Source organism: Trichogramma pretiosum, unplaced genomic scaffold (genome assembly GCF_000599845.2).
Source record: "Trichogramma pretiosum strain Unisexual culture from Peru unplaced genomic scaffold, Tpre_2.0 scaffold21, whole genome shotgun sequence".
NCBI classification, from domain to species: Eukaryota; Metazoa; Arthropoda; class Insecta; order Hymenoptera; family Trichogrammatidae; genus Trichogramma; species Trichogramma pretiosum.
This window is the reverse complement of record NW_019640940.1, coordinates 1,581,613-1,651,755: the sequence shown is the minus strand read 5'-3', so window position 1 is coordinate 1,651,755 and position 70,143 is coordinate 1,581,613. Positions and strand designations below refer to the sequence as shown.

Here is a 70,143-nt window from a genome sequence, read left to right as displayed (position 1 = left end):
AGAGCAGCAGCAGCAGCAAATACGCACCAACTGCGTTCATCGAACTCCATTCCTTCCTAAGGCAGCCGAGCAGTCGGGCCGAGTGTATATATAAGCGAGTATGCGAGAGAGTCGGCAGTACACTACACACGGCACACGAACTACGATACGCGACTCTAGTAGGCGCGTACACACACATATAGGTGTATATACCTACAAACTCGACTCGAGAACTGGATATATAGATATCGCGTACACACATATATACACTATCTCGAGCACACAGCACTAGGCAGAGAGCTAGGAATATTCGCACTCTCTTTTCTCTCTCTCTAGTGTTGACGACGACCATGCGAAATAAAAACTGCTGCCCGAGTTGTAAGCTCGTGCGTACACACACACTCACTAAACAGATCTTTTTATACAGATGTGTATTTTAAACTTATAAGTTCGACGTCTATCCTCCTCGAGCCGCAGAGTAACAAATAAATCGGAGCACTTGTAGAGCACGTTGCGAGAGAGAGCTATAGATATGAACCTACGTAACTATGATACTGTGCACTCCCTGTATACGCGTGCATATTTATAATATCCGTGTCCGTATATACTGGGTGCATCCGAGCAGAGGCTCGTCGCGAGAAGACACACGAGAGATACACACAACGAGTATATAATCGAAGGTGAAAAAGAGAAAGAGCGAGTTTATGTGCAGCGGCTCATCTGCACGCGCGCATGCATGCATGCGTGTGTATACGTGTGATATCGTGCCAATGGACTTGTGGATTATATATACAGTACCTATATAGATATGTTTCGTGTTACGTATATGTTATAAATATATAATATATATAGTCTCATGATTTTCGTGTGTTGTACTGTGTAGAGCGCACATACGGGCCGATCAACGGCGACTGTCATGGCTGCGCCAGTCGGTACTGGAATCAACCCTCTCCTGCGCCGCTGCTGATATAACCAACACACACACACATACACAGAATCACGCAGAGCATAAGTCGCAATTCGTGCGCCGTAGCCGCAGCACACCTATTCGTACACACATACACACACACTGCAGTCCGTATACCCCCACTCGCGAGCACACCAACACAACAACTGCAGCAGCGTGCACGATATCGCGCGGGCTCGCTGAACGGACTCGGACTCGAGTGAGTTCCCCTTCCGCGAATGCAGCAGTCGTCTATGAGGACAAACGTTGTTACCGATAAATCTATATGCCGTGTTGTCCGCCTTTTAGAGATGCACATGCAAGCCGCGATTTTCCACTGCGTCGTCTGCGCTGCCCCGCTTATAAACCCGCGCGCGCATTATGATTCATTTGCGGAAGATGTAACGATCGCGAAGTCGATGACGATGAAGAAAAATTTGAAAAAAAATCGTTCCTTTTTTTTACGAGAATGGAAGATTTGAATTTATAGAGATTCGACGTTCCATTGCCAACAACGATGCACAACGACTGTGGTGAATCATTTTGAGCGCGATGACGACGGAACGATTTTTATAAATAAAATCTTGCGTAGGTTGATCGATAGATTCGAGTTCGTTATTGATGATAACGTTCGAAAATCGATACACGAACGAACTCGGAGTTCAAGAGAAAAAACTTGTATTCGAAAAATTCGAATTTTTCCTACATCTGCAGTACTTCTTTAAAACGAACAAAGTAGAGTATTCGTTTCTCAAATTTTACCTTCAAAAAGTTATCGTTAATATAGCGAGCTTTTTACGTCGAAGATGCCGCGAACACAACTCAGTACTCACTGAAAACAACAACTTCGAAAAGCCGACGCAAAATTCGACGGACACTCCAACATGCAGCCGCTCGCGCGCTCGGTCGGCACTGTATAACAATAATACATTGGAGCAGCATCAACGCCAGCGCTCGAAACGTTCGAACGCCAAACTACCGCTGGAACGTTACGAACGCGCAGTCGGTGCGCGAAATCGAACGATCCGAGAAAGAGACGGAGCGAGAGAGAGAGAGAGAGAGAGAGAGAGTCGGGCCGGCGCACGCAAACTTTCGTCGTGAAGCTGCATCTCTCGGATTCTCGGGCCGCCGCAGCGGGCGCAGCGACTCCGCGGAGTAGTAGTATGCGTGCGTACTTCGGCGCCGCGCGACTAGCCTCCGCCGAGCCCGAGTGTACGCCGCCGTTTTAGTTCGGCCTCGCGGACGCGCGATGGCGCTTGCCGTCGGCGATGATGACCGGCCACTGCTGCTGCTGCTACTTTCGACGTTTATAACACGACGACGACGACGAGCGCAGCGTAGACGACGAGTTGTATCGCTGCTGCTCGGATCGCGTCTACCACCTCAACGTCTAAAGGTAATTCTTTGACCTTGTATGAAAGCAATCCTAAAGGGTCGATCCAAAATCTTTGTTGATTCGTGACTCTCGTGGCTGTCTGTCTTTCTAATATATGCATGAATTAAATGTCCCCATTCACAGTGCGACTGCACACGACTACGTGTGTACGTGTACGTGCGTGTGCATGTGTGTGCTCGCGACTTATAAAAATGGTTCATTGATGCATCGAACATTTTTTCTTCTCTGTCATTCAGCCACCGTGATTACATCGCCAAGATGACGACTTCCTCGGAGGAGATTCTGATGCAGGTCGAGAAGGTTAAGTACAAGAAGAGCGATGGCACGCTCTACGTCATGAGCGAGAGACTCGCTTGGATACTCGATGAGAAGGACACCGTGTCGCTCAGTCACAATTACGCTGATATCAAAAGTAAGTACAACGACGAAGAAAGTAAGTAAGCTGACTGTCACTCCATACGTCAACTACGCGTGCTGTTGTTGTTGTTCAAGGAACGAATATCCAAATGAATTTTATAATTTTTCAGCTCAAAAGATCTCGCCCGAAGGCAAGCCAAAGATTCAGCTCCAGGTTGTCATGCACGATGGATCGTCCTCGACTTTTCATTTTGTCAATCCGGATGGGCAAGAGGCACAGATCAGAGACAGAAATCTCATCAAGGAACTGCTGCAACAGCTACTGCCTAAATTTCAGAAGAAAGTCAACAAGGAATTGGAAGAAAAGAATAGGTAATTGAAACGTCTAATCATTGACACTGAGATGACATTTAAATGCACAAAGAAATTGAAAATAATATACTTTTTATTTTATCCACATTAGGTTACTGCAAGAAAATCCAACTTTGCTACAGCTTTACAAAGATTTAGTAATAACAGGCGTTATAACGTCAGAAGAATTTTGGGCTCAGCATGCTACTCAATATACAGAAGCAAGTAAAGCACCTCGTCAAGAAATTGGTGTAAACAGTGCCTTCTTAGTGAGTTTCACTTTTCTGATTAAATATAAATACTATGCAACACAAATTTTTACCGAAATTGAATGATTCTTTCTTAGGCTGATATTAAACCACAAACTGATGGTTGCAATGGATTAAAATATAATTTAACGATAGATATTATTAATTGTATATTCAAAACATACCCAGCTGTCAAAAAGAAGCATCAAGAAAATGTGCCTGCCAAAATGACAGAATCCGAGTTTTGGACAAAGTTTTTCCAATCTCATTATTTTCACAGAGATCGTATGAACCAAGGGACCAAAGATATTTTTACTGAATGTGCAAAGATTGATGATCAAGAGATGAAAAAAGATGTTCAAGCAGGAGTGAACGATCCTATGGTAGATATTACTGGCTTTGATGATATTAATATGGAAGAAATATACGTTGATACAAACAAGCCAGAAAAATCCACTGGAAACATAGTTCATCAAAATATGATTAAACGATTTAATCAACATAGTATTATGGTGATGAAAGCAAATATTGCTAAACAAACTGAGAATGAAAAGCCACATACTAATGGTTCTACTTCTCCCAAAAAAGCTAATAACAATAATGCAGATTCACATAATAGTTCTCCCCAGGCTAAGAAAGTAAGTAAAAAGTGTTGAAACTGGCCTCATTTTTTGAATCATTTTAACAAAAAAATTTTTTTCAGCGCCGTATACAAGAAAAATTAGTTTATGAGGATCTTGAATCAAATTTAGAAACTCAGAGGAATGAAGAACCTTTAGTTTTAGAACATGTTGATAGATATTTACATGGGCCGGTGTCAAATGTGGAAAATATTACAGATATGGAACACTTAAAATCTGCAGCAGCATTTATGGTGAGAGAAACAGAAAGGTGGTCCAGGGAAAATTTTTTGCCGAGGCAACCATCTTCATCGTTAGTGTACCCTCCTGCTGCTGTGGCAGCTTTAGGAGAGCTGACGCCAGGTGGATATCTAATGAAAGGTTTTCGTGAAGATAGTCTCAGCCGTAAGTACTTTTTACAGCTATAGTAAAGAATTTGAAAACAAATTTAAAAAAAAAATGTTATTTCCATTGCAGAAATGATACCTCATGAATTAGAACGAGACCTTGCAAGCGTTTACGTATGCACTTGTGAATTATTGAAGCATTTTTGGAGAGCTTTCCCAGCCACGACGCCACAGCTCGAAGAAAAAGTCATCAGAATGCACACGGCACTGCGAAATTTTCACAATGTCAAGCTAATGCCGTTCGAGGTAATGTAACGATAAACTAGATTACCACGTCATTGAAATATGTCACGCATCAATTTTTCACGCTCCCTTTTTCACGCTTCCTCGCAGGATCGCCTACAAAGAGAGTACTCGGTTGTGAGCCAGCACTTGACCGCTCACTTGAATCAACTGCTCAACGCTGCCTACAGAAAGTACATCGTCTTTCAGAACCGTAAAACTGAAAGATCGAGATAACCCACGGCCACTAGCACCGCAGCACCACAGTTTTACGACATGTAGTGATAGATCAAAAATTTATTATTCGTATATCAATTATGTCGCGATAAAGCGTCGATGCTCGATCGATGAAAAGCTGAAAACTTTTGTACGGTTTTTTTTATTGCACAATTCTACGCTGCATCGCTCGACTGAAAAGTTACTATTTTTTTTTTCTCTCTTTATAAACCGTTTATTATTATTACTTTTTGTTGGAATGGCGTTGAACGATTTAGTAATACTCAAATTTGCACGAGACGATAGTTTATTTTTTCCTGTAAAATTAAATTGTTATTAATTTAAGAGAAAAAAGAACTTTTAGTCTCGAAACAACGTCGAAATATCCAATCACCGCTCATCAAGCTGCGATATCACATATACATAGTTTTATTTTCGAATGAAACGTCTCCACCATCGCCTCTTTCAATTCTGCATCGAGGAAGTATTTTTTTTTTAACATAAGCTCTCTCGAAAGCTCGTTAATTAAATTTCTCGCATACACACATATTTTTGCAATCTCATTTGAATAAAAAAATAAAGAGCCAATGTGTACAGAAAAAACCTAATATAGTTTTTAACTTAACAAGCTTATAATACGAATATCCTCCTATACGATGCGCAAGCATTTAAAATCCCATTTGTCCAAATAAAATATCGATTCTAATCAAGAAAAATAGCGTTTTAAGCTTCGCCTTGGAAAAAAATGGCGCAAAGTATCTCATTTCGTTTCGCTCGCTCTGCATACAATGTTTTTTTTTTGTGTTGTTTCTGTTGTTGCCACTTTTCATCGCTGTTGTTCTCCTTCGCGCGCGGAGCCGGCGCTCGTACGTTCCTCGTGGCGTCTCTAACAAGATCCAATTAAAATTCTAGCGCCCGTGATATAGAAAAAAGATACCGTTCCTTGGCGCTTTTTCTTGCTTCCACTGTTTTTTTGTTGTTCCCTTTTTGGCCCATACACAAATATTGCGTGTATATAAAAGCTGCGTATCGAACGAGAATAAATCTTGATTTTATTGGTTTAACGTCGTGAACACGCTGTATGTGTGTGCGCATCATACAGACAAAGCCTATTAAAGGCTGCAAAATAAAAATTTTGACAAAATTAATTTATGTCTCGCATGTCGCTGGCTACTTCATCATCTCTTTCTCTTCAACGTATTACATATACCTACTTCCTATGGCAAATATGCACAGGCAATATAATAATCTCTCTCTCTCGCGCGGGCTCCGCCCAATTCGCGAAAAGGCAATAAAAACGTGACAGTGGATAGGACAGCGCAGGGCAGAGATCTCTCTTTTATAATACGATTTACGCGTTTTTGCACATAGAGACAATCCAGAATATAATAATACAACGAGAGTCGATTGCAAAATGATTCTTCGTGGTATTTTTCTGTATATTTCATGTATAACGAAGAAGTACGCGGACAACCACCCCCCAGATATATACACAGTCATTATTCCAGAATTGAAATTCCAATAAAATCTTTCTCGGTATAGTTAGGCACGGTTCGGCGCTTTCTACATCTCTCCGTCTCTGTCTCTTTATACGCGTTTTGTGTTCTCCGTGCACCCCTTTTTATCGGCTCACACGTGACTATGTGTGCGCGCGCGCGCGCGCGCGCCTTTTGTACATCTATATATATTATGTACCTTAAACAGGTCCCGAGGGAAATTTTGCACTCCACCGTGTTCGGTAGCGGTGTACGCTATACGGTAATAGTTATGTATATATGTACAGAGAGAGAGTCCCGATGCGCGTTTTAATTAAATAAGCAATCGTTTGCGCGTCAACAGTTTAAAATCGAGTACATAAATAAAAAGGCAACGAGCAGCCGAGCTGCGTACTGTATGTACACTTCCCCGTCGTCGTCGTCTCTAAAATTCGATCAATCCCGAATTATGATTCTCGTCTAGGTCGTTCACGAGAGGCCCCGAAAAAGTGAGTTAGGCACGATATTTAATAACATGAGAATTGCGCCGCTAAGGGGACACGTCTTAAGTATCGCATACGTACGAACGGTACAGCCCCCGATTGTATAAATACGATCAAAAGTGGGTATAGGTGAATCCCACAGACTCAAGAGTCTGTATCATCCCTCAGTCGCTGCTTCGTACACACACACCGGGCGGATTCTATTGATTCGGTGTCGTCCTCGTCCTCGTCCTCGACGACGTATCGTTACAATGCCCACGAATATATTCATCCCCATAGTAAAGCCAATCGTTGTATTATATATTCGCGCTCGATTCCTCCCTTATATATATTTTTTTTCTCACGGCGTATGCTAAAATTTCCCTGTGCGCCTCTCTCTTAGCGGCAAAAGTATAAGGGATCTCTTCGTCGTCGTGTGTGTATCTGTGTGCACGACGTGACGTCGTCGTCGTCGTCGTCGAAGCAATGAAGAAATCGCGCGTATGTTTAACACACCGTATCTGCGTAATTGTATCTATATCGAAAAACGTGTCGCACGAGGAGATGCTGCGGTTCTCAAGTTCAACGTTCCCTTTATTATCGCCGCTCGTATGCGTTCTCTTGCTCGTGTGCACGTCCTATCGATCGGACCGTGTAAGCCCGAAAAAAAAGATAGAGAGAGAGAGAAAGAGTCCAGTCGCGCGCGCGTGCATCTGCGCGGCCGAAAAAAGCCTCGAGAAGCAGATTTTTTACTTACTCTTACTCGCGTGTATTGTAATTATAGGATATGCGAAAAGAGGCGCGTGACTACGATCGCCCTGTGTGTGTGTGTGTGTATTTTTATATAAAAATCATCCTCACCGCGCGCAAACATTAAATGTTTCGACCCTTTACGCGCGGCACGAGATGTTTATCGCGCGACCTTATCTTCGAGCATCTTCATCGCGAAATTCGTGCGAAATAACATCACCGATCCGATCTCGTATTGTATTATGAACTTCGTAAATGTGTTGCAGCGGTAAAAGTAAATGAAAGGAGACTTTTATTATTTAGGCACGTATGTGACCGATGAAGAAGAAAAAAAATGAGGTGTAGAGGCACCTATACACGTGAGCATTACGAGGGATGCTTTGTTGTACATTATAATAACATAATCAAATTTTCGCCTGTACTTTATGTGTACCTGCATTAACTCTTATCAAAGTCCAGCGCCTGTCGCTGCGTGCGCTTTTAATCATAAAGTATGCGTGTATAAAGCTCGAGCCTTTTGAAACGAAACTTTTTTAAGTAAACTATAACAACGGAATCTTTGTTGGCGCGCGACGGTACAGAGAGTCTGTTCGCTTGTTTTCACTGCGCCTATTATCATAGAAACAGCCATAGTAACTTATACGGCTCGTCTTTTTATCTCACAACTGAAAAATGCAGGCCGATGACGTCCGAAACAGTTTAGAAAAATTAAAGACTAATGTTAGAGAAGAGGTCGATTGGGAAGTTGACGAAGAGCGAGAGGAATTTCTCGATCTCCGGGACATTTTCGTTCCCGAAAAGATCGAGCGACTTCTCTTGGATTCCGTGGCATACATGTCCGCGGAAACACTCGTCAACTTTGTGATCGCGACCGGCTATACAAAGACGAGCCGAAATTCGATGGGTCGCGTCGCGCCACACCGATATATCGCGCGGCTTGGCGCGAGTACCACGAAAACGTCCCCGAGCTTTTCAAGATCCACGACAGACTCGACGTGAATTACGTCGATGAGTCTGGATTGACGCATTTCCACGTGGCCTGTCAGTCTGGCTACCAAGAGGTAGTGGAGAAATTCTTGAAGCACGGCCAGGATCCCAACGTCGTTTAGCGAGAGACAGGCGATTCGCCGCTGCACTCGACCGTGAGCTACGATCGCAAGGAGGCGATGGAGATGCTGCTGCAGAGCGGAGCCGACCCGAATTTGGCTAACGTGGAGGAATCGACTCCTCTGCACGTCATCTGCAAGGGATACAGCGACGACGTGCGAGTCGATGCCTGAGACAAGTCGGGCAAGACACCGCTGCACCACGCGCTGTCCACTGGTCCAGTGTAAAGTCCGTCTTGGTGTTGCTGAACAACGGCGCGGATCCCAATCGAGCCGACGCGCGGGGATCGACTCCTCTGCACGTCATCTGCGATGGAGAGGTCGAGGACGCCGATGAATTGCTGAAGACATTCTTTGAGGTCTGCGACTCGAGACAGGGGAAAGAACATCGAGTCGTGCGGGTCGACGCTCGGGACAAGCTGTTATTTCGGCGTTTACTCCAAATTGGGCATAGCGTGCAGATTGCTGGCAGTCGTCGATCGTCTTGAGAGTTTGATTGAAGCCAAGCGCTAACGATCGTGAAGTATTGTTCACCCAGTACCGACTACCGACTGGTCTCGAATACGTCGTTGGATCTCGTTTGAAATTTGCGCAGCGACGAGTCGTGTTTTCGATCAAGGCGAAACAAATAACTATAAAGCCAGGCGTTACCCTCCGCGACTCGATCCGTTTACGACCCAAAGAACTGGCCGAAAAACGACTCACCTGCATGGACTACGCGTGGTTCACGCGTTCCAATCAATCACTGACGGAGCTGCCCGAAAGGTACTTCGCGGCGTGCGCCGCGCGCTTGTTCGAGACGCTACCGTGCAAATTTTTCCAAAGATGGGCGCTCTATCCTTTTTGAGAGATGATGGGTCATCGGCTGCCGTTTCTCTGCTACGAGAGAATCATCGAGCAGCGATCGTTGGTGAACGGAGATTTGTGTGATATTTTCTTGGCTGCAGGTCAAAGCTCGTGATTTCGACGTTTGACTTTTTATATTTTTCGCATTATAACGTTCAAATAAAAACTTTGAGAAAAAAAAACGTCGAATTCATTGATTCGCTCTGATTTTAATTCTAACATGTGTTATTTAATTTTTTTTTTGTATTTTTGACGCACGCACGAGACGCGGTGCAGACCCAGATCCACATTATAGAGGCAGCGTGTGTGTAGTCGACACCTATTTTTTTGCTCTCTTAGTTTCTCTCTCTCTCTTTCTCGGTCTCTCGGGCGCTATAACGCATGTATACACACAGCAGAGAGAGATACACATATACAGATCTCGACGTTTTTCTCTCTAGCGCCAAATAATAGAAAGCAACAGCAGGAGCGTCGGTAGCGCAGCTCGCCAAGAGAGAAAGAGCGAGAAGAAAGTTCACTGCTACACATCAAGGAGGGGTTGTGGTTTTGCTTGCTGCTGCCGCTGCTGCTGCTGTAGCCCAGCGCAACGATGATGTATAACGAGGGTAGAGACTTAGCTTTTCCTTATATACATTTTTTTTCTTTTCTTTTCGCTCCACTCCTCGAGAGAGAAAGAAAGAAGTATAATACGGGACGACGCGTCGTACGTATACGAGTATATACGTTTATGTGTGTACAGCGGCATTCGGGTCGTACACGATACATAATGCGAAGGTATGAGTCAAAAAGTGATTTCGACATATATATACACATTTTTCGGGGCTCTCTTTCTGTCTCTTTGTGTCGTGTGTGTGCGCTGCAGGATCAGGACCCGGTTCTATTTTTTTTCTCTCAACTCGTATTCCATATTTTCTTGTATACGTGATTTTTTTTCTACATATCTTTTTGCGAATTGGATCGACGCCACGCGAGTGTCACGCGTTCGCTCAAAAAAACCTTTTTTTTCGAGCGCCCATATTATACACACAACGATGCGTTTACATAAAACTCCGAATTATGGGCGGGTATACAACAATGCTCGATAATGCATTACGAGCGCAAAGAACAAACTTTATATACATCCGCACGATCGGTAAAAACAACAGTAGTCGCTTATCCCTAGCTGTCGACCGATGCACGGATCATGCAAATTTCATAAGTACGCGCGTGGGTATATGGAGCACGTACCGCTATCGTGAGATGCATGAAATAATCCAAAAAAAATATTTTTATCGCCACCGATCGTGATGCTGTCCACATCGTGAGTATGTGCTTGTGTGTGTGTGTACATAACAATAAACATAAAAGCCCCAGAAAGCGACGATCAGCGTCGAAAACTATATACATATCGTCGTCGTCGTCGTCGTCGCCCAGCGCTAATTGGACCGAATAAATGCGGTGGTCGATGCTCTCCGTGCTCTGCTCTGCTCTGCTCTCTCTGCGCACCACGGGCTGATTTATACGCATTTACATCCCCCTCTGTCTCTCCATAGCTGCTTATGCTTCTCTCTCCCTGCGAGACCTGCGCGTCGATAATAATAATAACAATAATGATATAACTCCGTACATATATATTTTCGGGGCGAGCGGCACGGGCTCGAGGCAGTTTCCGAGCGGTGGCGGCACACACACACACAGCCGATTATATATATTATATACAACTCGAATTGTCTCGGCTCTCGAAACGCAGCAGCAGCCACCGTCTGCCTGCCTCTGCCTTGGGTAGCTGCTCCTCCTCGTTTAGTCGAATCGAACTAAATCCCCTTGAAAGTATACAAGTAACAAGAGCGATTTTCATCATCGTCGTCTCTCTCGCGTCGCATTTTCTATTTGCAAAGATTACACTCTCGCCCCGGCTCTAAATCCTCGATTGGCTGCTGCCGACGCTCGACTAATGATTATACCGCTTAAATGCGTTACATGTACATTTTATATATTTATAAGTATTCGATGCCGAATCGGGAGAGAGATAACGATCCGTTATATACGTTTGACGCGTTTACAACGTTTATATAAACGAGGCGAGAGCCTGGGTAAAAAGGACGAATTCAATTATAAGTATATCGTTCGCGACTCCGAACTTACTTTATAGTTTTACGCAGGTACACGCGCGCGGCCTTTTTTTGCGCGCTTCGAGTGCGTCACCTGCACAGCAGCAGCCCGTATATATAAATAACATCGCTCTCGATTGGCTCTCTTATACTTGCCTGCAAAACGGCGGTATAAAGTACCTGTATATTATACAGTAGAAAAAAAGCTTGTGTATATATATAGGGTATACACACTTATTAAGAAGGCACAGCACGCGCGCGCGCGCGAGTCAAGCCAGAAAGCGAACGACTATACGTTGTAAACTCCCGCATCTCTCTGTTCAAGTATAATATAATCGTCCTATCCTATGTATTAACGGCCCAACTTTACAAAGTCTCTTTCATTCTCTGTCTCTCACTCGTGTCTCTCTTGAAACATTTAAACCACCGCCGCCGCCGCCTTTGCTGCTTTTTTTAACGCTCTTCTTCTTCTGTTTTCAAGCAGCAGTTACAGTAGTCAGTAGTCAGTAGTAGTAGTAATGGTAGACGTACAGTGCGCCGTGACTCCGAGAACCGACTGTCGTGTGTATAAAGGAAGGAGAGAGAGAAAGAAAAAGGCAGTAAAATAAAAAGAATCGCCTATTATTTAGCTCCTTGTCGGCCGCCCGCGCGCTCTTGCATATTATGTATATTTACAGGCGAGTATACGGCTCGATAAAAAGAGAGAGAGAGAGAGAGAGAGAGCTTTTTTTCGGGGCCACACACTACTCTACACAGTCAGGAACAGCAGCCAGCAGCCATCGGGCACCCCTCAAGTGTGTACACTCGAATTACACACGCGTCATCCCGTAGTACACAACAAGGCAAGCACACATTCCCATTTAAGCTGCATATAATACGAGCAGTTTTAGCAACATCAGCTCGAGAGAATCGTATGTACAATTCGATCAAGTATCGAACGTGCGCAGCCAATATAATAATACAGAGCGATATAATAATAGCTGCGAAGATTACAATTAATTAATATTATAAATTCGATGATGATGATGATGATGCCCGCGAGCGCACACGCGTCGATAGTCGTGCCCTCTCAAAGGTATCAGGTGCATGTTTCTCTGCGTGTGTGTTTGTGTACGATGGATTAAGCTACTCGATGCAATTTAATAACGTAATAACGATGATTGGTCGATCGTGTGTCAGGATCTCGGGCCGCAGGTGTATATGGATGTCGCATATACGTATATTATAACGAATACGCAGTTCGTTTATCCTTTTTATTTTATTGTAATTAGTCGATGTTTCGTATTAAAAGCGAGAAGGACGAATTAACGACAGCGGAATAACGGCAAAAAAATAAAAATGCGAGGAAAGCATCGATGCAGTCGTCGCCGTGTCCTTGCTGCTATATTATAGATCCCATGAGCTAGATATATCCTACGTTGGCAGGGCCAATAATTGTCCTCTTACGCTTTGTAGTTACACATAATACAAAGAGAGACGACGACGTTGACTCACTCGATATATAGTTCAGCAGCAGCAGCAGAACAACACGCGTGTTGCTCCGGATAATAAGGCTAAATAATCTTTGGTCTTTTCGTCTCTATGTAGGATACATAATAACGTTTGCATGACACACAAGCAGAATCACAAGCTTCGATCCCTTTAACTTCGTCGACATGGAAGAAGAAAAGTACGCCCTCGCGTGCATATATATACAAACAGGACCTATAACATACGATCTGCATACGTGTGTGTGCGAGCTGTGTGCCTATATAATATTTGCATCAGCGCGATCGGCCTACGAGGATATAAACAGAGCCGAAGCACACATCTACGACACGCGCCATCGTCGCTGCCGTCACCGTCACCACCGCCTCGTGCAACGCCTCTCGCTCTCGCTCTATCTTTATCAGCTTGTGTGCCTCGGCGCAAACTCCCCCACTTATGACTGTATACTAGCTGCTACTACTACCGGCGGCGGCGGTGGCAGGACGTGGTGTGTTAGCAACAGAGAGAGACTACTGAGAGAGAGAACAGCAGCAGCAACTGTATATATATAGCTCTAAAAGCAACCCTCTCGCCGGCTGGCAGCAGCAGCTTTATGCGTAAAGTCCAGAGAGAGAGAGAGAGAGAGAGAGCCTGGGTTTCACCAAGCTCGACTTTTCTTTGTCACGCACACAGGCACACAGGGACAGAAAGACAGACAGACATGGGCATATTTTCATGCAGCGCGCGACGAACCCCCTTCACTCTTCTCTGTATATAATGTGCCCTTCTCTCTCACTCACTCTCTTTTTTTTTTACTTTTTACTGATCGCCTCTGCTATATAGCTACTATACTGCTACGCGCACTTGACGCAATTTGTATCCGTGTGTGTCAGTCTGATGCTTGTTTAATGACGAGTATAGCGAGAGAGAGCCTAGGCTGCAGTAAGTATTAACACGCCTGATCGGCCATACACAATATATAATCTATATAAAATAATTCGAGGGCAGATTCGAGGGTACCTAAAACGCGTTACACACGGAGCACTACGAAGCATGTATGCGTACGCACGACGAGACGATCGGAGCTCACCCACATCTATTTCAGCTCTTCGGTGCTGCGCATCGTATAGTCGAGAGCTTTTCAGTACTTTTAATACGTATCTACGAGAGATCGAATCTCGACTCGAGTTTCTTCTCTAATGCAGTAACCCATGTAGGCTTATTAAATGCTGTTATATACGCGTATAATCGGTGTAAATAAAATTTAATGATGCGCGCGCGCGAGGATATCTATACCTACTAACGAACGCTATACATCACGTAATAATATTATTCTCTGGCATCCGAGTCCGGGACGACGACGTCGCTTATATTAAGCTTAGCACGCACGCACACACCGCGCCAACGACTATTATTTAATTTTGCGCGGCGGTGCGGCCAAATAATAAGTGCGTCGGTGTACAATTGGCCGCGTTGCCCGACGCCGCGTGCCGCGTGCCAATTGATTTTCAGCCTTGACGCCCGTAACGATGCGTAGTAGTGGTAGTATAAGTAATGGAGTGAAGAGAGTTAGAGAGAGAGAGAGAGAGAGAAAATTCCCCGAGCGGGCCGTGCACACGATTATCCTGTTTATATGCAGTTTTGGATTTTTACTCGACTTTAATAATTTATATACTACTATGTTAATATACGAGATAACGACGATAAAGATGTACGCGAATCTCGTTGAAAAACCCACGTCTCGAGGTTCTGGAGTGGTACATATTATATAGGCACGCATCGACCGATAAGCCGGGCGTATGTGCTTTAAGCATCTAGACGGGTGAGTATTAAGAAGAAAAAAAAAGCGTCGATCCGAGAAGAGACAAATCGGAGCAGATCGTCGCGTTGGAGCTTATCGCGTCTAATGCGTGTAATATTATATTACGTGTGTCAAGCTGCGGAGCTAAGACGTCGTTTCGTTGTTATAATATAATATAAGGTCCGCATATGCACGTATATAGACCATAATCTTGAAAACGAGTGCCAATGTAATGATACAAGGTATGCACTCTCGGCGATAGGTTCGTCCGCCTGTTAACTGCAAAGACAAACAGAAACTCGCCTATAATATATTACGTTATCAATGAAGCGCGTAGGATAGGCGCATAGTATATTGCCGGCGATGTTGCATACATGTATTAATATAGGAAAACTCCAACGCTGTGTCGTGCAGCACAGCACAGATGCGGTGACGGCGACACGAGAGTTAGTCATGTCGTGTGCTTTTCTGCAAAGTAGCGTATTATAGTATTAGGTATAGTAAAGCTGCTGGCTGCATATAGTGACTATATATTCGCGAGCACATGACGAAGAGAATCTTTCGTTATTACTACTCGACGTAGGTGGCGCACAAATTCTCTTTCTCGCTCCGAACGCGCGCCGCCATCAGCCAGCAGCAGCAGCCTAGCAGCAGCTCTGCTCTGCTCTGCTCCGAAACGCACACACACATAGACAGCAGAGAGAGACATGCACACGAGCTGCTTCCCCTCTTATACAAATGTATATACCCACCGCTCTCTGTTGCTGCCTTACCGCTTACAGTACACACAGACACGAGCACACTTGTACACGGACAAACAGAGAGAGAGAGAGAGACCGTCCGCAGCAACAGCAGCGCCGTCGCCGTACATTACACCGCGCTGTTTGTGTGCGAATAATAATCCTCTCTCGCTCTCGCTCTCTCTCTTTCTTACGCATTATCGGAGCAGCAGCAGCAAAGTGAAGCAGCGGCGGCGGCAGACCTGGGCGAATCGTACATTCACACACACACACACACTATACGCGCATCTATACTCCTCTGTTTTTTCGCTCGCTCGGCAGCACCGCGCAGTGCTGCTGCCTCGCGTAGGGTACCGACGAATATACCGACGCAGCCGCGCGACGGCTCCAAGACTTCGCAGTTCAGTCGCGATTGTGCGTTTAATACATGCAGTAGTCGAGTGCAGGGTGTCGCGTTGTCTACGCTGTGCAGTGTGCAGTGTGTCGTGCTGTGCCGTTCAGCAGCGTTGTGTGCGCTGCGCCGCGGCGTATCGTTATTATTACACACATAAACAACGTTACGTCTCTTACTCCTATCGTGTAATATAGCACACACAACAACAAGCTCGACGTTACATATACATTGAGAATATATAGCACGAGGCAACGACGACGACCTACGACGATCGTGCGGCTTTTAATTTCTGTGTTTTTTGTTTTTAATTTACAAAAAAACAACGTGTGAATCCAAGAGTCACAAAGGAGCAGAAAGCATCGTCGTCTTGGGGTTACACCTGCGCTCGATAATCAAAAGTAAAAAAAATTGCCAGTGTCTGTGTATGTGCTCTGCTCACTCGTGCGTGCTACTACTCTGCAAATTCGTGCTTTGATATAAAATAATAATTACATAAAAAGTGAAGCAGTGGTGATTCGTGAACCCGCGCGCCCGAGCTCTCGACTCGAACGCGCGCAGCAGGCGTGTACCACGGCAGCGGAGAGTGACACTCCGTTTTCCCTTCTTTTAGTTGTTGTTGTTGTTTTGTTGCATCGTCGCATCGATATTCACACAGTTCATGTAACAACGCTGCTCAGCTGCGGTATATAGTGTACAGTGTGCTTGCGCGAGTGTGTGTGCGTGTTTTTGCCTCCGCAGCAGCAAGTGCTTCGAGAGTGCAGTGTTAAACACAGAGTCACTTACCAACTCATACTCACACACACACACATCTACACGCTTCATCTCTCTCTCGCTCTCTTCCAGTGCAGTGTGCAGTGCAGTGTTTTCCAAGTGTGTGTACGTGCGTGTGTCCGTGTGTGCACTATTGCAACGCACACCGCAACGTATATATAACCCCCATATGCAAGAGAAGAAGAGGAGCAGCAGCAGCAGCAGTAAAACGCAGCGTTGATGTCGCTGATGTGCTGGATCGCCGACAACTACTACTACCACCACTAGCTCTAGCCTCTGTGTCAGCTTGCTACTGTGCCGAGGCGCGAAAAGCATTTTCGTATTATTATTGAATTAAGCTACGTTGCTTGGTAATAGTAATTAAGTTTGAATCAACAAAGAGAGTGTGTTGCTTCTGCTCTCTACTACTACTACTACTACTGTGCTACCCTACAAAGTGCCAGGCGTGTGTATATGTGCCCTGCAGTGTGCAAGTGTTTGTGATAGTACAGATATATGTATGATATTTGTGCTTCGGTGTGGGTGCTATATACAACGTGCTACTGCTCCGTCAACAACGTGTTCACTTCATCGTCATCGTCGTCATCAACAACAACAACAACGCAAAGTGTCGTCAACCGCAGATAGTTACGATAATATTCGTACGTTGATTACCTTAATAAATAATATACGCGCGAATATTGGTACGAATCTTTCTCTCTTCGATCCGGGTAATAAGCGCGGTGGTGCTTCGTCGAGTGATATCACACCTACACATACACATAAGAAAATTAGCTCTCGATTTCGTGCATAGTGCAGTGCAGCGGGCCTTACATACAATCGTAGCGTGCATATACGTATGAGTACGTGAGAAAATCCTCGCGGGGCTTTTACCCGCTGAATATAATAATGCGCCGACGTCGACACAATCGAGTTTTATATACACGCGCGTGTGTGCGATACTCGAGCGTCGAGTATCTCTCTCTCTCTCGGCTACATAACTCGCGAGTTTTGAGCTTTATAGCTGCTGCTGCTGCTGCGACTTCTCAACTTGCCCAGCGACGTCGACGACGACACGACGTGTATAGACGATTCGTTCGGCTTATTTTGCATTTTCGTTGCCAATGTTTAGATAGGTATATAGATATTGTACGAGCGTGCACACTCTCTTTTTCGTCGAGCCATTGGCCGCCAACGAGTTACAAGTGTGAGTGCGCATAATTTACGTACTGCTGCTCGTCGGTCGTTGTTGTTTGTCAGTGAGTCTCGCCGAGTTCTTTTTTAAAAGGTGTGCAATTTTGCGTGCGAGCGAGGAGAGTCAGAATCGAACGGTCTCTCTCTCTCTCTCTCTCTCTCTCTCTCTCTCGACTCCGATTCGCTCGTATACACACACATTATACGCAGTATAAGTCCAGCGTCAATTCCAGTGAAAGTTCGCGTATACATTATACGGTGGTTATAACGCGCACGTCGTTCTTCGGGGCTCTCTTTCTTTCTCTGTCTGTATATAAGCATGACGGCGAGACAACGACGACACTGGCATATTCGAGACCGAAAGAAAAGCAAATTATCGCCTCGGAATTTTACATCCTCGATGTTTCGATTCATTAAGCTCCCCCTAATCTATTCGAATCTCGTTCTTGTTACATAAAAAACTAAGAAGTGTATATATACACGCGATTGACGTAAACAGATATACATACATTGCGACGTAAACATGTGTACAAATAGGCATGGAAATATAGGCGAAAGACCTAATGCTCCGACAAGACAGAAGATCCGACCGTCCGATACATATTTTGTGCATGCACAAGTGCCAGTGTCTCTCTCTCTCTCTTCTCTGCGTGCATGCACTTTATAGTATCTGCAATGTATGCTCGCACGACGACGACGACGACGAGACAGGGTTATGTGCCAAATGGCAGTGCGCGCTCCAAAGCTGCACACGGACAGACACAGACAGAAAGAGAGAGAGAGAGGGGAGAGAAACTGCCTAGCAAGCGATCGCATACACTGAGCAGGACAGGAGAGAAAATGGCAGCAGCAGCAGCAGAAGCAGTAGCATTTATGTAGAGCAGCATCATCATCGTCACCGCCGCACGCACGCACGCGCGCGTTTTATCAATTAAAATGCAAAAAAAAAGCCGCGTGTAGAGCTATACACGCTCGAAGTTAAAGCACACGAGTGCGGTGCAGCCTTGTTGTCGCACACACGATGACGATGTACTATAGGGGGAGAGTAGTAGGGGAAGAGGAGGCTCGCGAATGAATTTTCTCAAGCACGATTCTGCTGCTGCTGCCGCTGCTGTCCATGCGCTTATGTGCCTGCAGCCGCTATACGCATCGATTCACTCGCTCGTATTTAATCGCGTTTTTCAATGCCTAATATCGGTTACGGTGTATAAATATTTTCGCGCGTTTACATAAAGTATACCACTACACCCACACATGCGTATAAGACGCGTGTGTAAACGAGAGCTCGTATCGTATATACATAACAGACAGATAGACAGACGCGGCGTAGGTGCAAATATATGTGTATTAACGCGCGGATCGCAAACGAGTCGCGTCCACAACACTCGACGTCGTAGTAGTTTAGTTTAGTTAGTCGTCGTCGTCGTCGTCGCGCGCAGATGCGAGATATGGATATTTACACTCGCTCGCCACCCACGCGTTCGGGCGCGTGCGCGCCCTGCAGCAGCGTATTATATATATATATATACGCGATACCCTTCGAGAGCTCAGTCAGTGCCTGTATATTATTATATAGATTGTCAAGTACACACAACGTACACGTATACAGGTATAGGTTGACAAATACACTTGTGCCGCTGCTGTATATGTAACATACTCGAGGCTGCAGTGCAGCTACTATATGTAACGTGTAATATACGCGACGCACGATGATAATACACACATAATAATACACAACAAAGCACGAGTGCCGCTGCCGAGGTTCGATCAACCGGCTTGTGTGTCATTGCGATAGATACTCTCTCTGTCTGTCTCGCGATAATGGACACGAGAGTAGTCAGCAGCAACAGTGTATACATTATTATGTAGCGGAGTATACGAGAGAGAGCGAGCCAAGTAGTCGAGAGTGCAACGTGCCACTGCTGGCCGTCCGCCGCGTACCGATGCACTTAACACAATTGCGCTATATGTATATATCGTCGGTGCATCTCTCTCTGTACTGCCGCTGTTTTGATACTGTTACACGCGCGGAGCGCACGAAAAAAGAAAGTGAAGGTACTCTCTCTCGTTTATACATACCGACTACCGTGCTGTTGCTCCCGCATACACGCGTATAATAGCCGAGCGCGTGCAAAAATTATCATCGCGCCGTAATAACCCAATTTTTTCGTGCGCGTCATATATATTATATACTTTTTAAATGCGACACGTATGGTAGTAGTAGTATGAAGCACACATGCGTGCATAATTCATTCGCGCGGATCCGGTAACTCGCGAGTCATGAATGCCCGAGCTTACGTGTACAACTACTACATATAAGCTTGTGGGAATGCATGCCATGCCGAGACTTATTTACAATATATACTATATATATTGCGTGCGTTATTGAGAGAACGGATACTTTGCACACGATCGTGCACATATAGTAACGCACACACGTATACGCACTTTATACACGCATCTCTATGCACACACGAGAACAGGTTGTTGCTCAATCGCGCGTGTGCATAGATATTCATACATATAGCAGACGAAGAGAGAGAGAGAGAAGGAGGGAGAGCGGAAGTTTTATAGCATTTTCCACCTATAATGCCGTGTCCTGTACCGATGATACACGTTATAAATAAAATAAAGCCTCCGCGCCGCTGTCGTCGTGCTGTGCCGAGCTATACGGCCGATGCAGCATCTCTTCTCTTCCCTTCTCTCTCTCTCTCTTTCTCTTTTGAATCATTTCCCTCTGCGTACGTTTTCAATATATATCGCCTAGGCACACACACGTACACCGAGAGGCGCATTTTCGCACGATGATGCCTCCTCACGCTATGTTACGAGAAGCAGCAGCAACGGTGACGGCAATATTATTAGACGCTCCGTTAGTTTATACTCTATTTTGCATATATAGATTTTTCACCTACCAAAGCGGCGGCCGTGTCGCACACGTGGTATATAGGTAGAGAGACACCGAGCAGAGAGATACGCTATTTTGCGTTAAAACCTTGTGCACACATAGAGAGATGACGACGAGCGCTGTGTTATGCAGCAGCACCCGCTTTTAATAAGTAATAATGGTAGTGGTGGTGGTGGTAGTCTACGTCCTCTCGTCATCGCAGATATAGTCGCGAACGCAATATATCATACGCATTAAAGCCTCGCAAAACACGTATATGCGTGCGGAATCGCGCGCACGTTGTGTTGCCTTGTGTGTGCAGTCGCCGTCGCTCGTTTTCGCAGCTCTTCTCGACTTAATAAACGACTTTGTGCATTATCGAGTTGTCTCCGCGTCTCTCTGTAATACGTAATCGTGTGCGTGTGTGTGTTTTTTTTTGTTGTTGCTTTTAATCGCGCGCACACCTGCGTTCTGCTCGCGAAATCGTGCGCGAAAAACACGCGCGTTGGAGTCGGAGCCGATGACAAAGTGTGCACGCTCGCGAGCGAGAGCGATATAAAGTCGGAGCAGCAGCAGTAGTATAGACGCAGGTCGCGTCTCGCGTTGTTTATATACTCGCCTATACATGTATAAGCCGGGGCGCGGGAGAGCTCGTATATTCTAACGAGCGCTGACAAATAGATCACACGCGCATATAATTTACTCGTGGAGAACGCGGTATTATGAATTATACGCACAATGACTAGCAGCAACGTTGGTAGCGCAGCCAAAAATATATAGCGGAGGCGCTCGGGGTATATTACGGTATATATATTATATATAGGTACGGGTAGGAGCGGCGGGGGGAAGATGCCAAAAATTCCCCGAGTGTTACATATACAGGCACGCATGCTAATGTATACACGCATTATTACGGCATTGTACTTCAGCCGCGCACACATTATACAGTAGTCGCGAGATAATGCGCGCAAACACGTGCTTGTTTTTTTCTTTTCGTTCTATGCCTTTGGCCTTTTGTTGGTCTTTTTTTTTGTCGCTTCTTTCCTCTATAAAAGAGTCGGCAAGGTAACAGGTACACACGCGCAGTCTCGCGCACGTAGGTGTATTCAGACGTATCGAGCGTTATTTGTTTTTCTTTTTTTTTTTGCATTTATGTAAAAAAAGAGGCGACGTTACGCGGCGCGCGAAACGCCAACGATCGTTATACCACGCTCTGTACCAAGTATCGCGATAAACACATTTTTATCTAACTCGTTCTCGCTCGTTCAGTCGCGCAGGCGGTAGGTAATGATACTGTACAAACACGTAAACGGTTCTATAAGCTATTAAGTCTCTCTCTCACTTGCGCTCAACTAAGGAGAGCAATGCCAAATTGCGTCGTCGTCGTCGTCGTCGATTCGCATGCCTGCACACAAGCACACACACACACGTAAACTCTATACGCGTATGGAATTATTATACACACGTGTGTGTACACTATAGAACTCTCGCTTTATACGGCATTCGATGTTGTGTACAATAAGGTGTATGTATAAACGGACGATTGTGCGCTCGCGAAGGACCTTTCGCTATTAAACATTTTCCAATGCTCCATTCTTTTATACGTATACTATGCACACGCGGACGCGGTCACGTATACCTATATCGTCGCGCATCTGCAGTCGTTCTCTCTGCTTCTTCGCCTCTCTCTCTCTCTCTATATATATATAATATAATACAAACGCGCCAAGGCATTGGCCTCGAACATGTGCGATCTTGAATATTTCAGGACTCTCTCTCGTGCGCTCACGTACTACAGCGCGCGCTCCTGATGCGAATATACTATATATCTATAGATACACACGATATGCGTTTCTTTGCCTGCCGAGCCTCCGTACTATACACTGCCAACAGCAGCGTGTATATAAGAATGAGAAGATTCACGAGGAGGGAGAGAAAGTATAATGTATACGGAGTGAGAAAGAGAGAGACGGAGCGCGGGTCTCTGTCTCTGGTGCAGCTGCACACGTCAGACAGACAGAGAGAGAGAGAGAGAGAGCCGGAGTAAGCGTTATTTTAGCGCGCGGATGTTTCGCACACAGACACAGACGCATTGCGTATGCACGGAACACGCGGCAATGTATAACGCAGTCGATGACGATGCTATACTACTGCTGCTGCTCCGGCGTACAAATTGGTCCGCTTTTTTTCACTCCTCTTCTGCGCCGCTGCTACCGATGTTGCTACTCTTCTACGACTAGCTACTACTACTACTCGTGTTATAGTCCGTTTGTTATACCAGCGCCGCGCAGAGCGAGTGAGAGACTCGTAAATGCAACAACTAAACTCTCTTGGTCGTCGTCGTCGTGCAGTCGCTCGTTTATAATAGCTCTCTCTCTCTCTCTCTCTCGGTTTTCGCACGGATCTCTTTTGGCAACTGGTGTAGCAGCATACTGCTTAAATAATATCGCAGTAGCGCAGCGTACACCGCACACACATAGTTTCGTTTCTCGCTGGGCGCCGCGCGACGACGACGACGCTTTTAAACTAATATACCTCGATGTGTATATTATATAGACACACACGCATCACGCGCATGAATTAAATCGTTTGTTTAACAGCGTGGCAGTAAGAGAGAAAATTAGAGCGAGGTATATAAACACAAATGCACACACATACGCGTTGTTGTATTATTATTAAATATACGCTTTCTTTCGCATGCGCCTCGCGCGATCATCGATGCATTATTATACACGGAGTGCCGCCTTCGTGTTGTGTTCGTGCCGTAACCGTCGATTACTTTGCTACTGTTGCACTTGAGCTGGCGCACGAACGTATATACCTGTATTTGTTTACACAACGACTCGCTGCACACGCACCCCGGAAGAACGAAAGAGAGAAAGAATCGTCTTATCGATCCGATCGCGTTACTCCATAATCATTGACGCTATTTTTTTCTTCTTTCTTTTTTTTTTGCGATCTCTGCAGTGCCCCGGCCACAGGTATATAATACACGCAACTCGAGAGCCGCTATCGCTCCGAATGTCAGCTGCGTATAATGTGCCAGATCAAGGGAGACATTCACAGGCTCGTCAAGCATAACACTCTGTTCTATCGAGAGATCATCAGCTGATCGACTCTGATAATAATCGGAACAAATCTGCGAAATCGTCATCCATCATCTTCCACCACGGCAGCCACTCCGAGCGGAGCGACTCGCCCTCACTCACTCACCACCACCAATATCCACCACCCTGTCTGCCTGCCGTGATAAATGGATCCTGGCCCCTGGTATGCCACCTACAGCAGCAGCAGCAGCAGCAGCAGCAATCGCTCGAGCGTCGCCGGCGCCGTGTCGTCCGCCTTCTCCACGGATCACAACAACCTGGACCAGACGCTGCTGCTGTCGTCCAGCGCCGTGCCGGCCGCGATCGTTAGCGGCAGCGTCGAGAATGGAGGCGGCTCCATCATCGTCTCGACCAGCTCGAGCGCTCCACAAATCATTCTACAGGCGACTCACACGACGGCGAGCCTCGGCTCGTCGGGCCAGACGTCGCCCTTCAGCCCGACGAGCTTTCTGCAGGCGAGCGGCGCCGCGCCAGTGAGCTACGACGTCTTCTCGCCCTTCTCGTTCAACAGTCCGAAGCAGGCCACGAGCTACGTGTCCGGTGTCCAGAGCGTGGGCGGCACCGCTCAGGGCGGAGTGTCGAGCTCGCAACCCGGATCGCCCGAGGAGGCGAGCTTCGCTTCGTCGCAGAACAACGACGTGAGTATTAGATAAAAATCAATAAAAATCGAAATGAAGGTTTAGTAGAGCTTTTCGAAAGCTCGCGACTGTCATTCGATGTTTTTTGACTGGCTCTTCCGTCTCCCTGAACCTTTATTTTTAACGTTGGCTTATCTTTGCAGTCGTACTATCGAACGTCGACGTCGTCGCCCACCGCCGCCTGGAGCCTCACCAATCCCAAAACACAGACCACCCAGGACAATCCGTTCGGTATCCTGCCGCACGAGAGCGTAACCGCCGTGGCCTCGCCGCCGCAAGCTACGAAGCAGCAGCAGCCCACTAATAGCAGCAGCGGTAGCTACAGCGTCTACAGTCCTCACAACGGTTCCGCGACGGAGGCAGCCAAGACACCGAGTGCTTGGTCCTCCTCTTCGAAGCAGCAGCAGAGCCGAACGACCACCGAGTCGCCCATAGACGATAACGCGTCGTTTTACAATCATCACAATGGCGGTGCATCGGCGTATTCTCCTGCCGATGGTACGCATCAGTCCTGCATCGTTACGACGCCCAACGTGCTGTCGTCGAGCTCGCCCGTGCCGACGACCATCTACCTCACGGCGGCCACGACGACGACGCAGAATCAGCAGACCGTCGTTGCGAGTACGTGTCAATCAGCCATTAAATGACTTTAAAATATAAAATATTTTATACAGAGATTCTAAACGCGTTGATTTTTTGTTTTGTTGCGTTTCGCAGATAGCCACGACGAGAGCAGCCAGTCGTCGCCCGTCAGTTACTCCATCATGAGCTACGCGTCACCCAGCCAGGCCAGCCAAGCCTCGAACAACGGCAAGGCTAGCGGCAACGGTGCAGCCGCCGCCACGGTGCAGTTTCACGTGCTCGGCCAGGCGCAGCAACAACAGCAGCGACTCTACGCCACGACCGATCAGGAGTACCATCATCCCGTCCGCTCCAAATCCGCCGCCTCGACCGACAGCGCCTACTCGTCCAGCACGTCCCAGAACGGACCCGATTGCGGCGGCGCTCCGGGTGTCGTGCCCCGCCGGCCTAGCCCGATGCAGTCGTCCTCGTCGCACTCGCAGGCCAGTCCGCTCGGGCACGTGCCCAGTCCCGCGACCTATCCCATGTACAACAGTCCGATGACGAGCATGTCGTCGCCGTCGCCGTTGCAGCAGCAGCAGCAGCAGCAGGCAAACGTTGTGCAGATGACGCCGCCCTCGCCTATGATCGACGCCGTGACGAGGTCGCCCTCTCAGCAGCAGCAGCAGAATCAAGTCGTGTACTCGTCGGTGATTACGAGGGCTTTGGGTACGCAGAACGACGGCGGCGTCAGCAAAGCGTATAATACGGCCGATGGTGAGTAGAGATAACGTTCGGAGTGTGTTAATTTGACTCGACACAGGTGATAATTGCTGCTACTATAATACACTGTGTGCCTTTTTGTTTTTCTCCCCCTTTTTCTGTACACAGGCTCGAATTACGAGAGAACGCAGGACTACGTGCAAACGACGAAGCAATTGTGCCCGTGGGACGGCGATATTCAACAGCAGCAACAAACGACAACCGCGTATCTGACCGGTAACGACCAATCGGATACGCGAGTGCTGACGACCCACCAGATTCACGGCCTGCTCGATCATCATCAGCAACAACATCAACATCAACATCATCATCATCTCGAGACGAGCACCATCAATCTGCAGGACCTGTCGACGGACGACGATCCGCGCGAGCTCAACGGCCGGCGCTGCGCCAAGATCGCGCCGAAGCGCGCCCTGCCCATGACCACGGGCCTCGAGAGCGAGCTGGCCAACTCGGTGAGCTATCAGCTCGAGGCCCTGACGGCCAGCGGTCAAGTGGTGCTCAACGCTCAGACGAGTCAACAAAACGGAGGATATATCGAACTGGAGCGATGGAATCTCACGCCGCTGCAGAACGGAGCGAAGATCATCGCCGCGGCGCCGGCGGCGGCCGCCCCGACCTACGTCACAACGCAGCAGCAGCATCAGCAACAGCAGCAGCAATCGGCTGCCGCCGCGGCCGCGGCTCAGGTTGTTCAAGCGGCGAGCCTCGTCACGGCCAATCCCACGCTGCTGGTCGCCCATCCGCCCACGATCTCGTACTATCCGACCTTTCACATAGCACAAGCGACGCCGCACATAACGACGCATCTGCAGCCGCAGCAGCAGCCTCAGCCACAGACGACGACGGTCGTGTCGTCGGATCTGCAGCACACGATAGAGATCAGCACTCTGGACCTGCAGAACGACTGTCAGCAGCATCTGCCGCAACAGCAACAGCAGCAGCAACAGCAAACGCAGCTGATAACTATCCAGCAGCAGGACATCAACTCGTACAATCCGGACAACGTGGTGAGAGAGGAGAGGCCGCAGGTGATAGTGCCGGATATAGAGGAGGAGCTGGGCTTTCTCAAGCAAGTCAACAATACAACGACGACGACGACGACGCAGCGACACTCTCAGCATCAACAGCAGAATCATCATCGACACAATCACCACAACAACGGTCATTATCACAATCAGCAGTCTCGTCACGGCAACGGTCAGCAGCTTCACCTTCAGCATCAGCAGCATCAGCAGCAACACAACAATCATCATCACAATAATCATCACGGTGTCGTTACCAATAACGAGCCAAACTCCGGCTTTATGACCAGCTTCTTGAAGTTCCTGCAAGGCGAGAAGGACAGCTCGCCGCCGCCCTTGGCCCGAGGAGGTAAATCGACGTTTACGTTTACGATATTCCAGCTTCTCGCTCGCGCGAAATTATTAGCTAACTATTCGCTGTGCATACACTGCGTGCACTTTCAATGAACGCTGCTGCTGCTGTGGCGGCGGCGGCGGCTGCAGCTGTGTACGGTGCTTGGGAAATCAGGCGACACGTTCTCTCTCTCTCTCTCTACGCTCGAGCTATAACGTGGTTATATAACATCTCGTCGGCGTGTATATGCACGCACGCATCGATTGTGTTCGCGAGTTTATAATGCGCGAACTGCACAGCGATTCATGGAGCTACTATAGTGGCTAGCTCGACTATAATAAATTTTGCACGGTGCACTACTACTGTGTTGTTGTGTGCAGCTGCAGTGTATCGAAGCGCGTCAGGATAATTATAAATAGCCTTCGAAGAGATCTCTCTCGAGAGAGAGACTTGGAAAGTGTCGAGGTGGCTTTGACTTTTCGCAGTTATAATGTAAACTTTTCGATCGTTTTTAACGCGCACGAGCACGCACAAGACTCTCTGACACATCGCTCTCTCGACGCGAACGGCGCAGGCAAAATGTGTGCGAGGTGTCGCAATGGCCATGCATAGCGTAATGCGTATTATATACGCACACGTGCTTTTGTAACTCGCGCGGTGTTCGTGATCTTTAATTGCCGTTTGAAGCGACGCCAGAGAGAGAGAAAGAGACGGAGAGAAAACGAGTTTTTCAACTACTTATTTATAGACGATTCGGTAGATAAACTTTGCGTACCTATAACACGACGACGAAGAGGACGGTATCCCCTATCGGTCGCGCTCGCACTAACGGAAGTATTTTTTTCTCTCTCTCACTTCGTTCCCTCGTTCTCTCTCTCTCTCTATCTTGCTCACTTCGCTGTTTTCATTCGTTTTTTTTTATTCGCTCTCTACGGAAGGTTTTAATCGCGGCTGGATTATGCATGCCGCGCAGCGGTGGTGGCTGCTGGTTCTTACGCAATGTGTACAGAATCGTCGCGCGCGCAATGACGCTACATCGCCGAAAAATGTAGAAAACTTTTAATCAAGAGAGAGAAAGAGAGAGACCAATGCGATGGTTGATTATTCATCGTGTATACAATGTTTCGCGCTTGGAAATAACGTTAATTCAAATCAAATGACTTGTATCAATGAAATGCGTTCTCGTGCCAACAGGTCGCAAGACGGGCTCTTGGCCGAAGGCCGTCAACAAGCCGTACAGCAATTCGGCGTCGAACTCGGCCGACGCTTGGAGCAACAACCGTAACAGCACCTCCAACAGTACGACGGATACGAAGGACAAGCCAGTCATCGATTACGCCAACGATCCGCGCTATTTTCCACTGCCCAAGGAGCGCAAACGCTTCGACTCGAGCGACGACGGTTTCTCCTCGAGCGAGAACGAACTCGGCGGCGGCAGCAGTCACTTGGTGGCAGCGAATTGCCGCAACAAGGCTGGCGGCAAATCGAAGGAAAACTCGCGCCAGAACGGCGGAGGAGAGGACTCTAACGCAGCAGCGAGCAGCGGCTTACCGTACGGCTTGGGACCGGCGTTACCGATCAAGCCGCCGGAGGGTCGGCCGAAGAAAGGTCGTCCCATAAAACCAGGCGGTCCGACCGACAGGAAACGGAAGGCTGCCGCTGCGGCGGCTGCGGCCGCGGCCGAGGCAGCCGCTAAAGGCCTGCCTTATCCGCCCATACCCGAGTCCAAAAAGAAGAGTAAGTGTTTCGTTGCCTTCCAACGCTCACTGCTATACATATATAATGTGTGTGTCCTTTTTGTTGCTTATGACTTCTTGTTTTTTTTGTTTTATTTTATTTTCGAGAGCGAAGGCGCGCAGTAAAAGAGGAACGCGAGGGAGGGGAAGGAGGAGCGGGAGTTAATGACCCATCGAAGGTTTTGCGCGCGAGCCGGTGTGTTGTATATGCTCCCTCGGGATGTGCACACGTATAGCATAAGTGAATGAGAGAGAGAGAGAGAGAGAGAGAGAGAGAGAGAGAGAGAGAGAGAGAAGGGAGATATATATGTAGGTACAGAAAGCTAATGATCGCTGCGCGTTTTGTCCGAAAATTTTTCATCTATCATCGTGTGCATATTAGCAACAACCCTGTGTAACGTGCGCACACAGGAAATAAAAAGAAAAATGATGCCGGGGCTCCGAGCTTAATTTCTGTCCCTCCTCTACTCTCTCTCTCTCTCGCTCGCTCGCTCGCTCAATGAAAGAAGCCAACGTATAGTACGCGTAATGCTATATATGCACCCGTGCTATATATTCTATATATACCTACATCACCGACACACACGTATATACACCGGCTGCTGCTGCCGTGAGTAAAAGGATTTTTCGTTAGAAATCGTCATCGTCGATGCTCCGCACGCGCGCGCGCTCGTGCACCTTCTTCCCGATGCCTCATTATAACCCTTGCCCAATTCCGCGTCCTTTCGCGGTAAAGTAACAGCAGATTTCCGATGAAATTCGTTGTGACTCTGTTTTTTTTTTTGAGAGAGAGCTTCTTCGATCCTCGAGCAAGAATGAGAGCTCGTGAAGCGCACGCCAACGGCAGCAGCAGCAGCAGACTTCTTGTCCGTTTTGCTGCATGTGGGATAATACCGGCGAAGGCTGAAATTTCATTTCGTGCATGTACTCGATTCACCTGTTGATAGATGCATTTTATTCACCTGTGTCTAGTTTACTGGGGTTTATATGAAACATTCTTCGAATTGTCTCTTTTTTTTCATGTGAAACTTCTTTATAGGCACTTTGGATATGAAAATATAAATCTAATTGTAGGATTAACTTACTATAGACTCCTTAAATACGGAGTCGTTCGCGTCACTGTTATTGTATCCATAAATATCTTCGTGTATCTTTTGGCTCGCTCGAGGTCAAACGAAACATAGCTCGCAGCTTCTCGTACTTTGCCTCGCGCGCACATGTTTACACTCTATCCACACAGGTCGCGTAATGTACTGCACATACAGTCGACAGTACACCTTACGACTCGGCAGCGTAAACAGCAAAGAAAAATACCCATCGCAATTCGACCTCCATACAGCCAAAAGTGATTCTCGCGCCCGCGACAAGAAGTGAAAATCGATCGTGTCGTGCACTGTGCGCGTGTGTGAATATAAAGTGCGCGCCTGTAAGATGTGGATGCAGGAGGACGACGAGGAAGGTAGCTTCTACTACCTGATCGGCCGGGGCGACCAGGACGACGTCTACGACTTCGAGTCGCTCGGCATCGTCAACTCGGAAAAGCTGCGCGGCATGCGCGAGAAGGTCGACTGGGAGGTGGACGCGGAGCGGCGCGCCTTTCTGCCGCAGCTGTACAGCATGATCAGCGACTGGAAGGGCCGACTGCCCGATCTCCGTGGCATCTTCAAGAAGGAGGAGATCGACTGGCTTCTGTCCGAGGCCGTGATGGACAAGAACGTCGATCAGAACAAGATCGAGCGCTTCGTCTGGTTCGTGGCACGCACCGGCTACAAGGACAAGCCCGACCTGGACGCCCAAGGCAAGCCCGTGTTGGCGCGCACCACGGCCCTGCATCACGCCGCCCGACACAAGTGCTACGGCCTCATAATCGGCGATCTGTTCGAGATCTATCACCGGTTCGACGCCAATTATCGCGACGAGTCGGGCTACACGCATTTTCACGCCGCGTGCGAGTACGGCTGCGACTACGCCGTGAAAAAATTCCTCGAGCTCGGCCAGGATCCGAACTGCGTGTGGCGCGAGACCGGCGACTCGCCGCTCCATCTGGCGCTGAAGCATCAGCGGGGCAAGTGGCTCGCGGAGCCGCTGCTGCGCCGAGGCGCCAATCCCAATCTGGCCAATAAGAAGGGCGCGACTCCGCTGCACATGATCAGCCGCCGCGAGTACGACGACGACCTGGTGAAGAGATTCTTCGAGATGGCCGATAACGATAACAATAGCAAGCGTCGAGGTCTGAGAGTCGAGGTCGACGCCCGGGACGAGTTGGGCCGTACGCCGCTGCAGCTGGCCGTGGCGAATTTTCTGCCCGGCGTGGTCGACGTGCTGCTGGATCGCGGCGCCGATCTCGCCGGCTTCGCGTTCCCCGCCGAGCGCGACTTCGACGAGTGGTTCAAGTCGCGCCGAAGTAAACAGATCGAGAAGCGGCTGATGCTCGTCTCGGGTGCTCTGGCGGTGGTCGAGCGCCTCGAGCAGCGCGGCTACGAGCTCGACCGCCAGGACGCCCTCACCCTCATGCGACTGTTCGACAAGCATCGTGTCTTCAAGCGGCCGGCCAATCTGCCCGAACGCTGGTACGACGCCGAGTACTTCGCCCAGGAGGCCAAGAAGATCATGGTCGTGCCGAGCCTGTCGCTCTACGATCTGATCGCCGCCTCGCCGCGACCGCCGCCGCTCACCCACAAGGACTACTTCGACTTCACGCGCCAGCAGGACTTCGCCTATCTGTCGGCCTGGAACTTTCACGCCTGCGCGGCGCATCTGAGCGAGACGATGGCTCGGCGCTTCCATCGGGGCTGGGCCCTGGACTCGTTCGTCGAGCTGACGCGCTTCAGGCTGCCGATACTCTGCTGCGAGAAGATCGTCGAGCGCCTCGGCAATCGGGATCTGTGGCACGTCTGCTTGGCGGCTACGGGACAGAGCTAGACGGGGGGGTCGAGTTTCGTTTGTAGTAAATATTGCTGCCAACGCTGCCAACGCTGTCGATAACGGAAAGATGTTGAAAAATGATACGAAGCTTCGATACATATGTGTTGATATGTAGGAACAGCTATAATTTTGTTTTTTTTTTTGACTCATTGTTAAACAACGAGTGTTACGATCTAAATAAACAAGTTCATTGATTTGATTAGATTTAAAATTGCTCGTATTTTAATTTTATTTATACTGCTATTTACACACCAAAAAATATATTATAAAGAAGTTTCACATCTCGCAGGAGTTCTTACATACACTTACTACTTATTACTATTATTTTTTTTCCATTATTAATTTTATTATACTATATACTGTTCGCCCGTCTCGCGGGGCTTTGGCTTCTTCTTCTTCTTCTTCATCTGCTGTTGCCATTGCTGCTGGTGGTGCCTCGTTTCTCTGTATCCGTGCGATTCTGCGGTTTTGGCTTTCATTAGCGAGGGAGAGAGACTCCGACCGACTGCATCGCGCGTACACATAAACGTATATTCATCTCGACATGTGATTCGCGGGTCCGATTTATATACACCTACACGCACACATACACACGCAGAGATATGAAAAAAGCAGCGATCTTGGGAGAAACGCGAAGCTCCGTATACATTAATCTATGAGACTGAGGGAAAGATACGATTACAATTGTTGGCGAGCTTGCTTACGATCATATACATAATTCGAACACACACGAGCGATTATACAATTGACGCGCTGTCACCGCGCGTCATATATAAGACCAGAGACGCGTTATCTCTCTATAGCAGCGCGGGTACTTTGCACCACACGCGTACTAATACAAATTTTTTCTTGTAATATACTTTTGCAACGTGTTCTCCCTCTCTTCAACTCTTGCAGGAGAGCTGATTATTTATTGCTGGCACGGCAATCATCGTTGCGAAGATGATTAATTGTCACCGGCGTTTTTTTTTGTCAAGATATAAACGTTGTTGCATTCCAGAGCTACGGGTTATGAATGAAAAAAAAAATGAAAGAAAGAATAGTAATGTTACAATGTGATGAGCGGCTCGCGCACGCGAAGATTTCTAGACGCGTTCGCATATTCATTAGAGGATCGTTGCGGGCATTATACACGGCGTTGCGCTCGCATACGTACGGAGTTGTTGCGGTTTTCTCGCTGGCGAAGCGTAATTTTTTCGTTATATTCGGATGAGGCGCGCGTGCATGTATACACGAAAGCTACTGCTACTGCTACACACACACATTATATTACCGAGAGTTTCGACACAAAGTCGTGTATTATAAGAGAGAGACCAGCGCGAATCATCTTGTGAGACATAACTCCGAGAAATTCTCGAGAGCCGCCGCTTAGCTGCTGCTGTATAGTATGCTGGCGTTGTGAAAATATTTGCTCGCAACTCGCGCGCTTGTATGTCGCAAATAACGTACAAACACACACATATATAATATACTTATCGGTCACTCTCTTCTGCTTCAAAATTTGACGCGCGATGTTATAATTGAGCTACATCATGTATCGTTCGACTTATTTGTAACAAAAACATGTGCTTGAAAAATATTTATCTCTAATCTCTCGTAATACATTATGTATGTATGTATTGGTATATATACGCGTTCGTCGTGTTGTTGTTGCCGCCGCCGGGTGGCTAAGTGGCTTACTTAATATTTGATTAGAGCTTTATAAAAACGCCTCGATTACAACGTCATTACGCCGCTGCTTCTCTCTCTTCTTTATTCGGCCTTTCTTCTTCCTTCTTTTTCTGATTTTTTTTGCGCGTTCGCTGTTTTTTTGCATTACATTGTATGTTATCTAATAAAAGTTGACTTTCTCTCGCGTATACATGCATTTCGCGGCGTACACGCAGCTCTAAACATTAATGGAATGGTCATAATACACACACGCACGGTCACGCGAGTTTGTTTTATTTACTCTTTTTTTTTGTATCTCGTTGCTCTTCTCTTTCCCTCCTATACCCACTGCTACTTCTTCGTCTTCGTCGTTGGGTTAATTTTTTTTTGCCGGTGTCAGATCAATCGAGAAAGCTTCGGAAAGAAAGTTAGCGAGAACGTGTTTAATTTCAAAGTCGTCTCTCTCTCTCTCTCTCAGGGCTACTACCTGCTGCTACGTACCTATATATATCTACCGACCATTACCCCCGCGCATCGACGACGGGGTTCTTTTCATTCCAAACTTCGCAGCGAGCGAGATTTTTTTTTCTTGCCGTTGCTCCCTCTTGGAATACTTCTTAACATGGCACGTGATACACTTTTATTCTATATAGCAGCAGGTACACAGAACGATGTGTACTGTATATATACGTACAGGTTCTTCTCTCGTTCGTTTGTTGCCCTTTTTCATTTGTTTTTTCTTTTCTTTTTTTTTTTGTTCTTATTTCGCAATATATAATTGGATGATTAGGCAAAGGTATATATACAAGATAGGATAGAAAGATGAAGGCAGGAAGCGTCTCTCTCTCTCTCTTTCTTTCTCTTATTCCTCTTTCTGCTGCTGCACAGCAGGTAGTAGTAGTAGTAGTAGCGAAGATGGGCTCAGTTTTTCGAAAATTACAGAGCAACTCGGGGCGGTGTAGCAGCAGATATATACGAAGGGCCAACCGCCACTGCGCGCGGACCTGTGCTGTGTGTCGAACGCCATGCGGCCTAATTCGATTATACGCGAAATTACTCCCCGACGTGTTTTAATAAATTTATTTGCTCTTAGTGTATGGTATATACTGTCAGAGAGAGAGGAACAAAAGGGTTTCACAAATTACACAGAGCGAGTGAGCGCACGGGGCACTAAATGAGGGAATGTGTGACTTTTTGGCGACTGCTGCTGCTGCTGCTCCCAAATTACCGGATGCATTATTCCGTCATTATCTGCAGGCACACACACACATACTTTTACGTTAAATTACAATACATATACGCAAACGTAATAATCGTATTATTCGAATCTCGAATTGTGTGTGTATGTGTGTGCAAGAACGTCTGCCTGTTGTCTTATACTTATATCTGCTGTATGGTATCTATACAAATCGCAACGTAGAGCCTGTATATTATGTCTCTCTCCGCGCGCGCGGGGCGCAACAACAACACAACGAGACCGCAGCAGCAGCGGCGCAGGAGGAGAGAAACGCAACCTCGCGAGAGCAGCAGAAGAGAGACGGAGAGATGCGACCGCAAAAATTTTCCTCGCTCTCTTTCTCTCACGCTGTTTTGTGTTTTGATATACACACATGCGTGTACCTCATTTTCTACGTACATACGTAACTGCCATAACCTTATAATAACACCGACGACCCCTTCTGATATAAATGCGTATTCGTACGCAGTAATACAGTACCTATACACAACGTGCGCCCGCGAATACAACCTTAGCACATAATAAATAATATATAAGTGCATCAGTGAAATATTATAAATTGTCGCATCATGAAAGTATCCCAACTGCTTGCAGAGCTTCAACAACAGCAGCAGCAGCAATCGATGCCGAGGCGCGAGAGCAGCCGGCGCAAGGCCAAGGAGAAGCCCAAGCTGGACAGCGAGAGCCGCTCGGGCCAGGGCGACGATCCCAACGACGAGATGGACGACGAGCTCGGCGACTCGGACTCGGATCCGGCCTGGACGCCGGTCAAGTCGTCGGCCGACGAGGACGAGCACAAGCATCGGCGCAAGCGCGGCCGGCCGCCCGTCATATTCAAGCGTGCCTACAACAAGAGGCACAGCGATTTTCTCGACGATTCTTCGTCCTCTACACAGCAGCAGCATCAACCAAAGAGACCTGGAAGAAAGCGAAAGAACCACGTGGAGGCGCAGAGAGTGGCCAACAGCAGGAGCAGCGGTTTGGCTGCGGGCAGCGTCGCTGGTAATGGTCTGGTGGGTTCCGCCGAGGACAGGTCCTCCTACTCCTCGCACTCGCCCCTCGCCGACGACGAGATCGACATCGCTCCGTTCAAGGTTCGTTGTGTTTTTTTTGTTTCGAATACGTTCATTCGTTTCATTCACATTTTTGTTTATTAATTTGTGCTCGCATTATTAACTTGGCCATGTTGTTTTTTTTTTATTTCTCTTCCACGTCGTCTTTTACGTTGTCGTTGTTTATGTATGCGTCGAAAACTCATGTACGCCTCGCTACACGTGCAGACATCGGCTAGCGGAGAGTCCTTAGTGACGGTAAATCACAGCAATTACTCATCATCAGTCTTTATCTCAATCAAGAGATTTCAATTGTGCAAGCTTAGTACGGTAGATTATTATACAGCTTTAGGCTTGAAAAGAGTCATGATCTGCGTAATCACGATATTATCACATGGACGATTCATGCACTCAATGCATTATACAAGCTCAACGGCACACGCTATTTTTTGTATCCATAGAACTGCACCCCATCATCGATTCGTATACTTGTTTATTTTATAAATGTATTATTTATTTCAATGGAACATTTATATATTTAATTGTATCGTATAAAATACGTTGATAGAATTTGCCATACAGAGTATGGAAGTATTTCTCGCTTCGACGATATATGTATTTATATGAATTTGATACCAATGCCATCAATCGTTTTATTACAGTCCGGCGAGTTCGTTGTGATAAAAACCGACTTGGATCAGGAGTACCCTCCGCTCTGGCGCATAGACGGCAAGACGCTGCTGCAGAAGTACGAGCCGTTTCAGGCTAATGGAAAAACATTGTACAGAAATATATCCACGGTATGGTTTTTTCCGCCGCAAGCTCGGCTGCTTTTCCTTTTTCACCGTGATATTATATTAAACCTTTGCATACGATGTTTTTATGTATGATTTTTTTTCTCTCTCTCTCTCTTTTCCACACAACAGTATTCCGGTTGGGCTCCGCAGAGTCGCTACATTTATCAAAGCGTGCCCGTGAAGTTCTGGCAGCAGAACAAGGAGGAGACGATCGTCGAATTTTTGCGCGACCAAATGACGGTCGACGAGGGGTAAATTATTTGATATTGAATTTTATTGATCTGTCAATTAATTTATACGACATTAACGTTCACGATTCTCTCTTTTCTCTCTTTCTTCGTTCGTTTCGCGCTTAGGGAGGCGATCACGAGGTTCATGAAGGACACGGAAAAGTATCAAGACAACTTCGAAGTCTACATACAAACGTTGATCTCGCAAGCTTTGGACTCCAACTTCTTGACTGAAATTTTCCAAGAGCAAGGTAAACAATTTTATCGTGAAAAAAACGTCTCGAAAACAAAGTTGAACGTGCAACGCTAACGTTTCGCTCTCTTTCCCGCAGACGAGTACTTCTTGCTGAACGTGAAGAAAGTCGACGAGATCACGGAGGAGCGGAAGCAGAGATTGCTGTCGACGACGAAGTGGCAGTCGAACGTCATAACGGCTTTGTCCACGTGGCCTTGCATCAACTTACTGAAAGACAACATAGCCGACAGAAACAAGACGTGCTCGGGCTGCGGCAGAGTCAAATTATTCTCCCGAATATTGCTCTACGGGCAGCCGTACAATAGCACGACCCTAGAAGGCTGTCCCCCGGTTCCGCAAGTGCCTCAGGAGAAGGTACGTGGTGTGCGATGACTGTGTCTCTCTGTGCCTATGTGTGGTGTATTTGTGCGCGCCGCCGCCGCCGCCTGTCTCTTCTCTCACCGTCTGATTGTTATTATTCCATATATTTGCTCTAATCGTTATCTGTTAATGCGCCCGCCTTTGCGCTCTCGCGTATATACGATCGACGAAAAGCTCTATGCCAAACAAAAAAAAACGATCACGTGAAATCAAGTGTAATTTGATTAATCCTCGATTATTGTTATATCTGTACTGTCTCTCTTTCCTTGTGCATATAGTAGCCGGGTTTCGCGCAGGCACTCGGAAATCGATGAAAATTCAATTTCCAAGCGAATAATGTATCGGGCGTTAGTCGTCGTCGTCGTCGTCTCTCGTCGCACACATGCACACGAGCCGTCGCCGCGCCGCGCATACATCAGCGCGCGCGGCATGCACATTATACGAATCTTGAAGCGTAAATAGAAATCAGCGCATCTGTCGTTCTTCTCGCACATGCGTGTGTATCGTGACATTCGATCGAAGCCCAACTACATACTATACTAAACGCACACAACGAGAAAACGTGTATACACACAGACACAGATACGTGCGCGTGTGCTTCGACTGTGCAATGTGCGGTGCGTATACATCCCTTTGGGAGAGGGTATTACCCAGCGGCAGCAGAGCAGAGCAGTAGTTAGTGTACAGTCAGCCCTTTTTTCATCCTGTGTGTTCTCTCCCTTTTTCCTTTCTCTCTCTCTGTCTGTCTCTGCCTCTCTTTTGCACTGCTATACACTGCGCTAAATCCGTAATACACGACCGTATGTGCGGCGGAGGCTAAAGTGCGCAAGTGCGACGACGGCGACAAATCGTGCAGTCGTGTATAGTATGTATGGTGCACACGGAACACACTGCCTGGCCTGGCCTGCGTGCACGTCTATAAAGTGCGCGCATCGAACCGGGACTAATTTGTATTTCATCACTCATACCACGGCTCGTTTTGTAGGATGCTACAACGCAAAATGCGTATTAAGCGCACACATTGTCGCTGCTGCCGCGCATGCGGAAATTCTCGTTATATAAAGATGCGGCGCGACGATATATCGGCGCAAGACACAAATCTCCATAAAACCTTTTCTTTTTTGATTACTTTTTCTTTTGTTGCGATGAGTTTTATCAACGTGCGCGGTTTTGTATTAAATACGCGCGGAGGCACACGCACACGCGCACGTATACAAATCGTTCTCGAATCATAAAAGGATATGTAAATATCGCGTATTGTTTGTATTAAATTTTTGGCGAAGGGGGGCGTTTTCGCGGCGCAAACGAAGGCAAAAAGAAAGAAAAAAAAAGCACAGGAACGAGTCGAACATTCGTATGTATAATGCAAGCCATTACAATACCTGTTCGTTCGTTCGAGAGAGAGCCCTATCTCTTTTAATAATGCAAGCGCATCGCTGCAGCTAATTCATTTAGGATGCTTTTGACGTTAACGACGACGCGGGCCCGACCGAAACTAGTTCGACTCTCTAGCTCGCTTATTTACGCGTGTTATATCGGTTTACATATGTATATATTATATATGCACACACACGCGAGTGGTGCGGAGGCTCGTGCGCGAGATAGCCCCGCATTGCATCGCTGCGAAAGAGAGGCGCCCGACGTGCAATATGTATTTTTACTCCGAAGAGAGAGAGAGAGAGAGAGAGAGAAGTCCATTATATGCCTCGAGAAATCGTTGATATAATTAATTAAGAAAAAATGCCGCGTTCTCGAGATTTTTTTAATAGCAAAACCAGTCGAATTCCTTACGACCGATGCACGTATGCTGCTGCTGCTGCTGCCGCGCGAATCATCTTCCCGCCTTTGCGGACTGCTTTTTCTTTCTCTCCGCGTCTCGCGCGCGCGTCTTCTTTCTCTCAGCTTTGTCGAATGTCAAGAGCTTTATTACTTGGAAAAATATACACAAAAGTGCGCGACACACGCGAAATACTGCAGCGCAGCGCAGCACACATATACACGAGACAGTATAAGAGAAGAGAGGAGTCCGATGGAAAGAAGTAAAGGAGTAAAGGCAGCAGAAAAATAAAAATAAATAAGAAGAAAGGGAATCCCTTTATAGCCGCGGTGAGAATGACGCTACATTACTGCGCGCAGGCCGAATCACATATGTGTGCGTGTGTATAGGTTGAATAGTAGTTACATACGCCCGTTTTGCGAAAAAGCAGCGCAAAAGCCGGCGCGCAAAAAGTTTAATCCTTATTAGAGCACATAAACACGCTCGTAATGCTCTCGGTGGTGTACATCTTCGACAGTAAAAAAAAGTAAGGAAGGATAAAAAAACATCTGCGCCGCGTAAAGTTTCGCGTACCGAAATAACTAAATTTATACCGTCTCTCTCTGTCTCTCTCTCTCTCCGCCTCGTTATCGCAATCGGAAAGTTAATTTTCGCTCTCGCTTAATAACTGTCCAATTCATTCTGCGCGCGACGGCTCGTATTCCCCGCCGCATCTAACGCTCATATAGAAAAGATTTCTAATGCGCCGTCGCCACATTTAACGATGATAATAACGAGCCGTAACGATAATCGGAGAGAGAATTCAAAAAATTTGCACCTGCCAGCCACACCAGCGCGTGTAATGATGATTGTAAATAAAGATGTATAAGCGCGAGCGAGAGAGAGAGAAAAAGATGATACTACTCGGAGTATTTGTAAAATGAATGATTGACTAGATAAAAAGGGAGAAAAAACGTAATTTAATTAAGAACCGAAACGAGTATAACAACACCGTGTATTATATATGTTGAGAGGAGCGCGCGGCATGCACGACGATGATGCGCGCGTATATAGCGTGCCGTTGTCTCTCTTTCTTCTTCTTCTTGTCTTTCGTTTTACAATTTTGGCCGGAGCGGCGGCGGCTGCTCTCTTTCTCTCTCTTCCTTTTTTTTGCCTGCGTTGTTCGATGCTCTCTGCTCTCCTCTCTGAAGAAGTTTTTAAAAGCATTAGAGAGAGGCCGGTCAATCTCTGTTATATATACCGGGCTGTATGCTTTAATGCGTGTCAGTTTTATTGGCCCTAAAAAAGCATTTCTCTCTCTCTCACTCTCTTTTACCTAGGCTCTAAAGTTGAATAATTAATGAGTTGTTGCATGTATACTACCTATACAACACGTTGTTGCGCGTCTTGGTGTAACATGGCGTTGTCCCTATAGGCGCGCGGATTCTCGCGCGAGCGAGCGAGCCACACGGACGGACAAAAACAAATGTCGACGAATTAATCCAATGAGCGAAATTTTGTATTTATACTCTTTTTGTTGTTTGTTTCGCCAGGACTTTCTTTTCTGCCGAGTGTGCCAGACGAAGGTGAACCTGTTCAACAAAGTGGCGCATCAGAAGTACCTCATGTTCCTCGAGTGCGCACGCATGGTGGCCCAGAAGAGGGCCGGCGACGTGCATAAGGACACGACCATCATTCTCAACGAACTGCTCGCAGACGAGGCGTGGCTCAATCAGGTTTCGTATAATTTTTATACCTCTTGCCTCTTTCTCTCTCTCGCGCTTGCATTTCGTCTAATTCGAAGAAACACCTTCGCGCAAATTTTTTTCCATCTCTCTCTTACTCGTCTTTCTCCGTTTCGTTTTATCGAGAGAGATCACTTTACTCTTGTTTTATTTTTATTTTTTTCGTACTCGATGACTCGTCAAGAAAGCTTTTCTCCTCGTGTGCTCTCGTTTCTTCTTTTTTTTATTTTACTCGAGTCAGTTTTCGAAAATGAAGGGAGCAAAAAAAATACAGCTGCTCTCCACTCCGTGCATGCCTCTCTTCCGGTATTCCTTCGCTTTTGCGCACGGTGGATCTCGTCCTCGTGCACCCGTTTTATATATATACGTATATACTCCCGAAATACTCATAGAATGTCTTTTATGTTTCACGCTTGGCTCGCGCGCGCGCAGCTCTTCAGGGACGTTCGAGCTATTTGGGCGGAGATCGACAGTTTACACGAGAAGGTGCGCAAAAAAGCTGAAAAACTCGCCGCCGCCAACGCCGCCGCTGCTGCCGCTGCCGCCGAATCCGAGAATAAGCAGCAGGAGCAACAGAGTCAAGAACTGGAGCAGCAGCATCAGCAGCAGCAACAGCAGCAAAGTAATCTCCAGGACAATTTTAACAACGAAGCCGCTCAGCAACAAATGCAACTGTTGCAACAGCAGCAGCAGTTGCAAATGCAGCAAGAGCAGATTCGACAGAATCAATTACAGCGGCAGCAGCTGAATCTACAGCAACGTCTGATGAACGGACTAAGCTATTCCTAGTATTTCGGATAATAAGTGCATTTCAGCCGATTTGAGCAGAAGCGTTATTTCTCTCAACTCCACCAATGAAAGTACATGTATTAAATGACTCACGTATTGCAGGCTAACCCGAGCGCGTGCGTATTGTTTCCGAAGAGCAATCATCAATTTATATCGCCTTCTTCATTCTCCACGTAATCCGATGATTCGCTTTAAAAAAAAAAAGAAAAAGAAAAGGTTATTGAAATAATAATAATAATAATTGCTGCAATATATCCTTAGGTACGTATGTATAAATAGGACATAATTATTACGCAGAGGACGAATTCCAAAGGCGTCGCTAGATGAAAGAAAAAAATTGCAAATGTGTGATGATTCGGTAGTGTAATATGATTATACGTATGCGTGTGTGTAGAGAGGTAGCCGTGAAAATGAAAATTTCATTAGCGCTAAGGGCAGCATATCCAATCGATTAGCGACGTGATATTCGTATGATAATAATGGAGGTGGTACTTGTTACGTACATTATTATTTTTTTAAATGTATAGATATATTTATAAGTGCTATGCTCATAGCATTCAAGCTAGTCCACTAATCACGAGATGGCAACTATATTATAAGGCTATAAGTAAAGATACGTGCTTGTTTCTTTTTTCGATATGGAAAGTTATCGTTTTTGTTTTCTTTTTGCGTAACGTAACAATTGCATCTTCCTCTCTCTCTCTCTCTCTCAATAGCTTAAAATGCAAAATGTATAAACGAGTATATGCATAATGATACCGGATCTTTTCTTCCACTTTATGACATGTAAGATCATGAGCCAAACGAATAATTATTATGATATAGCAGCTTTTTTATTTCGAAGCATTCAGTAAGAAGTATATTTATGAATAACGATATTAATATTATAAATAGCAGATTATAAAAAGGTTAAATATCATTGACAATTATACCGAGTGGCAAATTATCAAGTTAAAACTTCTAAATGTAGATTTAGTAAAGATATCTTTTAGTATAATATCAAAATTATATAAGAGAATGAAAATCAAACATTTTTGATACAAATTCTTTTCTCTTCGAATCTGGATATGAAAGTAATGTGACTGTATCTTTTACATACAAAGAAAAAGGTACGTCAAAATGGGCGAGAATAATCTTGCGAATCAAATTATTGTGATACGTGTCTAGATGTTAATTATCACGATGAAATTTCGGTTATTTACTTTTTTGATATTTTGTTGTTGTTTAGTTCAAGATTTTAAATTACCGACGATCATTGAATAGTCGTAATGAAAATTATTGTATACCTTGTTTGCTCGTTTAAGTTATACAATTCATTTTTTTGAGGAGTAATAAACGAACAAATAATTTTTGATGAATTATTGAAAAAACTTGATTTTGTTCGATTAAATAAAACAAAAAGTGTACAACTCTATTTTTGAATATTTTTCCTACTACTTATGAAATTAATAAGTACTATAATAAAGCAATTGTTTCTTCCAATTGGCACAGTAAAATTAGTTTTCACCTTAGCTTCCACCTCGATTATTATGGCATATTCAATCATTGTAATAGTTGTTTCGACAATACGCTGATCAACATTTTTAAAACCTCAACTGGTATTATTATTTACTGTTTATAGTTTATCTAGTAATTCGTCGTTTAAGTTTTAAAAATGTTCCAAGAATAATGTATGCCTGATAGAATTGAATTTTATAAATGGTGGAGGAATGTATGACAATGAGTCTGTATTTATCAAGAGAGAAATACTTTATTGAAGCGAATATGTGCATGCAAAGTCATATTCGAAAATTGTAAAAATATGTAAACAATTGACCTAGTACGTAGTGTAATTATATACGTATAAATGAAATTAAGTACGTGAGTACTCGCTATGAATTGTAATTCTATTCAAATTTTATTTTTATTTTTAAGAATTTTGATAAATATTTTTTTTAGAGAATAAATACAATAGAGGGAAAATATTTTTTTCACTGCTCGAAGTGTGAACACGGCGGAGTGAAGAATAACTAATCAATTTAAAAAAACAAAAAATAAACGTTCATACAAAAATGTAACAACGTTATAGGGTTTGTGCCATGTAATATTTTATATTGTGTAGAGAACTGCTTCCAATAATTTTTTTTTTTTTTCGTTGCGTTCGTATCCAAAAACCGATTACCTCCACGGTATCGTCACTCCATAATTGATATTCATACTTGACTTTGGATGAATATTTTCATTGCTCTTCATAATCAGAGAAAGCAAGACTTGAAAGAGAAAAGATGAGTAAATTTAAAAAAATCGTACGGCATCCAACGAAAAACCTGCACGGAAAATCATCCGCTCCGCATGCCCGATGATTTTCTCGGTTCTTCGTCATCCATTATTATTATTAAGTGTAAATTTATGTAATGTAAAATTGTGAACAACATAATTGTTAAAACATCGTACATTTATTAGACAAGAAAGAAACAAAAAAACGAATGCATGCCTATAGTTGTATCGCGTAAAATTTCACGTGTTGATAAACGTCTTTCCATGCGCCCCAGAACAAATACACCCAATCACTTCCGATTAAAATTATAAATAACCATTGTATTCAATGAATTTTATGTATCAAACGAAAAACAGATGAAATGAAAAATGGAATTGCCAACACGTGCGAATTGTATAGCGAGATTATAAAACAAAACTATGGAATAATTTATGTTTTTATCGATAATTTTTCAATAAAATATAGAGCGAGAAAAAAGAAATTTTTTCGTATCAAAAAAGAAAATTGCACCGAGTCTAAATCATTCTCCTTAATCCTTGTCTCGCGTAAAATTGAATTGGCGCGCCTCGAGCATAGAAGTAGATTCCACAATAACATCGCAGCTGGCCTGGAATCATTACATCGCTGGAGGCGCACAGCAGCTGGGAAAAATAGTTCCACACTTCTCCGTCGGTCGCGTTGCTGTCCCACCCGCGATACAGCGAAATATTGTAACGGGCACCTTTATATTACACATACGTATACCCAATGCCGTATACCATACTGCGTATACTATATAAAATACTCTCCTCTCTGTCTGTACTGTGTATGCTATGCTGCTGCGCGCCGAGCGAGCAGGCCACAGAGAGCACAGCCAGAGTATCTCAGTTCGCGTTTGTTGCCCGTGAAGGATGCCTTCTGTCAACCCCAAACTTGAAAAACAGGCCTCGACGGAGTCCGCGGACCCGATACGGCAGGCCATCATCGTGATCGAGCACAAGATCCGCAATCTCGAGAAGCGCAAGGTAAGCCGATGAAGGGGACACACGTTATACCCTCGAGACACCGCGGCTGGTGGTCATTTATTTATTTCGTTTATTGCTGCTGCTGCTGCTACTCTCTCCTCCGCGATTCTCTTGTGTTTATCGCGCGCGCGGGGTACATATAGGTACATTGGTCGTCGTGTCGCGCGAGTGTTTTTCTGTCTCTCTCTCTTCTGCGTATCGCGGATTAATTATAAAAAAGGTAATTTGTTATGCTTGCGTTGTTGCACGTATACGTGAATTATTTACTCGGCTCGCGCGCACCCGCGTCCTCGTCCGAGTACGTGTATACGTGTGCGCGTGTGTGTTTGCATTAAAATACAGTCATCGAACATTGGTGCAGCCCAACACCGGTAAAATACTCGCCATCGTCATCTCGAACTTTCCGGCTTTCGGCCAACGCACACACGCACGCACGCACGCAGCTGCAAACACACACGGACACCCGAGAGAAAGAGAGAGAGAGAGAGAGCAGGGCAAAACTCTATACGGCGCGCCGCAGCCGAAGATACAGAGTCGCACTTTATAACCCATATATATCTATATCCCATTCCTCCGCGCTGCCTGCCTGCCTGCCTGCCGTGTCGGCCATGTTTTCTTTTGTGCTTGCCTTCTCTTTCTAACTCGAGCGACCGTGGCAGTCCCCATGTGCTCTCTCTTTCTACGCCTTGGAGTCTATACACGATGCCTATATGCTACTATGCTTTATCAATGATTCGACGACGAACGTTTTTTTCCTTTGTCGCCCGCGTCGTCGACGTTGTGTGCACACTTGCAGCCCCCGCAATGCGATCGATGGGCACCGTGCTCGCCGTCGTCTCGAATTACGATGCACACCCCGCTTCTTCGAGAGTCGCGAAACACCGCGACACACGTCCACGAGGGCATTCCCTAAATAATGATAATGATAACGATGGGCTGCGATGCTATCACGACGCGTTTACTCATTCATGTTTCTCTCTCTATGTAGGGAAAACTCGAGACATACCGGGAGACCGTCAGTCGTGGCGGTGAACTTCAACCGGAGCAAAAGACAGCGGTCGCCAAGTATGACGAGGTGCAGCAGACCCTCGAGATAACGCGCGAGCTTTACAAGCAGATCATCGGCATCAACAATGACTATGCCAAACAACAAAAGAAGATCGCGCGCAAGGAGGCGCTGGAGCGCGTGCAGCAGGACATCGCCAAGGTGAGGATTTGGCCAAGCTATATTATGCCACCCCGGCAATTCAAGTTTTTTATTTTGATTCAAGGCTCACTGACAATGTCGTTTTATTTTTTTTTTTTTATATTAGGTCAAGGAGGTTCTTTTGATCCAAGACACCATGACGAATTTGGGCTTTGATGGCGCCAGAAAGGATTTCCTCGCTGGTTCCAATGGTGCTGTCAAGATCAGTGAAGAAGACCTGAAACTTTTGGATGATTTGTACTCCGAGCTGCAGCTCAAGCACGATCGTCTGGAAACTCAGCCTTCCTACATCGCTCAAGCTCAGAAGATCGCAGAGCACTTTGTCCATATTGTTGATGGCAAGCAGCGCGAAGTTGTTGGCACCACCTATGCCAGAATCAAGGAAATCATAAATTCTGTCCATGAATGTGGTTACTTTGATCGTGTGCAGGCTGTGGAGAAAGAAGTTGAGGAAGTCACGCAGGATGTGGCTGAGACTTCAATTGCCGATGCCCAGCCAAGCATGGTCGAACCACCGCAACAACAACAACAGCAACAGCAGCAGCAGCAGCAGCCAGAGGAATTTGCTGAAACTAGCAAACCACACATTCCACAACCCCAACCTGCTGAAGTCATACCACCAGCCATTCAAACTTTCCCTGTGCCAGTAGCTGCTATTCCAGTAGTTTCTGGTGCCGCACCGTTGGCAGCTCCAATCCCAGTTGTAGCTCCTGCACTCCACACATTACCTCAAGCATCAGTGGACTCTTCTTTCTATACCAGCACTGGAACCTTTGTACCAACTACTCAAGTACCCCCACAATTCTCGCACCAACAACAGCCCCAGCCTGTGCAAGCTCAGGTTCCACCACAACAACCACAACAGCCACCCAGAATCAACGATGTCATTGGACCGACGACGAACTTCTTCTTTCTCCAGGAATCGGAACTTGATACACCAGAGAACAGCCCACCAACAGTTACACAGGTAGTTTCACCTGTAGTCTCGCACATTCCTCCAGCGGCTACGGTCGTAGCTGCTGCTGTCTCTCTAAATGCTCCAATTCCCACGCAGACCTTCACAAACCAGTCATTTGCTGCGCACGTCGTAACTACTACACATCCGGTAAAATAGTTGCTTTTAAACATTTAGTTTGTTGTTTCATCTAAAGGCTTTGTAGAATTTTCATGAGACTTATATATAAATGTTTTCCATTTCAGCAGGTGATTTATCAACAACAGCCACCAGCAGAAATCGCACCACGTCTGCCCAGTTTTGGTTCAGCGGCAGCAGCACTCCCCCAGCAGCAGCCTCAGCCAATGCCAATATCCATTCCAACCAATGTGCAGTTCACTCAACAACCCAACCAGTCGTATGAGCCAACAACTATCAACGAGTCAGCTCCTCAAGAAAAAGAAGACACTAATGAGTTCTCCATGGTATACGTAAATGAATCGGACGTCGTCGTGAACAAATTCGTCGATTTCGGTGCAGAGAAGAAGCAGTTCGAGGATGTTCTTCATATTCACATTGAAGAAACGGAGAAATTGCACCAGCAATCACAAATGCAAAACCCCGAAACAAGTTGGGCTGAGCAAGCTCAGCGTACAAACAACATCAGCAGTGGTAACAATAACGCTAACAACGGTAATAACGGCGGAGGATACAGAGGCCGTGGCAGAGGAAGGGGTAATTCAAACGGCTATGGTAACAATCGTGGACGCGGAAGTTATCAACAAAACGGTCAGAGAGGTACGTTCATGTCTTATTCAAATGTATTAATCAGCTAAGGTCCATAAAAATTGACCAGCAAAAGTTCTCCTTTCAAACTATTATTTAGTTTACGTATAAGCTAGTAAGAGCACTTGTAGTCTTAAATAAGCGGAGAAATATTTCCCGATTAAGGTGTCATTGAATTGTTTTTATCTTTTGATTAATTTTTCATTATCATCTGTTTTAATCGTATCAAACTATCCTTCGTTTAAATGATATCGTAAACAAATGACTAACGTACTTGTGACGTTTGCGCAGGTAACGGCTCGTACTATCGCAACAATGACAACAATTATCAACAAAACGGCTACCAACAACGCAACAACTGGCAACAGTCTGGCGAGAACAACGGCAGCAACAACGGTGGAAGCGTTAGCGGCGGCGGCAACAACGGAGGTGGATACCCGTTCAAGCGCACGTCGAGCAACAACGCGTCGCGAGGAGGTGCACCCGGCGGTGGACCACGCAACAACACCGGCGAGCGCTCCGCCATGGATCGTCGCTCGGGCAACCAGGGCCAGGGACAGTACCGCACGGGTGGCGGCAACAATCAGCGAGGCGGCCAGGGCGGCGCCAATCGCATGAACTACTCTAACCGAAACAAGACTCAACAAGCGCAAAACTAAGAAGGGCAAAGAAGAAACCCAATCTAAGCCCCTCTAAGGAATGTCTAGATTGGAGTTTAAGATCTAAGTAACATATATTAATACACTTTTTGAATTTACCATCGAGCGAACTGAGAAAAAAACCTACAATCAATGTTATGCTTTTCAACGAATTCAATTCACGGTTAATTTTGAATTTTATCCAAGTTAAGCGGGAGAGCTAAGAGGGAGAGAGAGAAAAGAGAGAGAGAATACAAAAAAAAACCCAGAGCTGCGTTGAGCGTTGTCCGTTGTAGAAATATTTGTATTAAATATATGAACTAACACGTGTATATATATTTATACTAGAAATCTCGCGCGATATGCGAGTGATTATCTGCTACTTGTAACTGTGTAGAAATACACTTGACTAATTCTTAAATAAAATCGGTTTAAGAATCGAGTGGACTTTTTCTGTGTTTTTTTTGTTTTATTTTTTAATTTATCTTATTCATTAAAATAAATTAAAAATGAAATTTTTTTTACAATTTTTTTTAAATCATGAGTATTGTAGACAAACGTGATTTATAAACTAAAGTATTATCGTTTGTTCGAAAAACAATACTTCTGGATATATGAGAACTTTCCCGTTATTAACTTGGATGAGTCAACATTTGACACGAATTGTGATGCGCGTGACTAGCTTTACATTTGAGTGTATTATATAGCTTTTTTGAATATTGTGTTTCATAAGAAAATTACATGTATATCGGGCAATTAAAACAAGCTTGCAGAATCTTCGATGTTAAGATACGGAATTATGAAAAACGTGATTAGCCGAATCTTCAATTAACTAAATAATGTCGAGAAATCCATCATTAATTGTGCTAAGCTCTAGTTGTGTTGTGACAGAAGGCAGTTTTCACTGGGCAACAACAGCTGATCCAAGTTAGATCACTATAAAAACTAAAAACAAACTTAACTTCAAACAAAAAAAAGAGAAAAGACAAAAAAATTTATAACTCAAAACTACAACCAAACAAAAACATACAAAAAATTACGAAAAATTCAAAAAAAAGAAAAAAAAACAAATATGATGAACGAAAATACCATTACGCGCATTTGTATTGATTACACGCTGTGCTATAAGGTGTACTCGATAAAATATTTAAGTTTTTTTTAAGGATTGATGAAGCAGAGACTCACGTTTGCTCGCTATGGGCCCCTAGTGTTAGACGAGATATCGGAAAACGGTTGGCCTATACATGAGATACAATTATTAACGTGTATTTGTGTGGATAATAGTGCATTTTTTCGGGGTGTTGAACAGCATTGATTAATGTGTGTCAATATCTTCGTATATACGTTCGAGAGACTTTTTTTTAAAAATAGTTTTAAGAATTTACTTACAATGTGTAACAAAATGTATCTTCGTGTACACGTCATTTCCTAACTCGTGTAAAAAAGAGAATTCAATTTTCTCTCTGCCTTGTCAATCTTTCTTTTATATTTATGTTTAATTAAGGTCAGTGACTCAAATTAGACAAAAACATCTGTATAACTTTCGTGTTGCGACTCGATGTTTTTTATTAGATATTTTTTTTATTGATGATAAAAAACCTAAAAAAACTTGGAGATCAATAGGGTCAAACCCATTTGATTTTTCTCGTTATCTTTATACATACTTATCAATTGTTAATCAAAGTCAAAGAAATACATTATCAATAATTCTTTTCTGTATTTAATTCAATTACATCGAAAATAAACGTCTTGATATTGATAAAAAAAAGAAAAATTTACCTTTTTTGAACCCAATTTTATACCACAATTTAATCGATAGAATATGATTAGAAAACATAAAGGTAAGAATGCAACTTAAATACTGATCTATTTGTCCGTTGATTACTCTATAATTAGATTAAATGGTAAATGTTATCTTTTATTAACAAATTAAATAATTATAAACTTATGATAACTTCAATCAGTCACGTCTTTATTTTAAATTAGACTTGATTATGTAAACTTATAATTTATTAGTACTACGTCCCAAAGCATAGTATAAATAATAATAACAAAACATGATTTATATAGGACTATGTCAATAAGGATACAATAATTACGATACACTTTACACAAAAGTATTTCCATTCTTACGCATGATTAATAGTTGATAATCTATATCCATAAACTTATAAGAATCAGATATTTTTCATACAGCATAATTAGTTAAACAATATTTAAACCCATATATAGAATATAATTTCTGTGGAATATACAATAGTTATCAACACAAATTCAAACACATATATGTTATATAGTAATCTTTACAATAATAAATACACAAATCTGTTGGCGCTTATAAGGTCGAGCATTAATTTCTCTCAATAACTTCTTCTTACACTCATTGATTTCATTTTCGTCATATACATAGCATTTTTTGTAGTAGAATCGTTCTTTCATGCATTTACCAAACATACACGATGCTCCGATGCTGATTGCACTATTGTAGCGATCGGAAATTCATTTACTCACTCTATATTCTACTTTTACATAAACGTAGGGCACATAGGTAAAAATAAAGCTATTTTTCTTTCTTCATGTTAGGATCAACAAAAATATTTAAGCATCGTCAACAGCAAAAAAAATAATAATATAATTATAGAAAAAAAAAAGATTTCTAATAATATTCTTATGCACACGACAGAAACGATGAGTAATAAAAATATATATAAAAACTCAGCTTTCTCTCAGCATCATAAAAACCATTGGTAAAATAACGCTAAAAGGATTGATTTATCTTTCAAAACAAACAATAAACACATCTTTTTATAGTTATATTATAATTTTTACGACTTGGAGTGCTTCGGTTTCTTTCTGAACAGTCCTCCGAACATGTTGTTGCTCTTCTTGTAATCTTTGTCCTTGCCGCGAGAATTGAAGCTGTGCTCGCTTTCGGAGCCGCTCTCGGAGGCGCGTCTGCCGACACTGCCGTCCACCATCGAGATGCTCTGCGGTGAGGGAGAAATGTTCTGCTGCGGTGGCGAGGCCATCGGCGGCGCCACGTACGGCGGCAGCGACGTCGGTCTACCACCTTGGAACGTGGTCATTGGATGCTGGGCCGGTATCGGTCTCGCATTAACTGGAAGATTGCCGTAAGCTGCAAATGGAAAAACGAGTTTTGTCTTCTTTATATCAAGATTACATCGAGATTCGCGAGGCGAGAGCAATTGAGAAAGTGAATTATGCCGTGTGCACAAAAAGACAATTGTATAGCGAAATGCATGAAACACAAAAACAAAAACGAACAACTAACCATTGTCATGTGGATTATTCCAATGAGCAATTTTGTTTGATGGTGGCGGAGCAGTTTGTGGCAATGGGGGTACTATTTCTAGAAAAAAATAAAATGCAACGAAAAACAAAACATGAGTGACGGTGACAAAAAATGATGTGCTTGATAAAAATCATGATACGATTTCTTATATCATGGCGTGATAAAAAGTCATAAAAGAATTGGAACAATCATTTTACTGGCAGTTCGAATACCTTGATGTTGGATGTGATGGAGGGTGGGATTGTGATCGTTATGATGAGGCGATCTATGCCAATTACCGTCATTTAAATACGTCGTGTTCCCATTGAGGTTCATGTTACCGCTGCCCGGCGCGTACGACTGCGGTCGCTGCTGATTTCCATAAAGATCGACATCTGTGGAAACAATCGTCGCGCAGACACCAACCATCGTGAGATAAAAATTTTATACACAAATACAAATACAATGCGATAAACAATCACAGATGAAAAATGCTTAAAAATCCGAAAATTACGCACCACTGATTCGTCTGATCGGCATGTTGTCAAAGCTCGGAGATCTAGCCGGGATCGGCGGCGGGGCGGCCCTCGGTGGAATCGGTGGCTTGTCCACCGGATGATTCACGTAGTGACTCTCCTGCTGGATGTGTTGCTGCCTCGCTTGAGGCGACATGCGGGTCTGATGCTGCTGCTGCAGGTACATCTGCAGGAACTCTTTTTGCGTCTGGCTGTCGGTGGATTGCAGCTGCTGCTGCGCTGGCGATCTCGCACCGACGGGACTGGCCTCGAGGCGCTTCTTGTTCTGCATCTGCTTCTGCTGCAACTGCTGCTGATGAAGTTGCTGCTGTTGTTGCTGTTGTTGCAGCGGCGAATGATGCATCTGCATCTGTTGATTGTCGTTTTGCGGCTTGTTCGGGGTGGTGACGACGACGTCTCGCCTGATGACGGAATTCTTGCGCTCCATCTCGGGCGTCGAGGCGTGCGAGCTGCCGGTCGACAGCGCGTCCTCCGGGTGCTCGCGGCTCGCCAGTGACGACTGCTGATTGGCATTGAAGTTGTCCTTCTGGGAGTCGTCGTAGCTCATCAGCTGCAGACTCGGCGGCAGCTTGGCGTGGAACGATATCTTGTTCACCCAGTCCTCCATGTCCTGCTTGCTCGAGGTGAGGAAGAGGAACTCCGAGCCGTCGGTGCACCTCAGCCGGAAGACGTTCTTGCGCTTGGTGTAGTCCTCGGCGCGCTCGCACGTGGCGTTGAAGATGTTGATGGGCGCGGTGGCGGCCTTGCTCGCCTGGAAGTCCTCGATGTCCTTGAAGAAGCAGAGCAGCTGGCCGCACAGCACCGTGTAGTAGGGCTTCCAGGAGCGCACCGCGGCCTTCTTGCCGCCGCTCTGCAGCTCGTGCTTGCGCTCGAGCACGCCCTGGATCTCGACGGGCGGCAGCGAGTCCACGTTCTCGATGCGCTGATGCTTGCGGAAGCTCTGGGTGCGCCGGCGCGTCGTGAAGCTCGGCGTTCTCTTTGGTTTCTTCGTGTCGACCTTCATGCTCTCGGCGCGCTTGATGTTGTCGGCGGCACCGCCGCTGCGACGCAGCCGGTCGCTCAGCATGTGGCTGAGGCTGAGGCTGCCGTAGCCGGACTTGCCGCTGGCCGGCTGCGCGTTGTTCTGCGCCGCCACGAGGTGGTCATTGTTGTTGTTCTTGTTGGGCGATCGATTGTTGACGTTGCCGACGCCGCTGCTGTTCATGTCGTTGCGCTCGTCGTAGTTGCCGTTCATCTCGTCGCGCGAGCTCGCGTGGCGATGCGGACCCTCGACGTAACGCTGCCGGTCCTCCTCGCGCTTCCGCTCCTCGGTGATGCGCTGCACCTCCTTGCGCTTGCGCTCCTCCAGCCGCTGGCGCTCGACGCGCTCCTTCTCGGCTTGGCGGGCAGCGAGCTCGGCCTCTTGCTGTTTGAGGAACGCCTTCTCCAGTAGGGTGATGCGCTTGAGCGCATTGAAGCGCTCCTCCTGCGCCTCCACCGTCTTCTCGAAGTCCTGATGCTTCATGATCAGTTCCTCGACCTGGGGGATGGAGTCGCCGAGTTGCTCGTCGCGCAGCATGGGCTCGCGGCTGGCGAGCCAGTTCTCCAGCACCTCGGCGTCCCTCTTGAATGTCTGCGTGTCGAGATTCTGCTCGTAAATGATCTTGCGCTTCTGCCAGGTCTCCTCCAGCACTCCGCTTCTCTGGCGGAGTATCGAGAGCTTCTCTTGGATCTCCTTGCCCAGGAAGTGGCCCTGCTGAACGAGCTTCTGGCCGTCCTCGTAGAATTTGCTGAAAGCGTCGTCGTGCGTGTCGATCTCGGCCCTGTACTCGTTGTGACGCGATATCAGCGCCTCGGCGCCGGCCACGTCGCGCGCCAGCTCGGGCGCCGTCACCTTGGCCAGCATCTCGTTGATCCAAGAGATAAGGTCGCGATACTCGTCGAAGTAGGCCTGCAGCTGCTCAGCCTGCTCGAGCTTGCTCTTGCGCTGAGCAGCCTTTTCCAGCAGCTCGTTCCAGGCCTCGTCGACCTGCTCGTGTTTGACGGCGATGTGCTCCGTCGCGTCGGGGAAAAGACCCGCCAGTCGCGAGGCTTCCTCCAGCACCGACTCGACCTGCTCTTTAACGGCCTTGAGATCGGTGTCGAGACCTTGATGCTTGCGCACGAGCGCCTTGATCGTTTCCAGGTCGTGCGCGTACTCGTGATCGCTGCCCAAGCTGGCCTCCTTCTCCTGGATCCACGAGATCGTCTCGTCGGCGGTACGGTCGAAGGTGTGTACTTGCTTGGCGCCCGCCAGAGCCTCCTGCCTGGCGTGTGCCAGCTCCTTCAGATCCTCCCACTGCTGCTTGGTCTCGTCGATCTTCTGATGTATCTTGCCGCTCTCGGGATTCTTCTCCTCGATCAGCTTCTGGCCGGCCTCGATGATGCCGGTCATGCGGTTCTCGCTGCTTATCAGGCTCGACATGAAATTGTCGAACATCTGAATGAGTAGCTCGACGTGCTCGACGTCCGCCCCGTAATCCTCGGACGCCGCGATCGTCGTCTGATCCAAGATCCACTCGATCACTTGGTCGGCTTGCATGATGAATCTGTGATACTTTTCGCTCTCCAGCAGTCTCTGCGATCTCTTCTCCTTCAAGTTCTGCAGGTCTTCGTACTTGTGCTCGATCTCTGACATTTTGTAGGCGATGTTTTTGCTGTCGAAGTGATGCCTCTCGACCAATCCCTTCGACAATTTTTTCAGATTCTCAACGGTGCCGGTGAAACCGCAAAGATCGCGCTCGACACCCTCGAGTTTTTTGAACAACGACTGCACCGAGTCCTCGTCCTTGCCGTAATCGGACGAATTGAGGAGTGGCTGCTTCTCTTTGATCCATTGCTCGGCTTCCGAAGCTTCGGCATAAAACATCTGGGACTCGACCGCATCCAAAAGTCGCAGCTTTCGAATGCTTGCCAAATCTCGTAGATGCAGCAGCTTCTCTTGCAGCTCTCTCGACAGGGCGTCGATCTTTTCCGAGGCGAAGTGGCCGCTACGAACCATAGCGGTGGCTCGGCTGGCCAGCGACGACACCACGGGCTCGCGAGATATGAGCTCGGCCTCCAGGGCGTGATGTTTCTTCTGGAGCCTCTGCACGGTGGTCAGCGAGCTACCGAGATCCTTGCTGGCCGCCAGGATCTCCTTTTCCGACAGCCAGTGAAGCTCGTCCTCGACGTCGCGCGCGAACTGGTGCAGCAGCTTGGCATCCTCCAGATTGTCGCGGCGTATCTGTATGGGCTCCTGCAGGCCGTGATATCTGGCTATGGTCGCGTCCGCGCGCTCCTTGATCTCGTCGCGCATGAAGTGCTGCTGTCGCTGGAACGTGGCCGCGGTCTCCTTGATGGATTCGCAGGCCTCGTTGTGGCTCATGACGTCGTTCTCCAGATTCGTGTGCCGCTTGAGCAGATGCGCCACCGTCGACAGATCCTTGCCGTGATCCTCCGACTGCAGCTGCGTCTCGATCTCGTCGATCCAGGCCTCGAACTCGTCGAGCGTGCGGCTGAACAGCAGCGCCTGGTAGGCGTCGTCGAGCCGAGTCTTCTTGAGCTTGCTGGTCTCCTGTAGCAGCTCCCACTCGGCTTCGAGCTCGTCGAGGCGAGCCTGTATCTCCTTGGACGCGTAGTGATTGCCCGCGACCAGGGCCTCGCCCTCGCTCGTCACCGCGGACACTCGGCCCTTGTTGGCCGACAGCTCGCTCTCGAAGGCCGCGTGCTTCTGGATCTTGCTCTGCAGATTGGTCGCGTCGCGGTAGTTCTCGTCGCTGGCCACCTGCTGCTTCTCGTGCAGCCAGCCCTCGACCTCGAGCACGTTGCGCAAGAACTGATGCAGACGACGGCTCTCGGCGAGCATGGCGCCTCGGCTCTCGATGCTGCTCTTGAGCTTGTTGCGACGCGAGCACACCGCAGCGAGGCGCGACTCGATGCTGGCCGCGTCCGAGTGGCCCTCGGACAGCACGACCCGGGCGAACTTCTCCAGCTCGTCGATGCGCGACAATTGCGGTATCAGCATCTTCTCGAAGTCCTCGTGCTTGCGCATGAGCTTCTCGACGCTCGACAGCGACTCGCCGAGGTCGTCGTTGTTCAGGAACGCCTCCTTCGACGCCAGCCAGCCGTCGGCCTGATTGGCCTGCTCGCGGAACAGCTGTAGCTGATGCGCCTGATTGAGTTTCTGCTTGCGATTGTACCAAGCGTCATTGAGCTGCTGCTGCAGCTTCTGCAAGTGATTCAGATTCTCCTGAATATTTTCACCCAGCGGTATCAGCTGCTTGCCGTGCTCCTCCAGAGCGCGAATGGTCTTTTGCCGGCCGTCGATCTCGGCCTTGCGCTCTTGATGGAGCTCGAGCAGTGCCTCGGCCTCGGATATGGTGGCCGGCGCTTCCACCTCGTTCATGCGTTTGATCGTCTCGGTTACCCAGCTCTCGAGCTCGCGCAACTCGTTGCGGAATTTGTGCAGCTCGAGAGCCTGGTTCAAGCTCGTGCGACGCTCGGTCGTCAGACGCTGCAGCTCGTTCCAATTGGCATCGAGCTCCGACAGCATGGCGTTGATCTGAGCAGCGCTCTCCGGATACTTGTGCGACAGCTCGCGAGCTTCCGCGTGATGTTGTTGCAATTTCTCTTCGATAGCCGTCATATCGCGTTCCATGGTTTCTTGCTTTCGCACGAGTTGCTCGACGCCCGCGAGATCTTTGCCGACGTCGTTGGTGTTCATAATCATGGATTTTTCGACGACGCGTTGATTGGTGTCGTCGATATCGCGATTGAACAGATGTATCTCCAAAGCACCTCCCAAGGTTTCTCTGTAAGCTCCCAATGCACCCTGCAGACCTAACCACTTCTTGTTAAACTCGTCTCTTCTCTGCTGAATGGCTTTCGTTTCTTTGTCTTTTTCCTGCTTTATCAATTTATCGGCGAGCTGATTGATTTTATTGATGCGCTCCTCGTCCACCCTCATGTCGCTGTCTACGTCGTCGAGTTTTCTTTGAAGACTCAGGCAATGCTCGTAATCTTTGCCGACTTCGCCAGCTTGTACCATCATCTCTTTGTCGCGTATCCAAGCCTCGATCTTTTCTACTTGACTGTTGAATTCCAAGATGTCTTGAGCTTCCTCGAGGCCTCGGCCACGGTTTTCGGAATCTTCGAGCAGTTTTGTCCACGAAGACATTAAGTGATCGAGCTGTTGGCGAATTTCGTCGCTGAGCGAGTGTTTTTTCGCCAGTAAGATTTCGCCCTTGGTATTGATATCTATTATTCTGCTCTGATTGGCAGTCAATTCAGCTTGGAACGCTTGATGTTTTTGCAATTTTTTGATTTTGTCATCTAAACTCGGCCCTTGTCCCTTAGAAGCCTCGGCTTCCAGTTTCTTTTGACGCTCACCGATCCAGCTTTCAGCTTCCGCTACGTCTCTGGTGAACTGCGCGTGCAGCAAGCTCGCCTCCAAGCGCGTCTTTCTCGCGTCGCACAAGTCACGAATTACGTCTCGTCTCTGAACCACTTCGTTCAATCGGCGAGCTATGGTGCGCGATTCGAAGTGGTGTTGGGCGAGCAACTTGTTGCCGTGTTCTTGCAGAGCCGCCAACTTGTCTTCTTGCGTGAGCAAGAGTTTCTCGAATTCGCTGTGTTTCTTTACTTGAGCGTCGACTTCCTCGACCGAGACGCCAAAATTGTCATTACTAAGGGCAGCTTCTTGCGTCGATGACAAATTGTCAAGCTGCTTGGCATCGCGTAAAAAGAAGTGCAAATCGATCAGTTGATCCAGATAAATTTTTTTCTGTTGCCAGGCCGTGTGCAATTTTTGGCGTTCGTTCAAAAGTTGAGTGCATTTTTCTTCAACCTCCTGTATATTCGGTTTTGAAAACTTTATGAGTAAAAAATTTTTTTTTCAAAATCTCTAATTTATTAAAATACTTACACTAGCAGCATAGTGTCCAGTTTGTACCATTGCTTCTCCGAGATCCATAACTGAACTGAAGGTATCCTCTCTAGCTTCTATTTCTCCTTTCAAAGCGTCATGTTCGGCTTTGAGAATTTGAGCACTGGCAGCATCACGTACATTGTCTTGCGTCGACATGGTAGCGCACAATCCCGAAATCCAGTTAGTTAAGTCTCGTGCCTACAAAAGATAAAAAATAATCATACAATGTAAAAAAAATCGTCAAGGATCGTAAAAGAAAAAGAAATGGATATTGGCATACCTGAGCGAGGAATCTCTGCAAGTCGCAACTGGCTTGCAGTTGATCTCTGCGATGAGCCGATCTTTCTCTCAGCTCCTCCCAATTTGCCAAGACGATCTTTTGCTGACGCTCGATGTGAGCCGCATTATTTCCCGGATACAAAACCTGCAGTCTAGCGGAGTCCTCGACGAGTACTTGCAATTGCGCCTCGAGCGCTACCAAGTCGTTTTCGAAGCCCTCGTGGCGTCGGATCAAGGCCAGGACCGAATTCAAATCGCGACCGAGCTCCTCGGGTAGAGCGGCTTTTTTCTCTTGGATGCGCGACAGAGCCTCGGCTACGTCGCGATGGAAACGGTGAATCTCACCGGCAGCTTGAAGACGTTGCTCGCGATTGCGCACGAGCTTCAGAAGGTGCTGCCAGGACTCGCTGTCAAGACGTAGAATTTTTTTATTAATTCAAGTTTTGTGATCAATCAAATTTGCTGAAGCAACGAACTGACTGATTGATGAAAATTTCGCAAACAAAACCATTATAGTAGCAATAACAATAATAATAATCATGATAATAATAATAATAAAGAAAATGCGTGACAGCTTGATGAATCGAGAAAAATTGTTAGATTTGGTTGCATTAAAATAAATGTTAATGCGATGTTCAAAGCCTCAAAGAAATCGTAAACACCCAGGAGACTTACCAAATTAATTTATGTCTAAGATTCACCTGGAGCACCGGATCATCCTCGTCATTTCTATATTTGCATTTTATTACGCAAAAAAATGTTGTTAGTTTAAACCCACTACAACCTCTATTCCTTAGAAACTAAATTACGAAGACCCATGCACATCAAAGTTCGTGTAAAATAAATCTCAATTTTAAAAGAGAGAAAAAAACCATTCCAAACACCAGAAAAGAATGAAAAAAAATCGAAAAAACGCACACTGCCAAGAAATGAAAGCCAACCGATCTTGAAACTCACCCAAGTTGTTCTTGTCTCTTTTCGATGTCCTGAATGTAAGGACTCTCGTTGGCGATGAGCTTTTTAGCCAGCACCTGGCACTGATTGAATCTCTCCGAACCAGCCTCGATTCTGTGCTTGAAATCGTTGAACTTGGCCTGCAGCAAGAGCAGATGCTCGTAATCCTGGCCGTAGTCCTCCGAGGCGGCGGTCTGCTCCTGCTCCTTGATCCATTGCTCGAGTTCGCGACTCTCGAGGAAGTACTCGTGCCTATACATGCTCTCCATGAGCCGCTGCTGCCTGAGCACGGCGAGTCGCTGCAGAGCACGCACCTGTTGGGCTATGGCCTGTTGCTTGTTGGCAATGGACTTGGAGTCTGGATGCTTCGAATTGATCATCGAGGCGGCGGTGTTGCCCATCTCCGTGACGATGCCGTTGTAGGTGTCTATTTCGAGCTCCAACGCCTGCAAAATCGTGGAAAATTGGTACATTCTGGTCAAGGTCGCTCTTGCAAAGCATCGCGAATTGCATAATAAATCTCGCGGGTTACGATCGCAGTCTGAACTTGAAGTTATAAATATTCGCACTATAATACACTCACTTTGTGTTTGGTGAGCAGCTTCGTGGCGGCGTCACGATCGCGCCCGTAATCCGTCGAATTGAGCATGTCGTTCTTCTCGACTAACCAGCTTTCGACTTCACCGGCTTCGAAGAAGAATTCTTGGGCTCGGAGTGACAAGTCCAGTGCGTGACTGCGCTCCGTACATTTGTTGTGTAAATCTTTCCATTCTGCTTCTAGTGTGTTACACAGTTCAAGTATCTAGGAACAGATTATACAAAATTAGTTCGATCTCCAAGCATGAAAAATAGTAACAACAATTATCAGAAGCTATTATGAAAGTTACTCCAGTTGTTCTGGTGCTAGTGTAATAAAAATGCAACAAGTGAAATGCCATTCTCTGAAATTAAATGATTAAATAATTTTGAACACAAAATAAAGCTAAAAACAGTGTAAAATGTGAACGAATACAAATTTTTAATTCAGAAACACTGCACGATGTGAAGAAACAATTTTCATAAAATAAAACACACAACAATAACACGCGACATGGTTTTCATCGATCCTTACCTCGGACCAACCAACAGATGAATAAGTGGCCCAACTGTACAATGAAATTCATACAACTAGTCAAACGTTGAAATATTTTGAACGAATTTTATTCGCGTAAAAATGTATCATTTGTTACTTGAGCAATTTTTCGTTCGAGTAGATTATTGAAAATAAACTGTACCTGTTTCTGTTCTGGATGAGATTGATCGATGAGAGTCTGACCAAAAGCTAAAGTTTTCATGATCATCGGTTCGTGACCTTGAACTTCAGCCTCGAATTTCTTGTGTTTTTTGTACAGGGACTGAGTTTGATGAAGATTTTGTCCCATCGCTGTCGACGTCGCTTGCGGTAAATGGTCGTTTATCCATTGACGTTCGGCATCAAGTTCGAATCCAAATTTGTGGAATCTCAAACTCTCCTCCAGAGCTTCGCGCCTGCGTTTGGCTGGCTCCTTCAAACCTTGGAACTTCTTTTGCGTCTCTTGGCTGGTTTTTAAAATATTCGGGGCATCGAAATGGCCTTCGTGGGCCATTTCTTGACCCATCGACACGAGGTCGTTGACTTTCTGTTCCCATTGGTTTAACTTTGTCTCGAGCATTTGATGTTTTTTCAGCAGATCTTTGCAACTCCTCAAATCTTTGCCAACTTGTTTGCTAGCTAACGAAACGTCGATTTCTTCCAGATCTTGACGAGCGTCATCAATGATACGATTGTAACCGTGCTGAGCAGCGGCCTGTCGTAGACGTCTGCCTTTTTCCATCGATATTGCGACTAATTGAGCCCACTGCTCATTCAAATCTTTCAAAATATTTCCAACATCTTCCAAGCTGCAAGTAATATATTCGATTATAGAATTACAATTTATACGCGAATTCGAAACTTAAAATCCGTCGATACATACCGATAGTTTTTTCCGGAAATCAAATCTTTTCCATCGTTGTTAACCGCCCTCAATTGACCCTCGTTAGCTCTCAGCTCTCTTTCAAAAGCGTCGTGGTTTTGAAGCTTTCTCTCCAAGTTGTTCAGATCTCTGTAAGTCTCGTCAGATGCAGTTTTCATTTTATCGCTCAGCCAGTCTTTCAGATCATCGCATTTGGCGCAGAATTGCTGATACTGTTCGGAAGCCTTCAACGCAGCCTCTCTTCGTTTGGCTGCTTTCTTGACATTGGCTCTACGCGCCAGAACTTGATTGCGTTTCTCATTGATACTGTGGAAAAAAGTTTCATTTGAAATTACTATGTCAAAGAATGCATCGTTGAGCGTCAATAATTACACTCACTTCTGTTTGTCATAATGATCTTGAGCTATCAGTTTATCCGCAACGTCGCTGAAAGTTTTCAGTCTGTCGTCCTGCGCCTGAAGAGTATTGTCGAATTTCTCGTGCTGCTTCAGCAACGCCTCGACGTCGTCCAGGGACTCGCCCAAATCGTCGAATTCGAGGAAAGTAGCGTGTGAACTTGTCGTGGCATCGATCTGATCCGCTTCGCGATTGAACTGTTGCAATTCCAAGCACTGCTCGAGCCAGGCCTCCTTGCCTAGCCATTCGGATTTCAGTTTATCGTACAAACCGTGCAGTTTGTCGTAACGTTCCTTGACCTCGTTGTTATTTGCATTGCGAATGAGCAATTGTCCTCCCAAAGCTTCGACTTCGCGGAATCTGTAAAAAAAATCAAGAACAAAGTCAGAGCTATGCTAAGACAAATTAAGTTGGTTTCGTCGAAAAAAAAGTCGTAAAACTCACTCGTCCTCTTTGGTTTTGATCTCGTCGCCAAGCTCGACGTGCTGCTTTATTAATTTCCTGGCCGTGGCTATATCTCTGACGGGTTCCACGACCGCCATCACCTCGAGCGTGTCGTTGGCCCAACCGATTAGATTCTTCGTGCTGTTCATGAAGATCTGCTGGCCGACCGCGTCCTCCAGTCGGCTTCGCCTCTCCATGGCTTTGCGCTGGACCTTGTCCCAAAGGTCGCGTATCTCGTTCTGTCGCGCGTTCACGTTGGCCAGCTCGTTCGGATACGTGCTCTTGACGCTGTTTGCGAGCAGATTGACCTTGCGCACCTTCTCCTCGACCGGGGCCAGCTCACGCTCGAGATTTTGATGCCTCCTCTGGAGGGCCTGGACCGTCTTCAGGTCCGGCCCCAGTTCCGCCGTGTCGAGCTGCGTTATCTTTTCCAGCATCCAGTCGTGCGCCTCGTCGCAGGTGCGATTGAACAGCTCGACGCTGGAGGCGCCCTCCAGGCTCTTCTCCTTCTGGGCCTTCAGCCAGTTCAGGTGCTCCCATTGCTGGTGTATGTGTTTCTGTCGGGCTCGGACCTTGTCCAATTGGCTGTGTCCCTGCTGGATGAAGTCGTCGACCGACGCGTCGATCGCCTCGATCCTCTTGCCGGAAGCCGACAGATCGGTGAGGAATTTCTCGTACTTCCTCCTGGCCGCCTCGACGTTGTCCTTCGAGTCGTCGGTCTTCAGCATCTTTTCACGGTCCTTGATCCACTTCTCGAAGTCGTCGCACTCGCGATAAAATCCATAGAGCCTGATCGCGTCCTCCAGGAGGGCGTGTCGGCGGGTCGCCAACTCCTGCAGCTGTCCGTAGGTGTCGTTGATGGCCTTCATGCGTTTCTCCAGATTCTCGCTGTCGCTCGGGCAGGGTCTCTTGGCGGGCTTCACGGCCGACCTGACCGATTTGACACGGCGCACTGGCACGACCTGTCTCACCATTCGCGTCCTCTTGACTCGCTGCGTGACCTGCACACGCTCGGGTTTGCGGACTTGAACCTGAATGACTTTGGGCTCGATCTCGCGCACGTACGTCGCGGGTACGAAGCCATCGGTGCCGTCGGACTTTCTCACGCTCCACCAGTCCGGATTGGTCTTGTTGAGCAGCAGCATGATCTCGCCCTTGGTCATGATCATGCCCTGGCCGCTGAACGGATAGAGACTACGCACCTGGGGCACCAGTCTCTCCTCCAGCACTATCTTTGGCTCGATGCGTTCGACCGTCTCGTCCACCCACTCGTCCTGGGGCACGAGTCGCACCTCCTGCGTCCAGTCCTCTTGCTCGACTTCGGCCACCGGCTCGACCTGGGCCTTGTTCTCGAACAGGTCCACCTGCAGCGCGGACACTCCGGCTGCCTTCAATCGCTCGGCTTGGGCGTTGAGCGACTGCAGATCGCCGCGATAGGCGTTGAGCTCGCCCTCGAGGTCCTTGTGTCGCTGTAGCAGAGCCTGGGCCGACGGCTCGTCGACCCCGTAGTCCTCGGAAGCGACGAGAGCCATCTTCTCCTTCATCCACGAGTCGGCCTCGTTGGCGTCGGCGCAGAACTGCAGAGCCTCGCCGGCCTCTTCCAGCTGCTTCTTCCTCAGAGCCAGCAACTCCTCGAGGACTCGCCAGTGCTCCTGCAGCGATTCCAGTCTGTTCTCGATCTCCAGAGAGGACGGATGCTGCTCCGTGACGAGCCTCTTGCCGGCCTGGCACAGCTGCTCGGACTTGGGCCGGCGCGTTTTGGCCTCGTCCTCGAGCGCCTTGTGTTTCTGCTGCAGCGATATGAGAGCACGAAGATCTTTGGCCAGTATACCGGCGCGACAGATTCGCTGACGGTCGACCAGCCACGACTCCTCGTCCTCGTGATCCTGCAAAAACTGGAAGAAGTTCCTGGCGTCCTCCAGCCTGGCCTTGCGCTCCTTGCTGTACTCGCCGAGCTGTCCGTAGGCCTCGTTCAGCTGCGTCAGCTTGACGTCCAACAGCTGCGACTCCTTGACGAGGATCGGATGCTGCGGACTCGTGGTCGGCGTCAGGTCCGCCTGGGTCTTGACCTGGGCCTGCACCTGGGTCGCCTGCCTCGACAGTCTCCTCTGGCTCTCGCCCAGCGCGGTGACCTGCAGCTCCTGCAGACTGTGCCTCTGCAGCAGATCCTCGACGCCCAGCAGATGGGGTCCGACCTCGGTGCTCTGGAAGCAGAGCTGCAGCTCCTTGACGGTGTCGAGATTGGCCTCGATCTCGCGCATCAGACTGAGCAGCGCGCTCAGCGCCGCCAGATTGATCTTGTGCCGGTCGAGCAGCGCGATGAGATCGGTCCAGTTCTGCAGCACCTGCTGCTCGCGCTGCTTCACGCGCTCGGCGCCGTGGTACCGCTCGCGCACCAGCTCCTCGGACATGTTGGACAGATCGTGGAAGCGCTCCTCGCGCGCGAGAATGTCGGCACTTATGGCCTCGTGCTTCTTGACGGTGGCGTCGACCTGCGCCAAATTGCTGCCGTATCTCGGGTCCTTGAGCACCTGTATCATCTCCTTCAAGTAGCCCTCGCGCAGCACGCTCTTGCGCTCGAACTTGTAGTTGAGCTGCTCGAGGCGCTCCTGGCGCAGCAGCTCGCCTCGAAGCGCGACCTCGCGCCTGTGCTCGCAGCGCTCGAGCTCGATCCACTTGCGCTCGATGTCGTTCACCAGCTGGCCCTCCTGCGGCACGAAGGCCGGCTGATTCAGGGACTTGAGGCGCGTGTTGATCTGGAAGTAGAGCGCCTCGATCTCCGAGCGCTCCTTGTACTTGGGCGGCTTCTCCACCGTGCGATACTGCTTGAAGGCCAGCAGCTCGCGCTGTATGCCCTCCAGCGAGTTCGGAAAGTTGCGATCCTCCAGCACGGCGATCTTGTGCTTGATCCACTCGAGCAGCTCGCCGACGAGCTTGCCGTAGTGGATCTTGGCCTTGTCCGCGTCCATCATCTGACCGACGATCTGGAAAAACAAAAACATTTCGATACCACCGTTATATAGTCATTGCCGAACCGCGACAGCATTTATAAACTCGATGCCGATCACTCACATTGGCTATGCGCTTGCCGCTCTTTATCTCGTTCTTCATGCGGGCGAACGTGTGATAGTAGGACGCGACGTAGGTCATGATGGACTTCTCGTCGGGCCGCTGCGTGTCGACGTCCTCGGCGTCGAGCAGCCGCGGTATGCCCAGCTCCGAGTTCGCCACGTCGAACGCATAATTCAGATTGTCGATGTGCTTGGTCTGCTGAAGATCCGACCACTTGATGAGGTCCGGCCGATGGGCGTGGATCAGCGCGTTGAAACCCAGACCGCTTCGCCATGATCCTGTTGTCACGAGAGAAAAAAAAAATCATTCACTTTGTAATATTTGTCATCGTTATTATTATGTGTTTGTGTGTATTCAAGTGCACCCGGCTCTCGATCGTCGAAGCGTGAAACGAAAAATATTTACACGAGTTCGCAGAAGTGTCAACGCCAATAATAATAATGAAAATAATAATGATCGTTCGATGATTAATTCACTTTTTTAGCGCTCGCGCGAGCGAGGCTATAACTATAGGCGCGACGTCGTTTCCTTGAAACAATATTCGAGCATATGATATACGAGTGCGCGCGCGCGTGCACGCTTGCACATTCGTGTATAGTCTAGAGTAGTAGTCAAAAGCTCATTGAAAACAAAACACTTGTGTGTACCAGTGTTGTAGTAGCAGCAGCCGCACTCGACTACTTATATACATTCGCAATAAATTATACTCTCTCTCTCCGTCTCTCTTGACCTTTTTTTTAGCGCCTCTAGTACTATTCCGCTCAATAATAGACGCGTTTATGTATTTTACGCATTGCTCTCGAGTCACAGCATGCGGCTGAATATATATATACAGGCAGCTCTTGCTACAGCGCGCCAAATTGAAAAGAACACAATAAAAATATAATGTACATTTACCTGTAAAGTCTTGAATATTGACCGCGGGATAGCCGGTGGTCTTGCGCTGGCACCATAACAGAAGGGCGTCTTTGGCCGACTTTTTCTCGCTGCTCTCGTTCTCCTCGTCGACGTCGATCTCGATCTCCTGTATTTGAAAGCGCAGAATGATGGTCCAAATGAGGCCGAGTATGAGGCGCGGATTGCCGTCGACGATGTCTTCCGCGCCGATGCTCTCCAGCCGTACCTGCAGCGCGCACATTATACGATATAACGGTTTGCGTTGTATAAAATGTAAAATGTATATTAAACATTATATGTGTATAGCGCTCGCTCGCGCGCTTCATTTCAATCGTGCAGCAGCTCGCCGCACACACACGTACAGCACGAAACGATATATAAATCATCGTCGTGCAGCTCGCTAATTGATGATAAAAGGCGCGCGCGCGCGAGCGAGCTTTGATAATAGCCAGAAATTGCGCGCGATAAAATTTAATTGCCGCGCTCCTCTCCTCCTCGTGTATAAACGGAGCAGCTCCGTACCGGGTCCAGCCCTGCTGCTGCTGTTTTCTCCAATACGATGATGACTCAGCTCGCGTGGATATTGCGCATACAAATACGTACGTACGTAATTGACAATGCACTTGTTAAACTTGCAGCGCATCGTTCGCCGATCATCGATCGCACACATGTGTATACGGTTGAATTTACAATATAAGCGGAGCGAGGAGAGATCGTTTGTGGTTTTGCTCCGTGGCCTTGTACTTCATTGATATCGTTGATCGTACGATATGTACACATTTTGTTTTATGTACACACGACGATGAATTTGCTTGCAAATAAAAGAAGATTCCACCGCGACGCGCGCGTTTACTTTTTTATGCGCGATCTATATGCACGCGGCAGAGCCGTGCTATCTATAATCCATCTCGCTCTCTCGGCTTCTTACCTTGGTATGAAGGAATGCCAGCGATTTGTTGACATTCTCGATCTTGTGCACGCGCATCCGGCCATTGTTCGGCTTGGCCAATCTCTCACCCGATATGATTTCCAGCAGTTTCAATAATTTCTTGCCGTCCGCCAGATCGACGAACAGATCCTCCACTTCCATTCGTGCCTGTTTTTTAGAGACAAATAATAAATAATAAAGTAAACACGGTATGTGAGATAATGAAATGTAATGGATATGTAATATTGTGATGATTGTTTCGTGTCGTGCGTTAATGCGCGATACCGCGCGCGACGCGTTCGTTCTCGTCGTGCGAGCGGCGTGATTTCTCACGATTTTTTTTTTCTTTATCGAGCATCGATCATGTGTCGCGTTTCTCATCGACGTATCTACACCTTTCCGTCTCACGACAACGACGACGACTACGACGACGACGAGGGGGGGCAAAGACCTGTTTCCGTCTCTTTCTCGGTACGCAATATCGCATAACGCGCCGGATCGAGCGGTCGTGTACATGGGATACGCGCCGCGCCGGTATATATAACGTTATAATACAGTAACACGAGGATGCGTAAGAAAAAAGCCGATTAAATAAGAAAAGAAAAAAAAGAAAAAAGAAGATCGCCACGCACCTTGAGCAGGAAGGAGTTGATCCATTTTGTAAAGGTTTTCTTCTGTATGAGAAGTCGTTCCTCCTGGAGGGACTTGATGCGGCTTTGCTCGAATTTGAGCGCATCCTCCCTCTGCGTCATTCTCCTTTGTATGAGACTGGCCTCCTGGTACTGCTGCTGCTCCCGCTGCGAGGCTGGCTCCGGTGACAGAAATGTCGTCGACGACGCAGGACGACGACGCCACGAGGCGCGATGATGCGGCTGCGGCTGCGGCTGCTGCTGCTCCGGCTCGTCGTAATAGTAATCGTTGCCGATTCCGCGCCCGTGATGATGTAGACTCGACGGCCAAGTGGTGTTGCCGTCGTTGAAGGTGTTGCGATATCGCTGCTGCGGCTGTGGCTGCTGCTGCTCGTAGCTGCTTCTACTACTCGGCGTTGCTGGGCAAAACAATTGATACGACCTTGGGCGAGTCGGCCCAGCGACCGGCTCATACTGTGTTGATGCCTCTTCTGAAAATAAAAGAAACAATCCAGGAGTTAGATCGGTCGTAACGTCGACAAATTGAAATAACAGTATACGTATATATGTTGTAAAATGTATTTTTACAATTACGCCCCCAGCTCTCGGGCGCGCAGGAAGCGCGCTTTTGCACGTACAAACCGCGTGCACCGACATAAATGCAGCGCCGCCGCGGCAAAGTCGCAGGAAAACTTTCTAAGTTTAACTTTCTTCGTACACACACATACAAGAGGGCAAGCGTACCGGTCGACACGCGCCGATTCGAACCCTTTTTCGAATATATATACGCGCCTGCAACAATACCGTTGTGCGAGCTCGTTAAACTTCATCGTTTGCGAGCCAAATATAATAATATGCAGAAACGGAGACGCGGGGATTTACGCGCGAAAAATCATAAGTTGCAAGTAGCAGCGTAATATACGCGTGATAAGAGCGAGCCTCCGAAGAATATAAGAGCAAAGGAAGAAAACGGAGAAGAAGAAGAAGAAGCGAGAAAAGGAGGCGCGGAGTAGAGAAGGAGAAGGAAGAAGGAAGATAAGCCGGAGCGCGCGCGGCAAAGCTAGCCGCGCTGCGCCACGCCCGCGTCGCATCGCTGCGCTCGGCTTGCGCGCGAGCGCGATCGCAAAAAAACGCGACTGCACGCACATTAATACCTCTCGCGCGAAAGAGAGAGAAAGACTTTGCAGCGTATGCCGCGGAGAAGAAGAGAAAATACGATACTCTTCGTATACGACGTATATTTTGTGCATTTACACGCACGGTACGTGTGTGCGCCAGATGCGACGAGCCAAATGCCACTCGCGATTCTTTATATTCTTGTATACCTTTTTTTTCCTATATAGTTATAAAAACAGCTGTTTTTGCCAGGCTTAAATAAAGCATCGCTTTATTATCGTGCATACATATACGCGAAATATTGGGGATAACTTGTATACGCGCACTAGGCGGGAAAAAGGAGTGCACCGCGCTACAGCGCTGCATATACCGATAATACCTAATACCGATCCGTAAGCGTGGACCGTTAAACGCTGTACAACGATATATCGATGATTATTATGTATATATAATACGAGTCTCTGCGCAAGCTTACGGTGCATATACGGTGCAGGCTTCGAGAAATAACAAAAAATTTAAGCTAGAAAGTTCACGGATATTTTTGTTTCGTTCGCGAGACGTAAAATATATATTGCACAGGCAGCGTAACGTTCGTATATGATACTTTCGCTCTAGTATACGAATCGCAAGTTTTTAACTATAGCCAACGATGCGGCGATGATGATGATGATGATGATGATTGTATCGCCAGGTTTTTTTAACGCACGATGCGCCCATGTACTCCGGGTTGTGCACTTGTACGTGCATACGTATGATATACTATATCATTTTTTTTTTTTTTATAACGTTCGAATGCCTAGCCATATTCTGCAGCAGCAGCAGCAGCAGTGGTAGTAGCTCGAACGATCATATAATAATACGCGCTCGCGCACACGAGAATCGCGCGTCGTTGATTGCTCTTAATGAAAATTTATTTTACGACCCGTGTCTAAGTGTGTGTAACGCGTATGTATATATGCTTCGCCGATACAGAAGGCAACGTATATAGGAGGAATAATTAAAATTCAAAAGGCAATTTTAATAATAAGAGACAAGTGCGGAGCAGTATAACAGCTACAACAACAACAGCAGCAGCAGAAGAAGAAAAGAAACTCGCGGGTAAATGCACGCGCGTGCATAACATAATATCGCATGCACGCTCGCGCGGGT

General features: G+C 46.9%; 5 protein-coding genes across 16 annotated transcripts in view; 3 read left to right on the top strand and 2 right to left on the bottom strand.

Moving 5' to 3' along the window:
• The window catches only part of LOC106659874 (unconventional myosin-XVIIIa), a 139,215-nt gene extending 137,468 nt beyond the window's left edge, over window positions 1-1,747 (bottom strand). Inside the window, exon 1 of one of the 3 annotated variants that reach the window (XM_014382597.2) lies at window positions 1,688-1,747. The gene's annotated coding sequence lies outside the window, so the exon portion shown is untranslated. Of the gene's footprint in view, window positions 1-27; window positions 216-777; window positions 881-1,687 lie in introns of those variants that run through there. The other 2 variants (XM_014382595.2, XM_014382596.2) reach the window with 2 other exon arrangements.
• A 382-nt stretch (window positions 1,748-2,129) lies between these two features.
• LOC106659822 (general transcription factor IIH subunit 1) lies at window positions 2,130-5,328 on the top strand. Its single transcript, XM_014382534.2, has 8 exons — window positions 2,130-2,321; window positions 2,558-2,733; window positions 2,849-3,050; window positions 3,142-3,298; window positions 3,376-3,915; window positions 3,981-4,302; window positions 4,375-4,550; window positions 4,638-5,328. Exons 2-8 carry the CDS (start codon window positions 2,580-2,582, stop codon window positions 4,761-4,763), a joined length of 1,677 nt encoding a protein of 558 aa, XP_014238020.1. The 5' UTR covers window positions 2,130-2,321; window positions 2,558-2,579; the 3' UTR covers window positions 4,764-5,328.
• A 10,504-nt stretch (window positions 5,329-15,832) lies between these two features.
• On the top strand, window positions 15,833-43,090 carry LOC106659920. 2 transcript variants are annotated; one of them, XM_023457914.1, is made up of 13 exons: window positions 15,833-17,305; window positions 23,706-24,469; window positions 24,613-25,090; window positions 25,187-25,807; window positions 25,922-27,187; window positions 28,367-28,909; window positions 35,315-35,814; window positions 36,435-36,572; window positions 36,699-36,820; window positions 36,926-37,050; window positions 37,132-37,409; window positions 40,725-40,907; window positions 41,349-43,090. In XM_023457914.1, the coding sequence occupies exons 2-13, from the start codon at window positions 23,978-23,980 to the stop codon at window positions 41,703-41,705; spliced, it is 5,103 nt and encodes a 1,700-aa protein (XP_023313682.1). In that variant the 5' UTR covers window positions 15,833-17,305; window positions 23,706-23,977; the 3' UTR covers window positions 41,706-43,090. The 2 variants fall into 2 exon arrangements, with proteins under 2 accessions (XP_023313682.1, XP_014238173.1); XM_014382687.2 differs by having other exon boundaries at window positions 23,692-24,469.
• A 1,673-nt stretch (window positions 43,091-44,763) lies between these two features.
• Window positions 44,764-48,978, top strand: LOC106659878 (caprin homolog). 4 transcript variants are annotated; one of them, XM_023457898.1, is made up of 5 exons: window positions 44,764-44,966; window positions 45,955-46,173; window positions 46,280-47,140; window positions 47,377-47,905; window positions 48,185-48,978. In XM_023457898.1, the coding sequence occupies exons 1-5, from the start codon at window positions 44,853-44,855 to the stop codon at window positions 48,550-48,552; spliced, it is 2,091 nt and encodes a 696-aa protein (XP_023313666.1). In that variant the 5' UTR covers window positions 44,764-44,852; the 3' UTR covers window positions 48,553-48,978. The 4 variants fall into 4 exon arrangements, with proteins under 4 accessions (XP_023313666.1, XP_014238100.1, XP_023313665.1 ...); XM_014382614.2 differs by having other exon boundaries at window positions 47,374-47,905; XM_023457897.1 differs by having other exon boundaries at window positions 46,280-47,278.
• A 1,504-nt stretch (window positions 48,979-50,482) lies between these two features.
• On the bottom strand, window positions 50,483-68,368 carry LOC106659877 (spectrin beta chain, non-erythrocytic 1). Of its 6 annotated transcripts, none has more exons than XM_014382610.2 (17): window positions 67,882-68,368; window positions 67,250-67,417; window positions 66,322-66,547; window positions 65,425-65,702; window positions 62,353-65,336; window positions 61,891-62,268; window positions 61,513-61,818; window positions 60,793-61,438; window positions 60,102-60,320; window positions 59,522-59,964; window positions 59,240-59,293; window positions 58,566-58,971; window positions 58,283-58,483; window positions 52,342-58,207; window positions 52,042-52,218; window positions 51,824-51,901; window positions 50,483-51,667 (listed from the first exon to the last, which is right to left on the bottom strand). In XM_014382610.2, the coding sequence occupies exons 1-17, from the start codon at window positions 67,999-68,001 to the stop codon at window positions 51,357-51,359; spliced, it is 12,861 nt and encodes a 4,286-aa protein (XP_014238096.1). In that variant the 5' UTR covers window positions 68,002-68,368; the 3' UTR covers window positions 50,483-51,356. The 6 variants fall into 6 exon arrangements, with proteins under 6 accessions (XP_014238096.1, XP_023313664.1, XP_014238094.1 ...); XM_023457896.1 differs by having other exon boundaries at window positions 52,057-52,218; window positions 67,882-68,091; XM_014382608.2 differs by having other exon boundaries at window positions 52,123-52,218; window positions 67,882-68,091.
• Between the last annotated feature and the right edge of the window lie 1,775 nt (window positions 68,369-70,143).

Excerpts from the sequence above, each read along its gene's own strand:
- LOC106659822 (XM_014382534.2), top strand. The coding sequence starts at position 2,580 with ATGACGACTTCCTCGGAGGAGATTCTGATGCAGGTCGAGAAGGTTAAG. Across the intron at positions 2,734-2,848 it reads CAATTACGCTGATATCAAAA|CTCAAAAGATCTCGCCCGAA; the intron begins GTAAGTACAACG and ends ATAATTTTTCAG. Across the intron at positions 4,551-4,637 it reads TCAAGCTAATGCCGTTCGAG|GATCGCCTACAAAGAGAGTA; the intron begins GTAATGTAACGA and ends GCTTCCTCGCAG.
- LOC106659920 (XM_023457914.1), top strand. The coding sequence starts at position 23,978 with ATGGATCCTGGCCCCTGGTATGCCACCTACAGCAGCAGCAGCAGCAGC. Across the intron at positions 25,808-25,921 it reads AGCGTATAATACGGCCGATG|GCTCGAATTACGAGAGAACG; the intron begins GTGAGTAGAGAT and ends TTCTGTACACAG. Across the intron at positions 36,573-36,698 it reads TGTACAGAAATATATCCACG|TATTCCGGTTGGGCTCCGCA; the intron begins GTATGGTTTTTT and ends TCCACACAACAG.
- LOC106659878 (XM_014382613.2), top strand. The coding sequence starts at position 44,853 with ATGCCTTCTGTCAACCCCAAACTTGAAAAACAGGCCTCGACGGAGTCC. Across the intron at positions 44,967-45,954 it reads GCAATCTCGAGAAGCGCAAG|GGAAAACTCGAGACATACCG; the intron begins GTAAGCCGATGA and ends CTCTCTATGTAG. Across the intron at positions 47,279-47,373 it reads TCGTAACTACTACACATCCG|CAGGTGATTTATCAACAACA; the intron begins GTAAAATAGTTG and ends TTTCCATTTCAG.
- LOC106659877 (XM_014382610.2), bottom strand. The coding sequence starts at position 68,001 with ATGACGCAGAGGGAGGATGCGCTCAAATTCGAGCAAAGCCGCATCAAG. Across the intron at positions 61,819-61,890 it reads GATCATTATGACAAACAGAA|TATCAATGAGAAACGCAATC; the intron begins GTGAGTGTAATT and ends TTTTTTCCACAG. Across the intron at positions 60,321-60,792 it reads CTCATCCAGAACAGAAACAG|ATACTTGAACTGTGTAACAC; the intron begins GTACAGTTTATT and ends ATCTGTTCCTAG.